The sequence below is a fragment of the Elaeis guineensis genome, chromosome 10, assembly GCF_000442705.2.
Source record: "Elaeis guineensis isolate ETL-2024a chromosome 10, EG11, whole genome shotgun sequence".
Classification (NCBI taxonomy): domain Eukaryota; kingdom Viridiplantae; phylum Streptophyta; class Magnoliopsida; order Arecales; family Arecaceae; genus Elaeis; species Elaeis guineensis.
In genome coordinates, this window is record NC_026002.2 from 27,699,810 (window position 1) to 27,768,472 (window position 68,663).

At 34.9% G+C, this 68,663-nt stretch overlaps 5 protein-coding genes and 1 pseudogene across 9 annotated transcripts; 4 read left to right on the forward strand and 2 right to left on the reverse strand.

The window, feature by feature from the left end:
* Positions 1-3,684: 3,684 nt before the first annotated feature.
* On the reverse strand, positions 3,685-5,678 carry LOC105052502 (probable ribosome biogenesis protein RLP24). The gene is made up of 5 exons (XM_010933332.3): positions 5,598-5,678; positions 4,520-4,633; positions 4,333-4,419; positions 3,971-4,029; positions 3,685-3,853 (listed from the first exon to the last, which is right to left on the reverse strand). The coding sequence occupies exons 1-5, from the start codon at positions 5,676-5,678 to the stop codon at positions 3,685-3,687; spliced, it is 510 nt and encodes a 169-aa protein (XP_010931634.1).
* Positions 5,679-15,785: 10,107 nt separating this feature from the next.
* Positions 15,786-25,901, forward strand: LOC105052503 (uncharacterized). 2 transcript variants are annotated; one of them, XM_010933333.4, is made up of 9 exons: positions 15,786-16,014; positions 17,625-17,822; positions 18,882-18,970; positions 22,358-22,411; positions 23,685-23,957; positions 24,038-24,100; positions 24,253-24,321; positions 24,475-24,520; positions 25,534-25,901. In XM_010933333.4, exons 1-9 carry the CDS (start codon positions 15,981-15,983, stop codon positions 25,593-25,595), a joined length of 888 nt encoding a protein of 295 aa, XP_010931635.1. In that variant the 5' UTR covers positions 15,786-15,980; the 3' UTR covers positions 25,596-25,901. The 2 variants fall into 2 exon arrangements, with proteins under 2 accessions (XP_010931635.1, XP_010931636.1); XM_010933334.4 differs by having other exon boundaries at positions 15,794-16,014; positions 18,900-18,970.
* Positions 25,902-27,341: 1,440 nt separating this feature from the next.
* Positions 27,342-39,516, forward strand: LOC105052504 (protein LOW PSII ACCUMULATION 1, chloroplastic). Of its 4 annotated transcripts, XM_010933335.4 has the most exons (9): positions 27,423-27,696; positions 29,750-29,853; positions 32,973-33,108; positions 33,252-33,483; positions 34,305-34,462; positions 34,545-34,733; positions 36,557-36,657; positions 37,077-37,173; positions 39,099-39,516. In XM_010933335.4, the coding sequence occupies exons 1-9, from the start codon at positions 27,478-27,480 to the stop codon at positions 39,171-39,173; spliced, it is 1,311 nt and encodes a 436-aa protein (XP_010931637.1). In that variant the 5' UTR covers positions 27,423-27,477; the 3' UTR covers positions 39,174-39,516. The 4 variants fall into 4 exon arrangements, 3 of the variants coding, with proteins under 3 accessions (XP_073100210.1, XP_029122747.1, XP_010931637.1); XM_073244109.1 differs by lacking the exon at positions 29,750-29,853 and having other exon boundaries at positions 27,342-27,696; XR_003801954.2 differs by lacking the exon at positions 36,557-36,657 and having other exon boundaries at positions 27,418-27,696.
* Positions 39,517-48,883: 9,367 nt separating this feature from the next.
* LOC105052506 (rapid alkalinization factor-like) lies at positions 48,884-49,464 on the forward strand. The gene has a single exon (XM_010933336.4). It carries the CDS (start codon positions 48,918-48,920, stop codon positions 49,263-49,265), a length of 348 nt encoding a protein of 115 aa, XP_010931638.3. The 5' UTR covers positions 48,884-48,917; the 3' UTR covers positions 49,266-49,464.
* Positions 49,465-55,076: 5,612 nt separating this feature from the next.
* LOC140852205 (uncharacterized) lies at positions 55,077-56,021 on the reverse strand (annotated as a pseudogene).
* Positions 56,022-63,749: 7,728 nt separating this feature from the next.
* On the forward strand, positions 63,750-64,588 carry LOC105052507 (protein RALF-like 33). Its single transcript, XM_010933337.4, has one exon. It carries the CDS (start codon positions 63,993-63,995, stop codon positions 64,344-64,346), a length of 354 nt encoding a protein of 117 aa, XP_010931639.1. The 5' UTR covers positions 63,750-63,992; the 3' UTR covers positions 64,347-64,588.
* Positions 64,589-68,663: the final 4,075 nt, after the last annotated feature.

The following is a 68,663-nucleotide window of genomic DNA, read 5'->3' on the forward strand; positions in this document are numbered from 1 at the left end:
ATCAGCATTTCATTTGTCGATTATATCTTAGTAAATAAAACAAATAGCAGAAAATAAGCGATCCAAATAAAGTAATAAAATTGGAGAAAACATGGAATTCTAAATATGTTATTATTTCACTTTTCTCCTTATCATATTTTAGTCGTTTTCTTAGTCATAGCCTTTCGAATTGTGGGAACTACTCTAATCCAATCAGCGACAAGGTCACGATCCTTTACTAGATTATCATCGCCCTAGAGATTTAGAAATGGATGTTTAGAGTTTGCTAAATCGATGATGACCAGTGGACTTAGAGGTTTAGAGGTTTAGAAATTGATGTTTAGAGTTTGCTAAATCGATGACCAGTGGAGTTGAAGGATGACCGATGGAGTTTAAGGTCTATATTTACATCTGATCCATTTATAATTGGGTTGATCTTAGCCAATCCAAATCTATCTTATTTATAATTAGATTGGTTTTAGCCAACCCAAACTCAATCCAATCATAAAACACCCCGGTGTAACATGAGCTTAGCTCAGTGGTTACATCATCTTGCTTGAAAACAAGGAGTCATGGTTTTGATTCTTGAGTGGTGTATCCCTCGAGCTTTCAACACTTATTAGCAATTCAAATGAAAATCTTCATTTAAACCTTTAACACTAAAGCGCTTGCTAATTTAACTCTTCTAATTATCATTTATTCCTATTCTTTTTTTTTCTTATTTAATATGATGTGCAAGCTCCTGGTTCTATTAGTTGCCTTTTGATCTTCATTTTTCTAATTGTAATGCAACAACAACAATTGTCAATAAAATTCTTTTTTTTATTTAATATGAAAATGAAAAAAATTAAAAATTAAATGAACAAAATAACTGAAATTTTTTATTTCAAGTATCTATATAATAATAATAAAGTAATATACAAATATTATGGGTGCATTCCATATTGACATATAAGATTATAGGATAATCTCCCGCAATGCTATATTTTTAAAATAAAAAATAAAAAATATAAATATAAATCAATATATCTATATAATAATAGTAAAGCAATACACATTTCGTGTTGATATGTAAAATTATAGGATAATCTTCTGCAACACCATATATTAAATTTTATTTTTTAAATAAAAAATAAAAATAAAAATAATATGATAAAAAAATCTATCTATCTATTTATATAATAATAGTAAAGCAATATATGGGTATTAGAAGTGGTATTCTGTATTGACACGTAAGATTATAAGATAATCTCTCACAATGTCACATGTCAATTTTTATTTTTTAAATAATAATAGTATAACAATATATGGGTATTAGGGGTAACATTCCGTGTAATAGCATAACAATACATGGGTATTAGGGGTAACATTCCGTGTTGACACGTATGATTATAGGATAATCTTTCATAATGCCATGTGTCAAATTTTATTTTTTATATTTTTAAATAAAAAATATAAATATAGATATTCCGTGTTGACATGTAAGACTATATGATAATCTCCTACAATGCCATGTGTCAAATTTTTTATATATATTTTTTAAATAAAAAATAAGAAATAAAAATACAAATAGTATAATAAAAAAATATATCTATATAATAATAATAAAGTAATATACGGATATTATGAGTGATATTCCGTGATGACATGTATGATTATAGAATAATCTCTCGCAACATCAAGTATCAAATTTTATTATTTTTTTAATATTTTTAAATAAAAAATATAAATATAAATAGTATGATAAAAAATAATATCAAATACATCAATCTTCACTGATTTGGGAGACCATCTTTGAAAAAAAGAACTCTTAGAAATCTTTTTGATCTTATCACGAGATTAATTGGTGAAAGTAACTTTTAATTATAAAATATTATTATTAATAATAATTAAATCCCTGCAACGCGGGAGTTAAGTGCTAGTTGCTTTGTATTGTAATAAATTTTAAGAAAGCTTATTATTTAATCTAATATTAGTTGACCCATCAAACAAATCTAACTTTATGTTGAGCTTGAATCATTTTAGCAAAACCAGGCTATGCTTGCTTTTCATTATCAACAACTTTGAGCACTTGTGAATGATGCCTGTGTAAATAGTAAAACTTTCATCCGAAATGAAGAATACACTGTCTCGAATCATGATCCTTCATAAAACAAAGAACACAAAGGGGACAAGAATTACCGTCCTCATGAACTAACTTCGGCCTATTGCTCTTTGCTGCCAGATGAAACCGAGCAACGATCAGAACAGGGAATGAGGCACTCAACTTGAGACTAATATTCCTAGAAACCACCAGCAAAAACAGTTACAGAAGCTGCTTTGCAAGTCTGTGGCTGTTGCCGCCGGGCCCTTCGTCACCTCGGAATGTTCTGTATGGTTTTGTCGCTGGCACGGTGACCTTCTCTCTAATCCAACATGAACAGATTTGCAAGATCGAAATCTAAAGTAAGAGCTTGTTTTCGGAAAATGAAAAAAAAAAAAAAAACAGAATAATGAAGAATTTATCACATGTAGCAGCCCGCATTAATCCACATTATAACATGCTTGGTGTTGTTCTCCAGGATAAAATCGACAGACTATGTTTGCTGAATAGATAGCTTTATCTTGAAGATTTTTTGCTGAGGTAGATTTAAACTATGCATACTTGGCAATATTATGTGCAATCCGACCAACTTTTATGTTATATTATATGGACCCATGTCAAGCACCATGCATCAATTAAAATGCATGGTGAATAATGTGTGCTACCTTCTAGCGAAGTGAAATAGTGATGAATTTCCATTGAGATAAAATAAAGAAACAAAGGTTAGTTTATGACTAATCAAAAAAAAAAATTTTAGATAATTGACTATGCATATGATCAAATTTTTATGTTATAATGTAGACTTTTTGCTGCATTTATGTAGACATAAATAGAGGTTTTCTACGTACAATTATCAAACTACTCATTGGAGCTACGAAAAATTAGAGAAAATTCTAACCCACTTTTTCTGTTTCTGTTCGACTAATTGAACACATTTTCATTAAGAAGTATCTAAGCATTGCATATAACTTCTTGGGACTACTACTTATCCCACGATCACAAAAAGAGGAAGAAAAAGAAAACCTGGTCCTTCAGATGGTGTGCAAAACAATTTTTAGATCTGCATAGTTGCCAAGGTAAAAAACAACTCAAGGGAACTACTACGAGTGTCCAAAACATAACCAGTTATGTATATGTTCCAAGCAATCATATCATTAGAAATTGAAACCAGTGACCACAATTGAAAATACCATTATGCCATTCTCAAAAAACTGATTATTTCAAACTTGGTGTAAAAGACTCTTGTATAACAGCATTACTAAAATCATGATCGCAATCATGTCAAATGCTAGTGTCACACTGGCAACTCCTAGACAGTCCAATGATAATCCACAATGTAGTTGCATAAATTGCAAGCAAGTTCAGAAATGAATTCAGATTTGGATGCCAAAAAAAAAAAAAATTCTCAAAGAAAAATTAAAATAAGAAGTGCTTGGCAAGCACAGAGGCAACTCAGAAGAGACACGATAATTTCAGCTAAGTGAGTAAATCCATCTATGTTCCATCTTATCAAGGACCACGTTTTACTAACCACAGGCACCATTACTATATCAACCATAGCATAAAAAGGTGTTGAATTGAGTTTTCTATGCCGCTATGTGAGAGGATTGCCTGAATTATCATTATTTTTCCATGCGATCCTCCATCTGTGATTGAGAAATCTTTACTTTCATCTTGCGAAGAGTGAAGGATGGATCCTCTTGGAGGGCAGCAGGTGCTTTGACCAAATGAATACTCTGCTCCAACTCCATGGCTGCTGCCTGCCGCACGATGGCTTTCTTACCTCTCATCCTGTGAAAATTCCAAAAGATATTAGAACATGCAGTGGAGATTTACATTATAAGAGAGAATTATTTTTTGCACATCCATCTTTTTGACAGCAAGCTACAAGTTGCAGAAGGAACCCACCTCATATCATGATGTCTAGCCTCTCTAGCCACTCTGATTTTGTCAATCTTCTTAATGGCCTTTAGGGGGTGTTTGGTTCGCAACCGAAATCAAAATGGGAATGGGAATCAGAATGGCTTAGAATCGAAATCGGAATGGTCAAATCCTCCGAAGTATTTGGTTCGTGATCGGAATCGAAATCGGAATCGAAATTGGAATGAAAATTTGAATCCATAGAGGAGAGTAAGGATTGAATTCTATATAGATTGAGCCATTCCCATTCCATTTTGAAATTGGAATCGGAATGGAACTCCTCCGAACTAAATGGTTGGAATGGAAGTCACCCATTCCGACTCCAATTTTAGATCCCCACTCTCTCCAACCAAATACCCCTTCAGTGTGTTCTCTGTGATATTCCTATCATATCTCTCGAGCCTGTTGCACTTCCTCTCAAACTCAAAGGTCGAATTCTTGAGAAGAATAACAATTATTAGACAGTGAATTTACTAAAACAGATTAAGGACCATGACAAGATTATAGAGAAGTTAATAGTCCTGCCATATTTATTACCTGTGTCATATCCTTCCCGTGCAATCGCCTGTATGACTTGGTCCATTTCACCTTGCGAGGATTTCTCTTCATTTTAAAGTTCTTATGGCATTTGGATCGGCAAAATCGGAAGATCTGCAGAAAGATGCTTGTCAAAACACTATCATAGCCACCAAAAAGGATGTACCAGGCAATGAGAATTCGATGCTCATACATGCAAATTATTTTGATGAGCCAACCAAACCATTAATGTATGAAAACCCAAACATATAAAATATGGTTTATATAGTCAAGTGCAGAACACTAGCTTCACCTATATTTTTGGTCATTGTTGTTGCTGAAATTTCATCTAAATCAGAAATATATCCAGTCAGGGGGCTAAAAAATTCTTATATCTGCTTAATCTTCACATTATAAGCTACTTTAACTAACCTGTCGATTTAAAATGTTACTTCCATGTCAACAACTCATTCAAATATACTAATCTACTTCCAAGCAGTTGCTTAGATGCCTTGCAATGGATACCCTTTTAATTCACCTTACCTAGCAAAGTTGGATGCATATGCTACCCTATATAAAAATTTGTATTATGCTACATTACATAGCAATGTAACATAATATATGTAGCATTGCTCATTAGACAACACATGAATCATAGATTAATGATATTAAAATGATCAAATCATGAGATTGTAGTTAATTTGTCAGCACAACTATCTGATAACTAGATATCACAATTGTTTACAGAAGAATATGTGCCTCAAAAGGGGAGGAATGCATTATGGTTAGATCAAGGCCGGGTTAATGCCACACTATCATAATTGAGAGATTACACATATATGTATAGCAAGACACAACATATAATCACTAAATGATTATCAAACCAAAAAAACTTAGAATATCAGAGCCATCATATAAAATTAACTTAATAATGTATTATGAAACCAGAAACTATGAAAAGCTTGGTGTAGCATAAATGTTTGTGAAGCATGTTACCAACAGGAATATAAAATACTGGAATCTATAAAAACACTCTTTCTTTGGAACAAAGAAAGTTTAGAAAAATTATCATAGGAAATTATCAGAGACTAGGGCCCACCTTTGCATCATTGTGAACAAATTGAATCCCATGCCCTGGATAGCTGGTTGAGGAGCAGAACCAACACTTCTCTAATCTCATTTTGTATTTGAGTCATGTGTCAATTATATCCTGATTTAAGTTGGGAAAAAAAAAAACATCCATTAGACAACTTGTTAAAAGTCCTCATCTGATTTCACCATCATCCAGTTACAATGGACCTTGATTATTAAATAATGTGAAGGTAGTATGATATATGGTGATCATTATCATTTAGGCTGTGAAAAGCTTGACTAATGTGAACAGATACTGATTCTATAAATATTCACTAATGTGTTTGTGAATATTCATGTGAGTGAACATGCAAGTCTAAATGAACATCCATTGAAAAACATAAGCAAAAGAAATGCATGCAAGCTAAGGAGGTCAATAGCATTCAAATGAGAAAAATTTACAGAACAACTAGTCCAAGGATCATGGCATATCAAACTGAAATGTGAAATGTCCATCATACGATATTCTTTACATGTTATTTGGGAGACAACATGATAGTTTGGTATATTACAAATGAAATAAAGATAGGTTGTTGCTTGCAGGTGTCAGACAAAATTTGAATGAGAAGCTGACAATAAATTAAGTGTTGCTATATGTAGCCTCTAGACTGAAGAATCTTTTTACTTATATAACATGACTTCAAATGGCATCTCATGTGTGGAAGATAGATGTTACATGAGCAAAAAGAAAGTTAATTTTTTCATGAGTAATGCACAAACTACTACCTATACACAAAATATAGACTAGGGGCTGTAGGGTTGCCAACTTTTATGTTCATTTTTCTACACAGGCTTTATGAATAGCTTTTATGAATGCAGGTTTTCACATTGACTCATGCAAATCCTCTTTTTGTAATTTAGCTATCTGGCTGTGTTTGTTAAAGAAAGTTTAGATGTTGGCTGTGTCAGGAACTTTTTTCCTTTTTTTTTTTTTTTGAGGGAAAACTGTGTTAAGATGTTGTTTGGTTATTCAAATTTATTATGGGTTTTGACGTGCAACCTAAATTATGTTCTATGATATGGTAAACGATAACTTAATTAGGAGCCAAATGAGTCGAGCGAAATTACAAATTAAAGGAAGCCCAAAATGATAGTTGAGTGTCAGTTCTAATTCTGCAAAGATATGAAATCAAAAATGTTAACATCTTTTGAACAATTCTTATATATACAATTAATGATGAATTGACCAAGTCGATCAATATACTGTAGAGATACTCAAAATTTAACCAAAGAAAAACTAAGATGATCAAGTCAACGATAGAGTAGGCAGATAAAGTTCATTGATACTGGAAACCATAGAGAGGCCAAAGAATAAGGTTGGTAAGTGTTATAGCCCAAAGCCCAAGCCCATCTAGCAAGACTCAAGCCCAAAAAAAAAAAAAAGAAAGCAGGGAACCGGGAAGAAGACTCCCGGTAGGAGTCTTCTTCTCCGATTAAACCCCGGCAATCGAGAGTCCTAGGACCCTCAGGAGTCCTAGGGCTCTCTATAAAAAGACCCTCTCCTTCCTTAGAAGCCGATCATCGGTCCTCTTCCCCTCTCTTTCTCCCTGATTTTCCGATTGGAGCCGCGGATACTCATTTTGTTCTCGCCGTGATTGCTCACCGACGAGGTCACCGGAGGCCGAAGTAAGTTTTCCTCCACTTCCTCTCTTCTTTCCCCTTCTTCCCGTGTCTTTGTGCGCGACTGCCGGCGACGGGTGTCATCGATTTTTGATCAGAGAAGAGACCCCTGTTTTGGTCTCTTCTTCCCTTGAGTTTTCCGGCGCCGGCGATCACAACCGACCGCCGGCCTTGCCTCTCCGAACCTGGGAGAGTGGCCCCCCTCTGCCGCCGGCCTCCGTCGTGACGGCGGTGGCCTGAACGATCGGGCAAAGGACGGGTCCCCTATTTCGGCCATGAAGGAGCCTGAGAGAAAAGAAAAAAAAAGAAGAAAAAGAGAAAAGAAAAGAAAAGAAAAAGAAGAAAAAGAGAAAAGAAAAGAAAAGAAAAAGAAAAGAAAAAGAAGGAAAAGAAAAGAAAAAAAAAGAAAAAGAAGAAGAAAAATAATATAATAATAATATAATAATAATAAATAGGATTTTCTCCTCTCTCTTCCGTGAAGAAAAAAAGAAAAAAAAAGAAGAAAGAAAAAAAGAAAGAAAAATAAAATAAATTAATTAATAAATAATGATATAAATAATAAAATATGAGAAAGAGAGTTTCTCTCTCTTCCCTCTCTCTCTTCAGCCTGAACTAGTATTTTCTCTCTCTAGAATTGGACTTTCTCTCTCTACTTTCTCTCTCTAAAATTCTCTCTCTAGATTATTTTTCTCTCCTAAGATTTTTAGAATTTTGAAAAGAATGATGATGAATTTAAATGATCCTCGTGATGGATTTTTGATCTGTGATCGTCGGACGGTACACCGACACCCACTTTGATCAAATTAGGTATTTTTAGATTTTAATTTCTATAATTTTATTAAATTATCCACATGATAATTTCAGCATGATTTGATCTGATCGATCGGATTTGTTGAATCATATTGTCTGAAGAATTCAAGATGAGTTTTCTCTCTCTAAAATATTCTCTCTCTTGATTGATTCTCTCTCTAAAAAGGTTAGTGAATGAAGAAATTTCTTTTAATAATTCTGATCTGATTCTAATGAAGAACCCTAATCCATGATTGTCAAACAGCGTACTAGCATCCATCTTGATCAGACCATGAATTCTTAGATTTGATCATCCATGATTTCGATCTAGTCATGACTTGATTTGATCATGTTGATTTCACCAATCGAGATATTGGACCAATCGTAATGTTGGATTGTGTCACCTGATCAATTCGAATTGTACCTCATGAATTCTCTCTCCTCTGATGTTCTCTCTCCACTTGATTTTATGAAATCGATGAAGAAACCTCGATCCTATCACTTCGAATCTGATTTGATCTGATAGTCAAACTTTGGATCATTTAGGTCCTAATTAGATTTTGATTAGATGAAATTAGATGATCGGACCCAATCTAAACCGTTGAAATATGGTATTCGTATTCTTTCTAATTATTAAAATTGATTCTATATAGGATTGTGGATGTTTGATCATGGGATATCACGATATGATCTACGAACAGAATTTTTGAAAGAAAAATTTATAGAATTATGTGGGTTTATTGGAATGTGTTCGAGGTAAGTAATGTTTCACTTTTTCTATATTTATCGATAAATTATAATGTATTTTTCTGACATGATTTGTGAAACGATGCATGAATTGAATGAATGGTATTTTGTTATCAAAATATCTTATTTGAAATGTTATGATGAAGCATGATTGAAATATTGATTCCATGATGCATTATATTGATTTATTTCGATACTACATGATTATATGTTTTATTATCGAAATTAGAATATGAAATATGATTTATGAAGAATTATGATATAAGAAACATTGTGAATTGACAACCTGACTATGTAAAGGACTCTGTCAATGGGGACATATACGTTGGCAATTGATTTGTCCTGAGGGTTCATGTCGCCAGAGAGACCAGCGACAAACCGCCAGAGAGACCAGCGGTTCCGAAGGACTTTGCTGCCAGATGATTCGCAGCTCACCGCAAGAAGATACGCGGTGTTATGACCCTGCCACAGGAAAAATGTGGTTATAGCTCATGGTTGACGAAAAGAATTGAAGAACGAAAGAAATTAAAATCTGGAAAGAAATTTGAATTTTTTTTAAAAAAATGAATTTGGTATGAATTATGTTGCATAATTGAAATTGATTTTGAATTGATGAACTATATATGCTTATTTTCTATAAATGATTATTTACTTAAATGCTTGATGAAATCTGTTGAAAAGTGATCATTGCTTATTGGGCTGTCTAGCTCATTACTTCCTATTTTACTATTTTTACAGATGTTGAGGAATTAAGATGATACGAGATGTGAATGGAAGAATGATCAGAAGCAGAATCTTCATACTTTTATTTTAGGTTGAAAGGCTTAATGAATTTGATGTAAAGCCTGTAAATCATTGTTGAATTTATTGAGACATTAAAGAAAAAATTTAGGTCATTATATTTCGGATTCAAATTATTGACTAATTATTCCGCTGTTGTTTTAGGATAGTATGATGAAATGCCTTGCATGCTTATGGGAAAAAATTTCTATGAGTATGCGGCGGTTGTCATGACCTTCGATTCACAATCTCGGGTCGGGGACGTGACAGTAAGTTTATTTCATTCATTCATTCAGATAGTGAAAGAAGCAAGACAAGTAGCGGCAAAGGTTTAGGAGCAAACGCAATCAAAAGATGCTAATTTTGTGAACTCAGTCATAAATGTATATTTCACAGAAATCATATTGTGGAAGGATTAGGTTGCATACTTCATATAGAACAAAATCTGAGCTCTAAATGCATACTTCATATGAATTAATCTTGAGCTTCAAATATGTAATTCATCAATATCAAGTTGGAATTGATAATTCTTTAATAATGTTTATGTACGCATCTTAGTAAAACCACACATCCAAACAGTACCTTAAAGATTGCTTGAACATGTGGCCAGAAGAAAGAGGAGGAGAAGGGAGCAGGGGGAGTTAACCATTTGACTTAGTGACCACAAATGGAAATGTTTAACCACCAATTGATTCTAGATGGCTAAATCTCAAACAAAGACTCGAATATTGGTTGATTAACTAAATAAATAGCTTGCCTTATAACAAGTAACCGAATGACAGTTTGGTCTGCATTAATGCTAAAAGTAAAGAAGAATCCTCTAACTGATGCCAGAGATATACAGACATGCATCTGAATATCTCTCTTAGAATCCTGGAATACGGCAAAGAAATAGTCTCCACTATTGAAGACAACATGAATTCAACAGGCCCTTTGGCATGTGATATTTCTTGAGCCTACGATAAATCCATTCAGCCCACTAATTATAGAATTAATCTCAGTACACCCAAGAAAAACAACAATTAGTCACAAAAATATGGACAACAAAACACAGTGACTCTTCACCAAGTAAAAATTTATCATCCTTTTTTGTTATATAACCAATAAAAAGAAGAAAATAAAAGGCTAAACAAACATTACATAATAACTAATATAATGCAGCAATAAAGCTAAAACTTTAACCTACATTTGTCTACAGTCTATACTGCAGGGCCCATGGTATGATAAACATGCTCTTTTGACGTTACAGACATCTGTCATACATAAAGATAACAATCTGTACAGGCAAAATAGACCGATCACATAGAGCACATTCTCACAAAACTCCCCTCCATCATCAATGGACAAACTCAACTGAATGCAAAACCCAATGTGAATCATACTGAACGGAGCAATCTTAAACGTTATATATCAAACTAACTTCTATGTTTTAAAAGTGACTCCCGATATCATGTTTGAACTGATCCAAACAATCAATTAAAGAAAGCAGATAAAAAGCTTTAATAGCTTATCTGAATAAGAATGGATATCAAGATAGAAAATGCCATATATATATATGTGTGTGTGTGTGGAATGGTTGCAAAAAGAAACTGCCAATCATTTTTTTATAGAGCAAAAGGAATCACGCAAGCATATTACTAGAAGGTTGATGCGAGCTTCAAGAAGCTCGAGATTGAGATCTAGTTATGGCCGTGGTGTAAGAAGAAGACGATAGAAAACAGAGACAGGAAGAAGAGATAGAAAGAGAATAGAGGAACAGAAGTTAGGAGACAGGAACAGGAAGGAAGAAACTCAGAATTTGATTTTGGCAATTTATAGAGATGGCTTCCCACAATCTGGAGCTCATCTCATTACAACAAACTACTGACTTCAACTGCCAGTCAGTTGTTTTGTTATTACATGAAACAAACTAGTAAACCTCCTAACAGAATCTGAACTAACTCTGAACTATCCAACTAATTCTGAACTGAATCTGAACTGTTTCTGAACTGCTCACTGATCGCCAGTATCTATCAATTCCCTTCCCTTCCCCTTAAGAACTTACATCAAATGAAGGATATTTAACTATCAAATGGCAAGCCTTTGAACAAGTAGTTCTTCCCGTTCAGCTGAAATTTCATGGTTAGTTTGTCAAAATTTCAGATAATATCACCCAAGGATTTAAACCACATACCTCCCAAAATCACATCGCAGCCTCTTAAAGGAAGTACATAAAAATTGATTTCTTGTAACAACCATGCACCAGAATTGGAATTTGCAAGCATTTGCCAGAGCTCATGGATTGAATTCTCGTGTCAAGTTTGACCTTGAAGGTTTCAGAACTGGATAATTGAAGGTTAGCCTTGTCGACCAATCTAGCATGCAAAAAATTATGAGTACTCCCTGAATCTAAGAGAACAGTGGTGGGAATATTGGAGATTTTTCTTCTCACTTTAAGTATAGTAAGGAGAATTGGATCATCTGAAATTTTCAAGAGTGCGAAATGAGAAATTTTCAGAACATGCCCTTTTTCTTCCTCCTGAAGCAGAGGATCGTGCTCATCATCTTGACATTCATAAAAAACTTCATCTGGTAGAACGGGGCTCAGACACCACTTGATGCGAGCTTGAAGAAGCTCGAGATTGAGATCTAGTTATGGCCGTGGTGTAGTACGAAGACTATAGAAAACTGAGACAGGAAGAAGAAATAGAATAGAGGAACAGAAGTTAGGAGACAGGAACAGGAAGGAAGAAACTCAAACTTTGCATGCCTTCATTCTAATGTATCTTGGCAATTTATAGAGATGGCTTCCACAATACAATCTGGGGTTCATCTCATTACAACAAACTACTGACCTCAACTGCCAGTTAATTGTTTTGTTATTACATGAAACAAACTCCTAAACCTCCTAACTAAATCTAAACTAATTCTGAACTGTCCAACTAATTCTGAACTGAATCTGAACTATTTTTGAACTGCTATCACCAGTATCTATCAAACGTAGAAAAATATACATAAACTGCAGCTAGGACTCGTATAAGAAAACAACACTATCAAAAGAATAAAGAGAAAAAATAAAGTTTTAAATAATTGAAACATATAGCCAGGTCAACCAAACATCCCTAAATTCTCGTACATCCATAGTGCCCAAATGACCATAATTATTGTAAAACGCCAAAAATCAATCAAGCGCATTTTTCTGTAAAGAAATAAATAAGCTGAAAAATTCATTCTTAGTTGTAAAAAGGCCGGAGATAGTAATATCTAGTGTTGGAAAACAAGAATTTAGCAATCTAGTGTTGGTCCAATTTTTTTTTTTCCTCAAGAAAAAAAAAAATGGGACCCAATACATTGATAAGTTTATAGGGGAAAAGGAACAATAAAACAAAAAATTAATCAACAGTAGAGCAGTAACACTGCACAACTAAGAAATTTTGATTATTAAAATTTTCAAACAACAAACCACCAAACAAACTTTATAACAGATTAAAAATTTGGGAAATATGACGAAGTGATAATCGAACAAGTAGGTGAGTGAAAATTATCAGAAAATTATCAAAAGAAATCGGGGTTCAGGGGAGACCTAGGCTAACAGGCATCAAAACCTAATCTTTGTGAAAGAACGGTGAAAAGAACTGGAGAAAAAAAAAAGCTTTTTGATCTCTATAACTCTAGGGGAAAGTTTGGAACAATGGAAGCATTGGAAGAGTTCATACTCGAGAGAATGTGAGGAACACGATGGGAGAAGGCACGGCGCAGTCTCTAGAGCCCGTTTGGATTGACTTATTTAAAGTAGATTTAAAATTACTTGTGGCTTAAGTAGCTTTTCTAGCTAAAAATAGCTTCTTGCTTATTTTGAATTGTTATGTCGAGGACTCGTTTGGTCAGCGGAAATTTTTTTTTTAAGAAGATAATTTTTTGAAAAATTATTTTTAAAAAAATTATTTTTTTAAAATAAAATTTTAATATATTTAATTAATTATGAAAAAATAATTTATTGTAAAGTAGCTTATGTTTGATTGAGCATATATTTTTCTGAAAAAATTATGTAAAATATCTATTATACCTCTAGTAGATATAAAACCATATATTTTATCCTTAAATTCTGTATAAATATCAATATTATATTAATATTAATATTAATATAATATTAATATATTATAATATAACATAAGATCATAATAATTTATTATATTAATATAATACTAATATATATTAATATTATATTAATATTATATTAATATTTAATATAATAAATTTATTAATATAGATATAAATATAATATTAAATATAATACTTTATTAATATATATCAATATATTATTATAAATATAATATTAATATTAATAAAAAATATTATATTAGTATAAATATTAAAATATAATAAATATTATAATATTGATATTGATATTAATATTATATTAATACAAATATTATGATAATACTAATATAATGTTATATCACTGTTCAATATTTCATTCGTAACATTGATATTTTGAAAAATTTTGGCTATTAGTCTTAAAAGGATATTTTAGAAAAAAAAAGTACCATCACTTTTCATCTCATGAAAAGTGCCAAAATTCACTTCTTCCATAGATTTCTATTTCTCATAAAATGTAAAGAGTGACTTCTAATAAATTTTTTTTTTTTCATTCTCTCTCCTTTTAAAATTCTAACCAAACAAAAGACCCTCTCTTCAATTTTCAAAAATTGCCTCTTCTTTCCTCCACTTCCTGTTAACCAAACAAGTTTTAATTTTAAATTAATATTTATAATAGCCAAACACCCCAAACTTTTACCATTTACTTTAAGTTAAAAAGCTCCTCCATCCAAATGGGCTCTTAGAGCTCAAATTATAGTCAGTGAACAGAAACCCTGGGGTTTTGGGTAAGACCCGATCTGTAGCCAAAGTTAGACTATGGATCCGCCGTCAGGCATGAGTTGCAAACTAAATTTGGCCTCCAATTGTGATGGCCCATCCATCTAATGAAGCCAAACTAGAATCAAACTGAAAAAAAAATATTTGAAAAAGTTTGGGCAGGATGTGAATTGCATGTTCGTCGTTAACTACACAATCGAATTGTAGACTGCAATGGCTGTGCATGAATCTCATTCAAAGACTACCGTACTTTGGATATGCATGTAGGTTGGACTGGAATTGTTTCTTTCGTGTGAAAGATTCATCTTCACACAAATCACCATTGAATCTCGTAATAACTGCTTCAATAACGATAGATGAATGAAGAAGTTGGTAGTGCTTTAAGTGCCATGGATGATACGATCCAATGATTGATGTTACAAAAAAAAAAGTTAATGATCCTAGCAAATGATAGATACAATCCAAACTTATGTAGGTTGATACGATCGAATAATTGATGTCGTAAAAAAAAAATAATAATTCTTGCAAGTGATAGATACAATCCAAACTTATATAGGTCGAGTTGGATGTGATCAAGCATGGAGGCATGTGCCTATCATATAAATCAAGACATGATTTGAAAGGCATCATGATATGGCTAATGTCCACTTTGGGTTCGGCTCCAAATATTGGACTCATAGCTTGCTCGAGTCAGGCCAAATATGTCCCATGCAAGCTTGTCGTCATCAATAAAATATGATTATTGAGCTAGTCAAGCATCGTCCGCCTTAAATCAAATCCCTTAGCTCAAAACTTAATATTTATTGTAAAGGAATAATGCTTTCTTTTGGTAGATAAAGGGAACCAAGCCTCAAAAAAGAAACAGTTGTATGCTAACAAAAAATACAATAGAAAACTTCTACATGTACAATACAAACAAACCAGCTGAAAAAGGAGGGCGGTTGTTCTCCTCATACTTAATTTGTTCTTCTACATGAAAACCAATCAAACAGATGATTAGTTGCCTTCTCTGGATAGGAATTTGCTTTATAGGTACGATAATTGTTCTCCATAAAAATCTTTGAATTTATTATTCCTTAATATGTGGATGTGCAATCGTGCTGTCTTAGCACAAAAACACACACACACACACACAAAAAAAGAGAGAAAAAAAAAGAAGGGATATAAAAAAGAAAGAAAAGCCAACAACAATAACATGTTCATATCTACTTATCGTATGCATTTTAACGGGCGTGGTCCATTTAACGGGCCTATAAATGTGAATTAAAAAATTTAACAATAGCTCCCTTTCTATTTGCCAATTTTCATAACCCGCCCTCCTGTTTACGATCGGCTACGCGGAATGCGGATTCTCCTTTCGTTTCCGGACCTCGTTTCTCGTTCGAGCCGGTGAAACCAATGTCCATGGCGGACATTTCGAAGCCCTCCGTCCCAGTTCTACTGCGACGAAACCAACTCTACCTCTCCCTCTCTATATAAATCCCCTGTCACATTCGGCCATCTCCTCTTCGATCATCCATTCATCTTTTCAGCTTCTCCGATTCGTCGGCTTTCCTCCATGGAATCCGCCACGGTTCTCCGATCCTTCCAATGTAATGTCTCTTTCCTCGCGGTTTTGTTCCTCGTTTATTCGCCATTGATCCATTTCTTGATCTCTTGTTACTTTAGTTGGATTTGTTGTTAATTTCTCATATCGGGATCGTGATCCGGTGATTGAATTCTTCTCTTGATGTTTATGAGTTTATTTAGTAGGATGTCTTTTGTTTCCTTTTTTTTTTCCCCTTAAAATTCAGATGTCATGTCCTTGGTATTCTCATGGACCCGGAACTTTTATAGGGGGTTAAAGATTTTGCCCCAATTTTGAAATATAAGAGTTTCTGTGTTGATTTTGGTGGCAGAGCAAGATTTTTACTGGTGGGAGGTAAATTGTTAAGCATCATCTAGCTGAAACTAGCGTAATTTATGTTAAAATTGGAGGCATGATGTTATGGACGTTCCTTACGAGGAGCAGTAAGAAAAGTGGCCTTAGTTGCAATTCAATGAGGTACTCTTGAACTTCTGAAGATGTTAGGTAATCTAAGTGGTAGATACAAAATGCGTTTGGTGCATCCCATCTGTGAATTGACCGTGTCATTTTCTCTCAAGCACTTCATATTTACAAAATCACACTTGTAGACTCCAAAAGATATCATTTTATAGCATGCAATCACAATCAATAAAAGAAAGTGTGCTTGTGGTTCCATAAGGCTTTTCTGGTTTATGCCTTGGAGATGGATACGCTTCCCCATATTGAAGCTGGCGCTCTTCTCTCTATGCATTGATTCTTTCCAAGCTGAAAGGAATCTACATGGTTGCCCTCAAGTTTTTAAGGTCGGGCCTGTTTCATGACCTGGACACCAATTCTGAGTGCTGACATTACCTTACGAGCAGTATTCCTTAGCTTTGATGGATTGGAACTTGATTTGTTCAGACTCTCTATATAAATGGAAATTTCGGATTAGGCTTGATGATATCTGATATTTACCATAAATACAAAGATAATAAAGAAAGGGGTTTAGCTTGAATTCTTTTCCAATTGCATACTATAGTAGTCTGTATATTTCAAGGAAATTCTTATTGCCCCTTATTCAAAATATATTACTAGTGGTTACGGTATGTGAGCTAGTTGAGGTCCAGCTATTATAGAAAACAGGGAGTTGCATTTCAAGTCATGGTCTTTGATACTTGCACTTTCTCTATTATAAACTGATTGCCAAAATAGATTACTTGGCTTAGAAAAGTTCTGATTGAGTTTCCTTGATTTATTCTTGAATTATGTGGTTTCTCATGTTCATCGAATTGAATGGTTATGGTCAGATCTCATTCACATGATGTCACAAGTTGGACTTGCAATGATATAAAATAAAATGGGCAATTGTTGGAAAAAAGAGCTCTTTAGTCATGCTTATGTTATGAAATCACAGGTTTACTTTGATTACTGTTATTGAGGGAGATTTTGCCAAACAATAACCTGGCACTGAATTTCACTTTCTTCTGTATTATCTGTTGGTGCTTGTAAAAGTTTGAGTCATGATTTTGTCAGTATGTTCTTCTAAGGTGCATTATTCTTTACTAATCAACCAGCTTTGCTTGTCTTTGGCTTATTTTGCTACTTCATCAAGGATGAAAGTAATACATGCACTTATCTCTTTGTTATTATTAGGTGCCCTACAGCCAACTCCATGTGCATATTCTTTTCTTCGAAAACCTGCTGCAGTTCATGTTCGCAGAGCTGCTTCAGAAAAGTCTTTTTGGAGAATTCCTGTGGAAGGCTGGAGAAACTTTTCAACAATGGCTAAGAAGCGACCATTAGTTTTGTCTGTGAAGGCCTCAAAAACTACATTACCCATGACTGCTGATGGTAAGTTAGCTTCAACCATATTCCTGATATCGAACTGTCCTTTGCTAAGCAAGTGCAGCAACATTTTTACCAAGTCATTTTGGTTGGCTAGAACATGATATGTTGCATCTTTTCTTACTTATGAATAGTTTCTTTTTTCTGAAAAAAGTGGTAAAATACTTTCCAATTAGGCATCTACCAGTAGTCTTGATGTAATTGCTTATTTTCCATAGCCAGGGATTCTCTGGGTGTGTGTGTGAGTGAGAGAGAGAGAGAGAGAGAGAGAGAGAGAGAGAGAGAGAGAATGAAGTTTTGATGGAGGTTCCCATAATGATATTAGATTTCGAAGTTGCCAAGGGAAGATCCATATATCTGGTAAAACAGGGTCATATTATTCATGATGCTTCATGCCTTTTGAGAGTAACGCTCAATTTTTTTGCGCAAAATGCTGAAGCAGTGTGTTTCTGCATGCTTGATGACTGGTTGCTTCACAAACAATCTTTTGATAAAGAGCATTAACTTATTGAGACCATCTTACTTCCTTTGCCGTGGTAACATAAACTTGGAGAATATAACCAAACAGACTTGAGCTACACAAAAAGGTTTTCTTTCTCAATTATTCAAGCAGTTGTAGAATAAGAAAAATATTAATTTCAGGCATCATAAGTTCTCTCCCCCTCCTCAGTTTTGCTTGTTATACATATGGAAACTTTTGCAATTAAAATGGATATTATCATCTGTTACATGGGCAAGCATATCAGAAAACTTTTGTATTTGTGATCTTAGTCAAACTTGAGAGATACATTTTGTTGGTTCATACATAAAACTTAAATTAGACAGGAAGTGGGTTTAAGAATTTTTGGGTTAAAGCTATTCTTATTTATAAATAATCTTCAAAGTTAAATTTCAATGTATAACTTCTCATCATTGCTTAAGATAGCTGAATGAAATATTTCTTCCTTATATTCATAATAAAGCTAGTCATTAATATCAATTATATTATTATGTTCATTACTTATTGGCATTTCATGCTGTTAGTATATTATATGCCACACCAGCACCTAAACTTAGCAAGGGCAGTTATGTCTTTGGATGCAGCTGACAAGAACTTGCAAGGGCCAATACAGAAGATAAATGTTCAGAATTCAACACTTCCAAATGGGTTTGAGGTCTCACCTATGATTTTCTTGTTATTCCAGTGAACAAAGATTTCAATATGCCACTGATTTTATTTAGATGCAAAAGTACGTTATGTTATCTTTGTCTAGAATTTATTGTGGTTAGAACTTTTTAAAGAGGAAGAAAGCACATGGACTTTTGGGTGACAGGATTCACAAAGAAAGAAGCAAATTAGTAGCCAGTATACAAATTAGATGTTCCCTGCAGATTTTTGAGACTCAACCAGGTCAACCTGTTTGACACTTCACCCATCAGCGTTGATCGCTCTGGTCGACCTAAAACCAGCATTAACATCAAACTATTAGAACTGTTAACTCAAGATGTTCAACTATCCAAACTGGCCAAGATAGCAGCTCATTTGACTTGGACTGGATTGCTGAAAGGATATTTTTTTTTTAAATAAAGACTACAGAAAACAATTCCGTACCACTCCATTCTATTCTAGACCTTGATCCACCAATCTCTTCTTCTTGGTTAAGGCAGTGGGGCTGACAAGGCTACCATCAATTAGCCAAAGTCAACCATTGTCCTCCACTTCATCTTCTTCTTCTCTTCTTCTCTTCTTTTGTTGGACAAGTAGTGGTGCTGAAAGGGTTGAGGTGGCAGGTCCAGGGGTTAAGTAAGGTTGGGCTACTGCACAGAGATGAGTTGAAGTTGAGGTGATAATTTGAAGGGGGCTGAGCCAAATATGAGTTGAGGTGGCAGCTCTGAAGTGGAGTTCAGGCAGTAGCTCCAAAGGAGGGCTGGGGTGGGGTTAGAGAGAGACTGTCAGATTGCAATAATGGGGCCCATTACCATGATTATAAGTTTGTAACCATGATGAACAAGTCCAGTCCGTGCTAATGAGGTTGTCTTTGTTAATTCGTTTTTGCTACAAATTTCATATCAAAACTTACATCCTTTGTTAGTGCAAGCTTTGCTACCTACTTTCTTCCTATGTTTGTCCAGTGTGTTCTGGTCTATTTTGTTCCTTCTCCAACCATTTCACACAAACTAAAGCCTTGTCTTAATTGGGGATGCCTCTGTTTTCTCATGCACATGAGCATTCTGTATGGACTCTTCCTTCATGTCTCACCACACTACAAACATTTCCTTAGAGTGAGAATTCACATGAAATGCAATAAAATATAATATGAAGGAGTTGATATGCTTGATCTGATGCTAAATACTCATACTTACTAAGAAGTTAACTTTCAAAATGCTGAGCTTTGTTTTTCATACTATTGTTAAGCTATTTTCTTTTGGATCTCATTTTCCAACTCATGCAATCCTTTTTTCAGTTGATTACTAATAAATCTGTAACTCCAAAGAACAAATCACTTACACTTCCTCTTCCTCAAGATGTTTCTCAAGCTCAATTGTCAATTTATGAGTTGTTGTTTACATTGAAGTTTGAACTTAGAAGATCAAATTTCAATGTCAAACACCGAAGATAGTCTAAATAGTCAAGCCAATGGCGGCCATGCCACTTCACTTGTCTACACCAGCATGGCTGTCCTTTCTCACTTACAAGGACAATATGCTAGTCATGTGTGGATACTGTCCTTAAATAAACATATATGATATATTTGTAACAAAATGCCCCTGAGGACATTGATGAACTATGCAATAGCGCTAGATGCTTGCCATCCAGGTGGCTCCTACATACATTTTGGCCAAGGACTTTCATGTAGAATTTAATGCTCGTTGGCCTAAGTGCAAGTAAAAACTAGAGATCAACTTTTGTTCTCACTTGTTCCACTTTAAAAGCTGTCTTATTTCAATTATAAGCAAGGGTTACGTCCTGACAGGATGAGTGCATCTTGCCTGTCCCATCCATTCTTTTGAGAAGATGGGACCGGGATTTTGAAACCCATCCATGTAGGGGAGAGGAAGCAAGAAGAAAGAAAGAAAGAAAAGATTAAGAACAAGAAAAAATGAAAGAAAAGAAGAAGAAAAATAAAAAAAAATAAAAAAAAATGAAAGAAAAAAGGAAAGGAAGGGACAAGAAAAAGAAATGAAAGAAAGAAGGAAGAAAGGAAAGAGAAAGAAGAAGAAAAGGGAACAAAAGAAAGGAAGGGATAAGAAAGAAAGAAAGGTAGAAGAAAAGAAAAAAAAGAAAGAAAGGAAAGAAGTGAAGATAGACGGAGGATATCTACTGGTATGCGTGACTGGGACCGCTATCGAGATAAGACGGTATAGCGAGGCATCCTGTTCCATGGAGAAATAGGGACACCGGACACCACCACCGCTGTTGGGATGAGACAGTATAGCGAGGCATCCTGCTCCGTGGAGAAACAGAGAACCACCATCCCATAGGATTTGAAACCTTGGTTATAAGTATATGGGCTGTTCATTTATATGGTATGATTTATAGTAATGCCTTCTGTTATTTATATATTTTTAAAAGTTAAACCTTTTCCTAAAATTGTACTTCATATATTTTTCCTTTTAAAATATAGCCAACTAAGCTTCCTGCACCAAACACCAATCCACATGATTGAAAGCACCAATGGGTTTCTTCTTGTATGCAAGCATGCCAGTGCATGTTCTGTAATGATGCTTGGGGCTATCAGCATCTAATTGTAGCTACCAGCCCATAACTTGACCTACTGAGATATTAAAATGAAAGAGGTAAGGACAAATCATTGACCTTTTGGGAGGTTTCTCACTGCAGATGCCTGCCTATATCTTGAGCATATGACTTCTAGCCATCATATCTTTATTTCTTCTGGAGCAATTGGAGGTATATTATACATGTTTTTCAGTTTATTCTGGTCATTTTGATAACACTCTTCCTCTTACAAGCATATGTTGAACCTTATTGCTTACAAGGATTATATCTATCTTATTTAACAATTTCAATTCAACTTGCTTGAGCCAACTGTGTATGTTATTCTAGATTGTACTTTGGACCTGTTGTCTACTCTCTATAATGCAAAGCCTCTCTCTCTCCCTCTCTCTCTGCACTGCCCTCTTTGTGATTTTCTACATTCCCTTCAATTTTGTTTCTTAGCAGAATTAATAATATTAGTTTCTGCTATCCCCATATGTGGGTGGCAAACATTGGCCAAGTTTTCTATCTGGTCCATGACGGTGTTTGGATGACCAAAATAGATTCTAGAATAAACTTTCTCAGACAAATCCTGTGCAATCAAAGGTTGCCATTGTGAAACTCTGTTTCACCCTCCCATCATATGCAAAGAGCTTTGTTTATATTCATGCACATTGGGTGCAAGTTTGTTGAAATATAGGACTGAAACATGAAAAATTTTTGCTTTTATTTATTCTATGACTGAAACATGATAACTTCAAGTATCAATTCTTAGGCTCTATGCCATGTGTTTTGTTATTCGTACTCAAAGTATGTCTCAAATGGCTTGCTGTTTCTATTGCAGACATTCGTCCTGGAAGTGTGTGATGAGACAGATGTTGCAGAGCTAAAACTAAAGGTATATTTGGAAGCAAGCATGGAAATTATAATTTTGCTTCAAGTTGCACGATCGATCCTATTTGAATGATTGCTGCTGCAGTGAAAATCATTCTATACCTAGCCACTTCAAGTCCACAAAGACATTCTACACCATGTGAATACAGTTGTTAACCTTCTTGATGTTAAGCTGTAAGCCCATAATGTTAAGATCACATGTGGTTAAATGTTCATGGGGCTGTTTAACTAGTCATGCAATTGACCTGTCTGCTTATACTTTTAACATTCTCTACTATAGTTAAGGATAAGTGATCCATGACTTTTCTTTTACAGCATAACATGATTTTCATCTCAACACCACCTATTTCTATTATATTCATTTGCATGACTCAGTCCCTTGTAGTAGTATCTAAGTGAATTTAATAAAGAGAGTAAATTCTTTTTCTTTTTTCTCCTATATGAGTTGCTGGTTGTTAATTGCAGAGTTATTGGTTCTTATGTTGTCTTTTTTTCCCTTAGTGGGATTAGAGGAAAAAAATTTCTTCAGAACATATTTTTGCATCTTTTTTATTGCTCATGATCTCCCTATAAACCTGTTTGAAGATCGTACAAAGCTATGTGATTGACTCAGTTACTATACCACTACATGACAATCTAAGAATCAGGAATTGCCTCAAGATAATGTGATATTGTTGGACTTTAACAATTCCTTTTGTTTTTTGGTATCTTTAATTACGTGGTCTTTAAATTTTGATGATCTTATGCAAGCTGTTATTTTATGGCCAATGAGTTGGAACCTGGAACTAGGTTAAGATCTTTTAGTAGTAACAGTTATTGGTAATCTGAACCCAGTGGAAGATTTGCGGCCAGAGACATAAAAATTGGATCTTCTTGCACGAAAATCAACTACTATTGCAACTGATCCATCTTTTACAGCAAATTTCTGTATCTTGTTATTAAGTGATGAAGATTATCTAGGCAAATATCAGCAAATCTCTATGTCCTTGATCTGTTGCATAAATGATCCTGCTGATTTTTATCTGGCCAGACAATAAGTAGCTGCTATGGGCACTTGTAATTTTTAGTCTCAGATACCAAGTTTCTAATTTAATTAAAAGAATTCTGTGTAATCACCTTTCATTTCTTGGTGAAATTTTGAAATACTTTTAGATTACATCTTTTGTTGGTATCAGATATTGATGATCAGTTAATTCAGTAATCAAGTACCATCTTAAATCACTTGTCGTGCAAAATAAATGTGAAATATCCTATTGATGCAGTTACTGTTGCTTCAGGTTGGTGACTTTGAAATGCTCCTGAAAAGGGATATAGGGACCCCAAAAGCTCCAACTTCAATTGCACCTCTTATTGAGTCACCAACTACAGCACCACCAATTCCAAGTAAGCCAATGGTTGAATCAGCTTCTGCTTCTCCGCCGGTTGGGTCACAGAAATCTGATCCACCAGCTATCAGTCCATTTACTAATGTGTCAGCAGCAACGAAATCAAAACTGACAGCTTTAGAGGCTTCTGGATCAAATGCATATGTTCTAGTATCATCGCCTACGGTATAAATGACTTGTATGATGTAGCCTTGCTAATTTCTTATTGTTCCTTCAAATAAACATTCACAAACTCATTATGTTAGGTTGGTTCATTCCGAAGTGGAAGGACATTGAAAGGAAAAAAGCAGCCTCCTAGCTGTAAAGAGGTGATGTGATCAGCAACTCTCACTACACCGTGTTGTTTGTACAGCACATGATCAGGCCTGATTTTCTACAAAACCAGAAACCAAGTCAGGCCCCTTCTGTCAGGAATACATTCTAACATTCTGTAATGGTCTTGCAACTTCGTTAATAACAGGGTGACATTATTAAAGAAGGACAAATCATTGGCTTCTTGGATCAATTTGGAAATGAGCTTCCTGTCAGAGTGAGTGCGATTTCCTGTTTTCTCATTTCATTTTTTATTTCTTCATTCGATTCTGACCAATAGTTCATATGGCTTGTTTTGATGCTGTGGGTTCAAACAGCTTATGATGGTGAAAGCACTTATGATGCCTGTTTGTTTATTTCTTTTGTGCAGTCAGATGTTGCTGGAGAAGTCCTAAAGGTCCTCTTCAAGGATGAAGGTAACGCAAATAAGCTAACCTTAAGATGACTTCATATTTTGTCTTACCTCTATAGGGCATTCTGGGCGGCTTGAAAGTACGCCTACTGAAGCCATTCCATAAAACACGTATATGTATGCTATTCAGAACATTGGTTTGGTACTTGGGTTTGGCAGACACTTCATAGGCTAAATCAGTGTCATCAGCATATGCTCAGATTGGCATGGTAAAAAACAGAGCAGCTTGTGCTCATTGTTCTTTTCCTAATACATTTTAAGAGAGAAACTAATGGTTTATTGTGGATGCTCTCCCACCTTACCTAAATCTCCTATGATGGTGGAAGTTTGTAAATAGAGAAAGGAAGAGAAATGATAAGAGTTTGTGGAAGCTGTTGCTTTTCCCAATCTCTATTTTCTTGCATACTGTAGGAGATCTTAAAATGTGAATTCTGGTATTTGGAAAATCTTGGATTGCTGTAGTCTACAGAGTATATGGACTCCCATGATATCTTTGATTCGGTTATCCTTCTGTTCCACTCATACCTTCAAACTGTCCATACAGTTCCTGAATGAAGCAGAATATGCCCTGTAGATCACCCTCCCACAACTTTTTGTGGTTTAGAGAACCATGTTAGAAAATGATATTTGATATTTCATCGGCAAAATGCCCCTTCAGCTGTTTGCCTTTGCTTGTTTTTCTGTCCCATAATAGATGATTTAATTGTAAATTTGTGCTCATCTGCATAGCATGCTTATTATTTTCTGGGAGATGTGGTGTTTCGAATGATATCCTGCAACACAGATGGGGAGCACATTACGGGCTTGAAGGATGTGAGTTACATGTAACAGACACGAAGTTTTGCTCTTCATCTGTTCTTCATCCTGTTTATTGGCATCTGTTGCTCAAACTAAAACCATAAATGTGGCCTTATTTGATTATTTTTCTTTCTGAATTCTGCTGCTAGGCTCATTTCAGAATTATTGACCTTGTTATTTATTTGTTTATTTTCCTCCTCACATTTCTCTAACTTGCAGAAGCGGTTGGTTATGGAGACCCACTTGTTGCTGTCTTGCCTTCCTTCCATGGGATAAAGTGATGCCATGTTCGTTGGCAGCGGCATTCTAACTTTGCAGAGCTCCCAAATTTGGATGTCTGATTGGTTATGGATCTGTCAAATTTCTTTCTCCCTTCAATCGGGCATAGTTGACTAGGTTGCATTCAGGTGATAATGATGATGAGAATTTTTTCAGGCCATTGTTTTCTTCTTGTTGGAATAAGTTGTTGAGACCCTGGCTAAGTCACAATTTTGTTTTTCCCTTAAAGCATACAATATTATTGATTTTCAGTGTTGTTCTTCTTCTTATAATTATGACCGAGATAAATGCAACGTCCATGCATCAAACCATTGTTTAGGATCCTTAATATTTTAACATTTCTCATTGCTGCTTTTCCACTTATGGTTGCATTAGTGTGATATGAAGCGTTTAACCGCTGAAGCATTTGAAACCGATTCCAGAGTTGGGTTGCAAGTGAGAGCTGACTGTAGCAGGTACTCAGAAATTCAAAGGGTCAGTTCCATCCATAAGGCTGATTATGATATTGGGGAGAAGCCAAAATGTTCTGCATCAGAGGGGTTCTCCAACCTGCTCTGGTTTCATGAACAATATTGGAAGCTTCCAAACATAGAAGCTTGACAATTTAAGATTCACTCTAGAAGCTTCCAAACACGCCAAGCAACATGCACGATACAGACACGCCGGTTTGCTGCAACAATTTGCTAGATCCACTTGAAATAGAAATGTCGTGTGCTGCAGCAGGAGCATGTTAATGTAGATTTTGGTTGCTTTCTGCCTGCAATTTTCCAATTCTGTAGGCTTGGAACAAGCATGGTGTGATTCAGGTGGTAATCTGACTAGGTATAGCAAATTTTTTACATGGATATGCCAACCCACCTAAACCCATCTGAAATAAATGTGTTTGAACGAGTGTCCTTTATAATGGGGAGCTGAGACAAATCCGATCATAAGCGGTTTGGGAATGAATTTGGCCTTCTGATCCAATGAGTCACCATGAGAAATGAAGGAGCACTAGAAATCTACTTTTGAATTTCCAGGAAAGCTAGTCGAGGGTTTGATGATTTGGAAGAATGTATGATAGATATAAAAAAAAAAAGAAGTAAGAAAAATATTGAAAAGAAAAGTTAAATCATATTCTCTATTCCATTTGGTTTCTTTAGCTTACTTTCTTGCCTTAATTTAATATCAACTCTAAAGCCCTCTTTTCTATCATATGTTATTTTCATTCATTAAGATATATAATTAACGTGTTAATTGAGCTGGCGGTATAATCAATGCTAACAAAAAGTAAGAAAATATTGAATAGAATAGTGAAGAGAATAGTATGCTTAATTTGATGCTGATTGTGAATTCCTCTCTTCTATTATATTTTATTTTCGTTTATTAAGATATATTATTAACAAGTAACGTGTTAATTGAGTTGGCAGGTTGGATATAGGTCCATAAGATAAATGGATTGCGTATGAATTTATATTTTTGCTTTCAATTTGATGATAAATGAATTGGATATGGATCAAAGATTTATTAGTGTTGATTCTGGCTAACCTGAACCAAAGCTATCCCCACCGTAAATAATACTTTTTCATGGTCTCCTGAAATTGAATTTTTGATGGTTGCTGGTCGTATGATTAAGTAAGCTGGTTGATGTACATGTTCCGCAGCTAAACTAGCCGTCACAAATTTCACATTCCCTACGTAAGCTAATTGGACGGGTGGAGAGTGGAATTAGTACCACGGATCGAAGGGACCAAACGGCTGACGGGAATTTGATCACGTGGTGGTACAAAACAAGCTTGTAATGTTTCCGGATAACGGGAGACTTATCCAGAGGAATAAGCAGCGGCTCGCGTTCTTACCACCAAAAGTGCCTCCTTTTTTTTTTTTTTTGATCCTCTCTCTCCAATGGCGCTGGCCGCTGCTGGTCTCCACCAGCAGCTACTTTGCTGCCCAAGGTCACGAGCCTTCTCCTCCCAAAGAACTCGTCTCAGATTCCAAAAGAGTCGTCTCGTCCTCGTGGCCTCCTCCTCCTCCTCCTCTCCGCCGTCTCCCTCCTCGGAGACCAGCACTCAGACTGCCGAGTCCTGTGTCAACTTGGGCCTCTCCCTCTTCTCTAAAGGAAGGGTAAGACCATTAACTCATCCCTCGATTTGATTCTCATCTCATCAGAATGTTTAACGTTCCATTTTATAAGATTAGACTAAAATAGCAGTTGGGTATGGTTGGAAATCTTCTGCGCCAGACACTGTAGCTATAGGGAGATTCTAGAAATTTTAATCAGTTAAAAAGATCGGTGCTTTCCTGCTTGTGGTTGCCACTCTGAGTATTGGCAGTGGCAAACCATTTTTTGAATCTCAAAAGGGTTCGAATCTGGATGAATTCTAGATCTAGAGAGCTTTATTGTGGCAAATGATAGCAGCAATTCCTTTGCATGTTTAGAAACTTACGGCTTCTGGAAGTTAGGCTGCATGATCCACTATTATTTCAGCTGATTTGGTCATGCAACTTTCCTGAATTTTGGAGTGGAAATGATAGTTACAAATTTGGAGTCAAACTCATGATCAGTATTATCGTAAAGGTTTTTTTTATGTTTCAAATAAAAAATTTGGGAAGCTTGAGGAGCAATTGCTAATATGAATTACGGTAACTCATGCAGGACATTGGTTCCGAATATGTAATATGCCAATGAACAATTTTGTATTGTGTGGTCAGTCTTGAACAACACTAATGATTAATGATAATCAAGCTAACAAATGATCACATTCTCCAAATGATCAGTCATTCAAATGCTGCAATAAATTTGATATTGTTCTATAATAAAATCTTGGGTAATTAGCCCAACCAACCATTTGAGTTCATCGATTGACAACTGATGAGTGGAGAATTTTGGGGTGGGGGGGGCGCATGATCATAGTGTGATATGCTGGAGCACTTGAATCTTCGTATCCATGGATACCTTTAAATATGGATGTTTAACTACCTTTTTATAAGAATGAAGTTTCTTATGGACTCTTAAAATTGCAAAGATATTTTGTACTTGTGTAGAGTAAGAGAGAGGATTATGCCAATTATAATGAGTAGGGCTTGTTGCATCTGTTCCTAAGGATGATGATGTGGTTTGTTTGCAGGGCAAATACCAAAATCCTGGTAACCTGGGGCATGTAGCTGGAGAGATTTGTCATGGGAGTAGAAGAAGGATTGTTTACTAATCCTCTGTACTGGGAAGCTTGGAGGAATACAGGGACACCTTAGGCCTAGGACAAAAGAAATGATAAAATAGGACCAAAACTGGAAGGATAGAAAAGGGGAAAGGGTTATGAGAGGACGGATGGGGCCACAAGAAAAAATTAGGAAGCTGGGGAACTTCATTGAAAGTTAGATGCTAGACAAAGTTTGTGTGGTAGGATACTACCTTGGAGATGATGACATTCATTGGGATTATGATCAAAGGTATCATAGTGAATGGAACCATACCTAAAGGGAAGGAGTTTGGGGACTTAATGAAGAATAGATACTGAACGAAAAATTTAATGGAAGGCCACTCCCTTGGAGAAGGTGACATAGCTTGAGATATGGAAGAAGTTTGGACCAAAGATAATGTAACAATGATAAACTATATATTAGGAATTGCTAATTGACATGATCCATTAGTAGCTTGAGTGGAAGCTTAGCCTGTTCATCAAAAGGCAAAGGAAAAAAGGTGCATTTTAAAGTGCATAGACACCCTTAAGGGGAGAAGATAAAAACCGATATGATGTGCACTTTTTAAGAATCATGAAGGGACTAGTGTTGAAGAAATAGATGGACAAGGGATTGGATTTAGCCAAGAAATGACAAGGCACATGAGATGAAATGAGGAGCACGTTAGTTGTCTCATGATTGCAGTTTGTGAGGACAAGACTATTTAAGAAGAGTACCAAGGGAGGATATTGTCACCTCCGTGCATTGGTAGAACAAAGGGCCTCAATGATTAAAGTAACAAGAAGCAAACATCCAACTGTTCTTCACCAATATTCAGTTGTTTGATCAACATTAGTGAAATGCATTAAGCTTATGCCTTTCTTTCATTGACTAGATCCCTGAATAATCGACATCTTATGTGAGCAAATTATGTAACTGCATTTGGTTTTCATATATCCAACATTTTTTTGAGATCCCATGTTTGTGAATGTAATAGGTAAAGGATGCTCTCACACAGTTTGAAAATGCACTTTCTTTGAATCCAAAACCTATTGAAGCTCAAGCAGCACTGTATAACAAAGCCTGCTGCCATGCGTACCGGTAAGAATGTCTATCTTATCTCCTATAAGTGTGTCATAGTAGCAGATGAAGGCTTCTTTTTATTTTCTTTTCTAGATGTTATCGTTAAGTTCAATAAGCTTTTGTGAGAACACTTCTTCAACTGGTACAGCTTATGTTGTGTTGTGCCTTTTGTAAAACTTTTTGAAAAAGGAGGGATGAGTCTGCTTGGGTAGGGAAATGGGTGCTGTTTTTTGCTATAGTTTTTTCTAAAAAGGATAAACCTGCAATACTTTGAAGCAACAAATGAAAGCCAAAGTTTTGTTCTTTTCTTTCTTCAAACTTGTAATCTGAGAACTGATGGTTCTGCTAGATTCTAAGGATATGTATTGTATCTCTTAATGATACCATCCATCATTTGTATCATCTTGGTTCATAATGATGGGTAGCATACTTGCCCTTCTTACAGGCTCAAACACACCCCCCCAAAAAAAATAGAAAGAAAAGCTGGGTAAATCTAGAAAGAGAGGGTATTTGTACTTTTTGGTTTAAGGATCAAATAAGTACCATAACATAGCTATTATCTTGTTTGCAGTATAGGAGTAAGAGGCAGTTTTTCAAGGAAGATAGGGAGAAAGGACCTGCTCTCATAAAGGGAACTAAAATAAACAAAAAGACAAAGATGGACTGATTCTTGGAAAGGTACGAAAGTAAGGGTTCTACCGGGTGGGGGGGGGGGGAGTGTGTTGCCCAAGAGGCAGAGTTGCATCTCCATCGCTGATACTGTATTCGAGATAAGATTAGAAAAAAAGGGCAGCCCGGTGCATGAGACTCCTGCTATTGCGGGATCTTGGGAGGGTTGGATATACATTGACTAACCGTGTGGAGAGGCTGTTTTCATATTTCGAATCCATGACTCCAGCTTACAATGGAGCGACCTTACCATTGCAACAAGGCTCATATTCTACATAATTAGAAGTTTCCATGGATAATTTTGACAGTTTGTCAGATGCTATAAACTTAGAATACTTTTATGTCAATAAAAGAATTATTTCAATGATTCAAATACAAGAACTATCAGCAGGAACGGAAGCAAGATTGGATGGTAAAGGAAGTGAAAATTTGGAGAGGAACCATTCTTCTTTTATAGTTTTAGATTGCTGTTCTTGATGAAGCATGAAGAGTGAGGCAACTGTTTGAGGCATTGTAGAAATCTCCCGATATGCATCTTCTGTGAAGGTGTTAACTCTGTAGCAGAAAAGCATAAATTAATGGTCATGAGGTAATGCTCTCAATGACATGTTCTCTTTACCTTAATCTGGTGGATGATACCGCAATGGTAATTTTATAATTTTCTAGATGCTGAAAGTGCCTTAAGATAACTTTGATTTTTGGTTGGTGAGGAGCATAATATACCTAGCAATGATCTTTATTACTTATCATAGATTACTGGGGCTTGGAAGTGATTTTGCTATTGAATGGCTATGAGAGGACTGATAATTGAGATTGTATTGTGTATGTGCTTGGAATAGGAATTGGAAATTTTATAGAACATTTTTATCCACCATAGGCATAGTTAATTCCTGGATAATTCTTAATTTCTGTTTGAATAAAGTGCTCTTATCCCATTTAATAATTACAAAGTATCAAATTGATAATACTGCAGTCACTTTTTATTAAAGAGACAGACATGCCCTGATCTTTTTGGTTACTTTTTTCGCTAGCCAAATGTGCTTTTAGTTAAGGATTTACATATGGGACCATATTGATCCGTATTGTGCGTAACATACCATACTGGTGGGGACTTGTACCCAATACATGCTTGCATGTCAGTAGAAGGAATGTACCAACACATCCCTTGGTACATGCATTCGGTACAGGGTGTACCATACAGGTATCAAAACCAGTAATTAATAGCTTGCTTTTAATCATTTTGAAAAATTTGGACAAAATGATCGGGATAGCTCAATTCCAGGATATCTATGGAACAGTTGATCTGGGGATATCCCAGATTTGATTGAACTGTTGGGGATTGCCAAGTCTGATGCCTATTTTGGCTATTTAGAGGGATGAGCTGAGATAGCAGTATTTATCCTGACTTTATTGGCCTTCTAAAGAATCCAAACAAAACCTGAAAACTATTTTATTCTGTGTATCTTTGCTTATCCTGATATTCGAAAGTAGCTTACTTCATATCATTTGTTCAAGGATGTCGAGCAAAGCTAACTCTTCATGAGGATCTATAGTGCACTGGCTTACAATCTAGCATGGCCAAGGAAATGAATGCTGGATTTGCCATTGGAAACTAAAACATGATTATGTCTGATCACCTTCTCCCATGGTGCCAGTCGTATGTGGATGATATTGAATTTTAATTTTAAACTTCTATTTGGTCATGTTAGAATATAATAATGATAATTTTGGAGAGTGACATTCCGTGCTCTAGTTGGCTGCCATTGAAGGAGATATGTTATACAAAATTTTAAAGCCAGGAGAATCTGATGGAGAGTTATTGTGTAGTATATATTACTGAAAAGTGAGGCATGACCATTGCAAGGGTGAATTTGATATCTTCTAAGAGCATGATCTGGAGGCTTGTCTGGTGATAATGGAAATGACCAAAGCTATATGCTGGTGTATCTCTGTTAATTGTCAGGCTTTTCTGTCCAGATTGGTTATCATGTTTTTAGATGGTTGACTTACATTTTTGGTTTTGTCAATTAGGACTGGTTAACCTGTCGGAGACTACTTATATGCCTTAGATAGAAGCTGCCTCTCTGCAGTAATCCTCCATTTTGTTCATTTGTTTTCTGATCAGTAAAATGTCACTTTTTTTCTCAGAAAGAAATCAACCTAACTCGAATTCCCTACTACAAACTTTATAGTCAAATAGCTTTTTCAAGCATGTGAACTTTCCAAAAACTTTCCAAAAAACCCACAGAGGCTTCTTATGTTGTTTCTGGATCTTTAGCAACAGGATATTAGATTATTTGAACTTTTAATCACATGATATTTTGTTGAGACAGAGGGAAGATATTTCATTATAGTTACCTTTATCTCTAATTAAGTGCTGGAAGGAGAAGTGTTGTATGTTGCCTTATGTATGTTATATTTCGAAAATTGTTGCACTTATTTAATTTCATTCATCTATATTGTGGCAGAGGGGAAGGTAGAAAAGCTGCAGAATGTTTGCGAACTGCTTTGCGAGATTACAATCTCAAGTTCAGCACTATTCTTAATGATCCTGATTTAGCATCATTTAGAGCTTTGCCGGAATTTAAGGAATTACAAGAAGAGGTTGGATTACCATTTCCTATTTGCAGTATCTGTCTATTCCATTGGTTTGGCATATCCATGAATATATAAGTTTATCCTTAGCTGCAATATTTTTCACCTTTTGTGACAAAATTTCTGCTTATCTATATTTCTTGGTTTGTTAGGCCAGGCTGGGAGGTGAAGATATAGGATACGGATTTCGGAGGGACCTCAAACTTATTAGTGAAGTTCAAGCACCATTTCGTGGTGTTAGAAGATTCTTCTATGTCGCGCTTACAGCTGCTGCAGGAATTTCAATGTTTTTTACTGTTCCCAGACTCCTGCGTGCTATTAAAGGTGGTGATGATGCTCCTGATATCTGGGAGACTGCTGGAAATGCTGCCATTAACATTGGAGGTGAATGAACGTATATCCTATAATGTTATTTAGCACAGTTTCAGTCTCCTTGGTGTATGCTGCGATAAAGCATACACCAAAACACGATGTAGCAAAAAGTTCTAGACAACTAACTGGTTGTTGATTGTGCCATCAAATGCTGTTTTTACTTTCTAGGCTGCAATAACTTTGAGTGCTTCATACTTTTCACAATTGAAATGCTTGACTCGTTTGCGACCTTTAACAATTAATACTAGCATGAGCAAATCTTTCAAAAGCTCAATTTACTTAATAACTTGTTTTATAATAAGTCATGCAACTGTTGGGTCACCATATTCGCTTTGATCATATTTTCTATAAATTTTTCTGATTGCCTTTTACATATTGTTTCCTATTTATTTTCATATAATTGTAATCGTGTAAATTTTGGTTAGACAGAGAAAGCGTGCAGGTTTAGTAGGCATGTAGAACTCTTCTTGTTGCCCTCTCTTTTACCATTACCCTTTGGAGTTCAGCGCAATCTCGGACATCAAAAATTTTACCTAGGAATATATCTTATCTATATAAATCTGCCAACTCATGCTTTTATATTTTGTGCTTTGGGGACTGCTCTGTATGACATTTTATCATTTATTCCTTGTCTTTTCTTTCCCTCATCTGCAAATTTTAGCTTATATTTTTCATAGCTGAATCCTTATTCTTTCATAAACAGTTTAGAATCAAGTCAAAACTTAATCTTGTCACGTGATTGGATCTTGCATGTGAATTTTCATTTTGAATTCATCCTGGTACCATCTGTTAATTTCTTAGATTGATCAAGCTTTTGAATCAGCACACTGTAGGCATCATTGTTCTTGTGGCATTGTTCATCTGGGACAATAGAAAAGAAGAGGAACAGCTTGCTCAGATATCACGAGATGAAACTCTCTCGAGATTGCCTGTGCGCCTTTCAACCAATCGGATTGTTGAACTTGTGCAACTCCGAGACACTGCTAGGCCAGTTAGTATCACTTTTGCTTCTTATGTACTGCCTGTGGATAATGAATCAACTTAGACATTTTCTGGTGTAAGAAATATTTTAGGTTATTCTGGCAGGGAATAAAGAGACAGTGTCTAGAGCTATGGAAAAGGCTGAGAGATTCCGAACTGAACTGCTTAAACGAGGTGTTCTTCTGATTCCTGTTATCTGGGGTGATTACAGGCAAACTCCTATTGATAAAAAAGGCTTTGGTCTTCCTCCAAAAGCTGCTGCCTCTCTTCCTTCTATTGGGGTTAGATCCATTGCTTTCTTGTACTTCATACAGCAAATATGTTTTTACTACTAAGTAATCTTATACACAAAAATTCCTATTGGTCTAATGAAAGGTTTTCCATTTATTTGAGCAAATCCATCTGGAGTTCTTGATGCAGTGGCGATGCACAAAGTTATTAACTGTGGGACCTGATAGTTGGCATTAATACTTACCTGTCAATTGCATAATCTTAGCTGACTTCAATTTCTTTTGGCTTATTTCCTTACTTGTTTGGAATTTATTGAGGTCAAATCTATTTGTTTCTAGGGTTTGTTATTTGATTTATATTGTAGAAAAGTATTGGATGGTCCAGAAACAAATAATGTTTATAGTCATTTCTACTAATAGCAAATCAATTAAATTTTAAAAGCGATGAACCAATTTGTGATCTATTTTGCTAAGATTAGGTGTTTCGGACAATTCTTTAGGTTGATAACTATAGTCCTAATTGTTATGCTGCAACTCCTTATAAGTCCTTTAAGTCATTCTTCAAACAAAGTTTTCAACTTTCAAGAAGATTGGCATGACCCTTTATTCATCCTTTACTTAGATAAAAATTATTCTCCAAAGCTAAAAAAAGAACTTTTTTTGTGTCAATATTTAATCTTTTGGAAGTCTACCCTGTGACTTTTAAAGTAGTGCAAACACATGACATATATACTTGGGCACCATAGAATGCATGAAAAAAATATAATGAGTTATCTCTATTCAACATTTACCACATGAGTGCACAGGTAGTGCCTAGCTATATTTTCATTCCCGATGTGGTCAAGTGTTTCTGGATGTAAATGTTTTGGTGTATACAAAAAGAGAATTAGCTCGGCTGTCATACCCCTGTTTAGAATTAGAGATTTTGTGTTCGAGTCATGAGTGGTGTATCCTCAAGATTTGAGACCCAGGTAATCATTACACAGGTAGAACTCCGTTTGTCTGCCCCCTCCCCCACAACCCCCCTCCTCCCCCCACCCACCCAGCCCCCCCACCTCCCTGAGTTCCCCTTCTCAGTTTGATTAAAAGTTCTTCTAGAATTTTTGCTCCTTTGGATCATAGTCTTGAACATTCATGAAATAAAACTCTTTCAGCATGCTCCTGAGTCCTGAATTTTTGTTTTTCCTTGTTTTTTTAATTCTGAAGTGCTTAGTTCCTGGATAATAATGCCCAGTTTCTCAGCAATATGTAGTACCCTCATCTTTTATGTTACTGAGCTAGCCTTACATTGTGCTGAAATGTTTACAAAATGCGACATTCTGTTGAAATTGAATATTGATGAATGCAAGCAGCTTAATAAGGTCAGTCATATGGCCTCTAAATATAATTGTTTAAACTTGTTATCAGTTTGTCTGTAGACCTATCTTTCTGATTGACTGCTTCTCAGGTACTGGGGTTTGCCCATGAATGATAGTTGGCAAACACAGAGATGATGAGAAGCATCTGTTTCCATTTTTGGACTTAGCCTTCATCCTATGAGCTACTTCACTCCTTCAATGTCATGGTTTATTTATTTATTTATTTGCTTTCATTTCAAAGCTATAGGTTCTTTTTATCTTTATTGTAATTGAGATATTAAATCTTTTGTATGTTTTTAAATGCTTATGTTCCACATTTATTAGTAAGCGGGCTTTAACAGCAAGTTCTTGTTGTTAAAATTTCCATATAGTGAGTTTTCCTTTCAATTCTAGTTATTTCAAACATATTTTTATATTTTTATTCATTTCAAATATATATATATATATATATATTTATATTTCTTGGAATTAATAATTTGTATTTTTTGACTCTACAACATGATTGCATCTTGATAGGAGGACTTTGAAAAGCGAACTCAATCTATAGTTGCAAAATCACGCTTGAAATCTGAAGTGCGATTCAAAGCTGAGATTGTATCACCTAATGAATGGCAAAGGTTAAGTTCCTTTCACTTCTTTACCAATTTCTTAAAAAATATATTACATCTTTTCTGGATAAGGGCCTAAGTTTATAACTAACATTACCATATTTAAAAATGTCGGCTGTGCCTTGGGCTTAGAGTTATGGAAGTTTCAATGTCATGACGTATCTAAATTTTGTTGATTAAAAGTAGAAGATTAAGGGATACATGACTATCATCCTAATTCCTTAGCACATGGGCTATCCAATCCTTGGTTAAAGGGTATGCCAAAGGACTTCTGCTTTAAATTCTGTCTATTGACACTTTTTATATTAAGCATTCTTTGCTGAGCTTCACAAAGAAAATAAAGGTAGAATGTTTCAGATAGACTTATATGACTACAATTTGTTCAGGACTTTATTTTTGTAAACTTTAATTTTATTTTGGTGCTTCAGGTGGATACGTGATCAACAAAAATCAGAGGGTGTTACTCCCGGTGATGATGTATACATAATTCTACGTCTAGATGGCCGTGTTCGAAGATCAGGAAAGGTAAGTTCATGCATCAAAATTCCCTTGATAAATATTTATGTGCTCTTGCATTCATGTCCCAACTACATTTGCGGCATGAGTAAAATGCTTTAGAATATCCAAGTCAGTATGTTAGAGATGTTCCAGTTATGGTTATAGACTAATTCATCCTGCTTCAAATCATATAAAGTGGGACCAAAAATGAGAGGAAGCTGGGCTTTCAGTATAGAAATGTCCAACATTATGTTTAATCTTAGTCCAAAGAGGCACTAGGAACAGGAGTGTAAGAGGGAATGGATTTTCTGTTCAGGAACATGTCTGAAACCATGATGTAGCAGTTCCTTTTTTGAGGTTTATAAAATCTCTGACTATTGATTTTGACATATATTATGTTTCTTTCTCGAATAAAAAAATCATGGTTCTATGTTTAGAAATTAAGCATGGTGGAAAATTTCTTGGTGAAGCAACTAATGGAATGCTTCATTTGAATGGTAAAAATCAACACATACAATTACTATTTGCTTGTAGAAAACATATGATACATAGCTGATCATGGGCTTGGCTTTGGGCCTAAACTATATTCATATTTATTCAGGCTTCAGGCCAGGCCTATTTAAAATTTGATATTTTCTGTGCCCAAGCACAGCCAATCAACGAGCGGTGTTCTGGTGAATTCTTAAAGAATGATATGATGGATAATAAAGATGTTTCAGAATATGGATAAAAGAACAATGATAAGCTTTAGAAATAGTTATGTGGGACAATTTATTTCTAATCATGATGAGATTCTACCAGATGAAAAAATTGTGTGGGTTTCTGAATATAAGGAATAAGGCATAGTTAAGAGAGATACAAAGCTAGAATTCATACGAAGAGGTGGAAACTAGTGCAGTAATAAATGAAATGTAAGTAAAAATGAAAATCTTGAACTACACAGAAGAGTTGACTATAGAAAGACATCTTCTTGAACTGCATGCCTTTGAGACTTGACGGGAGTTTGTTTGCGCTAAATGTAGCATGGATAGATATGTTAGACAATATATTGGGATCAAATGCATGTGGATAAGCATCACTGATGTAATAATGTTCAGGATGATGTGTGATAAAATTAGAGTATGAGTCTATAGAAAGTAACTAACATGAACTCAGTTGCCGAAGTTTCAGGAATATGCAACTTTTAATTTTTCTATTGGATGAAAGTTTATTCAATTGGACTAATTATAACTCAGACAGTTGGACTTCTTACAATCCATATATAAATACTTGAGCTAATTTTATTTGTTGCTTGGTGGCCATATGCCAAATATTTTTCATTTGTTTGAAAATTCATTTGGGGATTACTTTATTTTTATCAATATTACATATTAAATGTTATATTATTAATTATATATGAAGGAAATGAGACATAAATGTGTAGCTAAAGAAATAAAACAGAGCAAAGCTCCATTCATTCTTATTTTAGCATTCGCCTGTAAGAGTGGGTGAAGAACGTATTCACTGATAGTGAAGGTATTATCATTTTATGATTTTATCATTTTTTTTTCCTATTATTGGCCTTTCATCTTACCCTGCAATGATGCTTGCCATATTATCAAGTTTCTTTCATTTCCATTTCTGGTGCTAAGTGACCTGGTTTGATATTTGATGGCTAAAATCCTTGGACATCCTAATTCACCGACACACCAGCAATTAGAAAACTGGTAAGTGCTTTGCCTTGAGTTGAAGTTGCGGAATTGAGAACAGCCAATTGACTGAAAGAGATTGCATGCTTCCTACTCTGAAAGAACTTGGAACATTGAATGGATTATTCCTGGATGATGGATTTATTTAATTACAGAAACACAATGTTAACATTTTTCTTTGACAAATGCTACGGTCTCAACTGCATGCTTCGAATATAGACAAGTATTTCCAAACCAATTTCATATGCTATTGTCTCTCTGCAGGGCATGCCTGATTGGCAACAGATTGTCAAGGAGCTGCCCCCACTGGAAGCTCTGCTCAGCAAACTAGAAAGATGAACTGTATACACAATTGAGGAACCACACATGTTGGAAACATACCCAGTACCATGCCTTGCCAGTGAATACTTATCTGCCATCTTTCATCAGAAGCTCCTCATTTTGTAATATATTTCATCACCATTCTTGTATTCAACTTCATGAGCAGTCATATAATAGTGACATTTAAACCCAAATTTTTAGATTTTCATATGATTTTAGTCTTAGATAGCATGAGTTTTTTTTCCGTTATGGATAGATTTGCATATGTATAACCAAATAGATGACATAAATGGATTGAGAGATAACTGCTATGCAGTTTTACGGATTGGAAATTGAAAACATTCTACTCGTGTAAGCAGAATATTGTTTTGTTTTCTTTTTCAATAGGAGAAAATGTTAATGGGGCAGACAATTAAGGTGAGCGGTGTCTCTTCATATTCCAGGCTTTGTAATATCAGCAGGTATAGTAGTTTTGGTTATGATGATTTTTTATCCTCCTTAATGCAGGGACTAAAAAGTCCTAAAGAGCTTCCGTTTGGAGCTTCTCAATGTGGGGATTGATTTTTTTGGCTGTCTCCTCTTCAATCAAAAGGAAAAAAAAATGAAAATTGCATCAACACCCCTTCAACTTGTCACGATTTTTACTTACTCTCCAAAAAAATTTTGATTTTTCTAATTAGATCTCAAAATTTAGATTTTGGTTGTAATGCAGCCTAGCCGTCCATTTCAGGATCTATGAATACGTGATTGTCACATGAGATAAGTTTAGATACAAAATTTCATCAATGCCCTTCTTTGTTGGATTAGAAGAGTTGTATTTTGGTGGGAATGGAAAATGTGAGGGTACAATAGTAATTTCACACTCATAGTTAATGGATTGAAGCTCGAGTGAACCGTTTGGGCCATGTTGTAATCGATTTATAACTTTTGCAGTTTGATTGGAAATTTTAAATATTTGGGATGTAGGTGAAATTGTGAAAAATTGAGGAGGTGTTAATATAATTCCTTCCAGCAAAATAAACCAATTGTAAAATTGGATAAGATGCTCTATAAGGCATAAGTTTCAATATCATAAGTGTTTTCTCGTAGAAATGTTCGCAATCCCATAACAGAGAGAGAGAGAGAGAGAGAATTTTTAGTGCCAAATTGCTCCTTAGTGTATTCTCCCTCTCATATATTATGGTATTTTATATTGTGCCTTGTTCCCTCCATTGAATTTATTTTCCATCTTATTTCCATTATTGGCTCTTGAGGGCCTCTTCTTAGGTTGCAATGCAAACTGATTTCCTTTGACAGATTCAATTGAAGCTCTTAAAAGCTCTTATTCTGCTATAAAAAAAAATAAAAATAAAAAAAAAACAGTGGTTGACTTTCATATATTGTGTAAATAAAGAAGATAAAAATTAGGAGAGAAGGTGGAGAATTTAGACTATATAATGATTCTTTGATTTCTTTTGTCAGAAACTTCATGTTCTGAGAAGTATGATACAAGCAAGTTATTAATGGTTTAGATTGAAGACTAGGAGCCAGTACAATAACTGGAAGATTTCAAACTTATTTGCAGTATGCTTCTTAACTCATAATGCAAGGTAGTAGGTGGCTAATATGGAATCTATCGTCTTGTTTGAGGCTTCTGTAATCTTCGGAAGAAAATTATTTCTGTGATTCGTATTATAATGACAATTCCTTAAGGATTGGGTGGCTTATATTTGATGTGATTATTTTATGGAGAGGACCAAAACAAACTTCTGGCACTCAGATGGCTCATTTGTTTTTCATTCTGGTGGGACTCTGGGAAGGCTGATTCAGTCACCAACTTCAATGGCTTTTAAAGAGGAAGTTTATACAAACTATGTATTTAATATGAGTACACATGTGCCAATTGACCAAGTTCTCATATTTTCAGTACTCATCTCATCATTGGTCGATGGCCTCCGTTGGAAAAGAAAAAGCTTTTGTTGAACGATGCTTTTTCTTGGTGAGATTTTGCAAACCAACGATTGTATCATGACTACATTTTTATGTGGGATTTTACAGAAAATAGTCCACCTGCCATCAAATTTGTACAACCATGCTGCATTTTTTCCCACCTGTTTTCAGAATCAGTCAATTCTAAGTTAATTTGAATCTTTCTACTATTTCAGCATCATCAATCATCTTAATTGCATTGGCATGTGGGATTTTACAGAAGAAGTTCACCTACTATCAAATTTGTAGAACCAAGCTGCGTTTTTTTCCACCTGTCTTCAGAAATAGTCAATTCTAAATTTATCTGAATCTTTCTACTATTTCAGCATTATCAATCATCGTAACCTGTCTTCAGAAACAGTGACTTCTAAATGGAGTTGAATCTTCCTACTATTTCAGCATTATCAATCATCTTAATTACAGTATCAGCCTTGTTTCCTTTCCAGTTTGTGTAATGTTGTAGTCCAATTTTTCTTGTGCAACTTTGTGATTGCAAATTACTTATTTTTTTGTTATTATGCAAACTTTTCTTGTTTAAGTCAGTTTTTGCTATGAGAGCTGAGGCCTCAAATCCACCCTTCAGATTAGACAGTCCAATCTCATGTTATGGTCATCAGGAAAGCACCAATCAATTATTTGCATGGATGCAAAAATCATTAAGGATCATGGAAATTTCGGCAAAGAACTAGTATCTGGCTGTTATAAGTTGAGGATTAACAAAGGATCATTGGATATCAAGCAAAGATGATGGAACTTAAGGGGATGAGGGAGCCATGATAATGTAGTAATTTTGTTGGCATATGATTTTTTTTCAACCATTTAGTTTAAGCTCACAACTACACATAAGAACACCACTAAAATTGGATCAATTTTGTTATTAAACTTCGCCATCAGCTAGGCTGGTGGAGTTTATTAAAGCACCAAGGCATATCTAAGCCAAATCCTCTCACTAAGATATGGTTGTCGGTCTCTCTTCCTAAGTAATATCACTGATACAACATTTACCAACCCAAACTTCATATCATTAGAAACAAAATATTTAGTATGTAGAAACATTAGCTATAGAGACTTTTAATGCTATCTTTTCCTCTAAATGTGGACGTTGCAACTTAAAGTAGGTTTTGAAAGGGTCATCTTCCTAACCGTTATGAAATAAGAAAATATGCAATTTCTTAAAAGAAAGGAAGTCAATGAATAAGTTCTCACAACAAGGGTGGTTGGTGTTAGAGTTGGGCCATTTCTTTGGTCTAAGAGTTGGTGAGCTACATGACAAGAGTGCAAGCCAGCCGAAGATGGCGGCTTATGGGAGAATACGAGTGGAAGAAAGAATGTTCTTGGGTTTGATTCCATTGGGTATTGGCCCTGGGTTGGAGAGAGTTATTATACTTTTGTTAAAAAAAAATGAAAAAGAAAAAATAATGATAATGATAATTAACAACAGAGGGAACCAACTTTTTTAATAAACGAGTATAAATGCATCCGTAAGAATCAGCAAACAAAATATTTAACAACAAAATAGAAGGATTTATCGTAGTATCTTCATGGGTCATTCGAAAAGGATGCGATGATCAGTCCATGTCATGATGTAGCATTGAACTTTTCTATTAAACTAGTAGTGGTTTTAAGACAAGAGGAATCCTCGGCACCTCGATTTTCTTAGAAAATTGTTAAATCCTAAATTTCATAAGTGTTGCCAGGAATGAAAAAAAAAAAAAAATCTATCCACATTATAATATCTAGATCAAATACTTGCATCATCCAAACTTGGCCACAAGCTGAAGTATACTTTTATTTGAAACCAACCACTTTGTTGATTAAAATTATAGGTCCAATAACAAGTTCAAAAATTCTACAAGTTCACACACAGCTTCTAGTAGGATTGGTAGGTAAGTATAATTGTAAATGGAGATGGTAGAGTCAAAAACAATAAGATCTAGATCCAAACCGAGTACTTGATTGCATTCGAGTTTGTTTTGTTTTGTTTTTTTTTTTTCAATAATTAAGTTCGTTTGGATTTGAAACCAGTAATTATATCGAGGTCCTTTTGCATCATTAGATGCCGTTTACAACCCCAAAGGCAACATCTAAAGACTTGCTTTTAACAACCATTCCTGTTCTTTTTTCTCTTTTTCTTAAGAAAACCGTTCAGTCTTGTTCTCTGGTGTGTGTTTGTATATTAGTTATCACAAGTTCCATTTGAAGAGAATTCGTCAGAAACTGGATTATGGCATGAAAGAATGGATATTAAAAAGTTACCTAAAAATGAAGATTGGTGGTAATAATCATGATGCTTTGTAGATGATGGACCTGCGTTGTTAAAGCCATACTGCATATGGTTATGATTACAATGCATGAAAACTAGTAGATTACATTTTTGTATTGCTGAATTTGCTGAATTTTGCTGATCTTATGATCTTACAATATTAGCGGTGATAATTTACTCCATCCTATGGGATACTCGATCCAACTCGGTCCTAGTGAAGTTGGTTGTGGCCAACCCACAATAGATCCAAGATGAATGTGAATAATGGTAAGATTCTTTCCGAATCTACTCCAGATATATATAACTCTTCATAAATCCTCTTTTCAGGACAAAAAAAAATTATATACCAAAAAAAAAAGATTTTTTGTACCTTTATACCATCCGATTTGTCCAACTCATTTCATTTAACTCTACTTATCTTACTCCATCTCAAGACAAGTATAGGATAAACATAAATGATAGCTTATATCCATATCTGATCCATCGTGTCACGCCCTAAATCCGAGACATAACACGGCCATGCTACCGAGGGATGGACCCACAATAACATGAAGCCAAAATTCATCTTCTTAAATATAATAACAGGTGTATCACAAATAAATGTAATAATAAAGTTTAATTCAAATATTTAATTAAATCAAAATTGGTTCAGAGCATCTAAATCCAAAGATGAAATAATCCAAGTCTTAAAATTCATAATGACTACAATCCATAAACATAAACTGAATTCCTAATGCAAAATTTTCAAGCTTGCTTTGCTGATCCCCAAGCCTGGATTCCCTTTCCATCAGTCCTAGCCTTATTTCTCTGTACATGAAAAAGAAAACAAAAAGAATATGAGCTACACCAGCTCAGTAAGTAGACTTCCGCTTCCTTACCGGATCAAGCATAAATTTTCTATGATAATACATCATTTAACAAATAATAATTATTGTAAAAATAAACATTTCATAGAACATATAATAAAACAAGTTATAAGCTCATCATGCATGCATAAATCATGTATATTTCACAATTATGAATCGTAAATCATTTTCATCATGTATTCATGTCATGTTTCAAAATATTGCTCACAGATATTCGTGCTAAAGTCACTATTATACCCGTGACAGGACCATGTTTCTTAATCGACAGAGTTCTTAATTCATGTGCCAACTTTATACCTGCTGGCACGGCCATGTTCCATGTGGATGCTAGCTTCGGATGTCGACCTTCTCGAAGGGATTCATTCATACCCATCTGAGAGCCTTTGAAATTACTATATCTTTTTCTTAAAGCATACATATATATAGATGGAAAAATAATGAAATTCATGCTTCATAATCATGCTATTTTCATAAGACATATTCATGAAATCAATGCTCATAATAAAACATGCTTTTTCATATCATATATGCCGATCCTTATTTTATGAAAAATTATGATTTCATCAATAGCAATTCTTTACATAAAAATATGATCATTTAAAAATAAATAAGGAGCATAAGATCCACTTACCTCGATCGTCCTGGACCTTTTTAATCTTTCTTAAAAGAATCGGACAGTCATATTTAAAATATTAAATCATCAATAAATTTTATTTCATATATTTAATAAAATTACATAATATAAGAAAATGACCGATTTGATGATCAGTCCAATAAATCTCTCCCTTCGGCTCTAAATCGATTTAAGGTCATAGGTCCCTAGGAGTGGAGAAGATGGCCTAATAAGGGATTCATAGGGCTTCTTAGAGAGAGAAATTTTTTAGAGAGAGAAAGTAGAGAGAAAATAGAGAGAGAAAGAGTCCAATTCTAGAGGGAGAAAGACTTTAGAGAGGGATGAGAGAAACTTTTTTCATGTGTATTATTAGTATTATTTATTATTATCATTATTATATAAATATATTTTTTTTTCTTTTTTCTTTTCTTTTTCCTTTTCTTTTCTTTTTTTTTCTTTTTCTTTTCTTTTTCCTGTGGCCTTCTTTGGCCGAAACAGGGGACCTAGAGGTCCCCGTACCTTAGACCGGCCGTTCACGGCCGCACCTTGTCCGACGGTGGCCGGCGGCAAGGGACGACCTTCCTCCGAGTTCGAAAGGGCCAGAGCCGGCGGTCGGCGTGACCGTCGGCACCTTAAAAATCAGGAAAAGCGAGAGGCCGAACAGGGCTTCCCTTTTTCGACGAAATCCGGCGACTCCTGTCGCCGGCAATCATGCCCACCGGCACGGAAAGGAAGGGAGAGAAGGGAGGAAGAAGAGGAGGGACTTACCACAGCCTCCGATGACCTCCACCGGCGTGAAATCGCGGCAAGCACAAGTCGAGAGGCCGCGGCTTCAATCGAAAAAATCGGAGAAGAACTCCGACGATCGTCGGTGACTGATGGGTCTACTCTTAGAGGAGAGGAGGGGGGTTTTTATAGAGCTCGTCCTAGGATCTTTTAATAGCCCTAGGACTCCGATTCCTGATCGGAATCGGAGAAGGGGAAGACTCCGATCGGGAGTCTTCCTCCCTGTTTTCTCTTTTTTTTTTTTTTTATGGGCTTAGTGGGCTTTTGGCCCATCGGGCTGGGTTATCACACATCGCCTTCCCTATATGATATTTTATAAAAATAATAGCATTCTTTGAAAAAATTTAGCACTTGGAAACAACGCCGAGTGTTCGGCTTTGTCTCCCAATCAAGTTCACACTATTTGAATGATTCTTTTGTTGATTTTTCATCCTTTCATCATATTATCTTAATCACAACTAGTTGGTTCTCCTTCCTGTGGCAAATCATTTTGCTTTAGAAAAAATAGTAGAGCTAATAGGCCTTTTTGTTTTTCTTGTTTTTTTGAGACTGATGTGTAGCACTCCTCCATCAATAGCAAACCACGTACTGCTCCATTCACGGGTTCACCAAAATATCCGAGATCATAACCTTCAATAAAAATTAGATTTCCACTAGTGTCATGATTTTTCTTCCCTCTCTCCAGGCAAGATGACATGGTCCATTATATTTTATATGTGTTTTGCTAATGCTATGATTGTGGGTTATTAAAACGTAGCATGTTGATATGATCAAGTCTTTGTTGGTTCATTAGGTGCTTGTAGATAGCTCTGAATTAGGACAAGGAGACCACCCTGGCTAAATGGAATAAATAGGATTACAAGGACTTTGCAAGGGTGTAAAATCTAGGTTCTTTCTTGATAGAATATCTTTTCCTTCAAAGGGTGCTCTTTAAGGTTGTCTCTAGAAATGGAATAAGTTAATCCGGAGTAAATAAGTTACTCTACTCTTTACTTTGTAATTTACTTTGTCTTTCATGATAAGATAATATATTCATGTAAAATGTGGAATAAATGCAATTTAGAAGGGAAAAAGCTATGTGCCAACTTTTTTAAAATGTCCATTTTTTCTTTATAAAAAATGGTTTAATCCAAATGCTTTAATGAGTTTTTGGCTAAAAAAGAATGGAATATAAATAATTTTTTCTCCGTCTTACTCTTAGTTATGGTACTATAGAAAATTATTGTGGATAGAACTAGTGACATAGTCACACATTTAAGCTTTATCACGTTCTTCTATCCCTATGAAGATATTGGTAGGTTTTATTTTTCTCTTTGATATTAAAAGACTAAATGATTCTTGAAACGTTTTGATAAAGCAGGATAATACTAATTTATATTATGTCAAAAATGTGCCAACTAGAATGGTTGGTAATGTTATTGGGTTTGGATATTAGTGATCTTGATTCAAATTTTGCCTTTATCCCAATTTCAATGGACTTTTCTATTCTAGTTTTCAAAAAAAAATAAAAAAAAAAGAAAAGAAAAGAAAAACCACCTGATCTTGGTGGCTTTAAAAGAAAGAGCAAGAACTAAAAACGGCTATCACTTGGGAGATGTTTAGATGCTCAGCTATGATACTTGACAAAAGTTTAGGACACCATAATTTATTTGAAAAAGAATTTCAACTAGCATGAATATTTTGAAATTTTGGCTTCATGGTTTTCTCAATTCCTTTGTTGTCTCTAAAGGGTTATCATTCTTGTGGAGAATTTCACGTGGTTACACTAATTAATCAAGTAATCACATTGTCTGAATGCTAAACTAAAAGACCTATTCATGGGGTTGCGTGGCTATCATGTTGGCATTGGATATCTAAGCACATCCACTTGCAAGATCTAATGATCTATATTATTAACGATTTGAGTATTTGAAAATTAAAAATAAGAGAAAAGAAATCCCCTGACTGATTGCATCTTTCCTGTCCTCTTCAAGTCGTCTTCTTCTTCTTCATTTTTTTTTTTTTTTTTTGGCTACTTCTTTGTTCTTTTGGTAAGACCCATCTTTAAGTTTATGCTTTGCCCTAGGATATGAAGATTTTGAGTAATTATTTTCCCACTCGCATGAAAACTATTTTTAAGTGACTGTTACAGCATTAATTTTCATTGATTTAGGCCACCAATCAAATGATCATATTAATCTTTTGGCTGAATTTCTTATGCAAATTTTTGATCCCCATCACTAATGCTCATAAAAGAGTATCCTATCTGAAGAAATCATAAAAGGCAAATCATATTAACAGATTTATTAGTTTAAGTACAAAACCACATTAACACACTAAATTTTTCATATGCCTCATAAATGTCCTCCCCTACTCAGAAATGATGCCCATAGGAGGACCTGCTACTTAACACATCTGGCCTTCATCTTAGATTTAAATTATTTACTCACTAAATGCAATTCCAGCATATCACATTTGTCATATTGTGTATGAGTATCATTATTAATGCAGTGATATGAACTTCGAAGTGAACTCCATTATATATCATTATGATGACCAAACTAACTTCTCAATTCCATCATATAAGGCAAAATTAAAATGCTATTTTAGACTATGACAAATGCAAAAAAAGAGTTAAGATAATGCAACAATAATTAATCATCACCATAAGAGAATTATAATTTTCAAGACCTGAATTTAATTAATGATAAATATCTTGATTGGTTAATTTGATTGGAATACATGTCATGCATCCAACAGTAGAACTATTACCACCATTTCCAAGTAAAATGAATGCAAGTAAAACTGTAAAAAGCATAATAAACAAAACCAAGCTTCTTACCCCCCCCCCCCCCCACCCCCCCCACCCCCACAATAATTAATTAATTAATTAATTTAAAAAAAAAAAAAAAAACAAAACCAAGCTTAGTAGTTCAATGGTAGCTTTCTCTTGCTCATATGCAAGTGGCCAGGGCTGCAACCCCAGCCATCTACTGGCATGGAGCCCAAGCTTTAAAATAAGATAGAGGTAACGGTCCTAGTAATTAGTACAATTATACAAAGCACAGACACAGAGGAAAAACAATAAAAAAAGAATGCAGCAGTTAAAAAAAGTCATGAAACCTGTTCTCTTTCTCTCTTTCACACGCCAATCCAATGAACTCCTTTCCAAGTCAACCCTTGTAATTCTCCAACAACGCCCGGCCAATCCCACACCCTCCCGTTATCATACTCTCCTCATCGGCATTAAAGCCAACAGCTCATCAGCATTCGGCGCCAATCACTCCATGGCGAGACTAGCGGGACTTCCCTTCCTTCTTCTCTCCCTCCTCGTCGCCGCCACCGCCCACTCCAGCGGCGGAGCAGGGGAAGGCGCCGTGCCGCTGAGCTGGATCCCGAGGCTGTCGACGTGCCAGGGGACCATAGCGGAGTGCCTCGGCGGGGAGGAGTTCGATCTGAGCTCCGAGGTGGCCCGCCGCATCCTGGCGGACTCCAACTACGTCTCCTACAACGCCCTCAAGCAAGACAGTGTCCCCTGCTCCCGCCGTGGCGCCTCCTACTACAACTGCCAGCCCGGCGCCGAGGCCAACCCCTACTCCCGTGGCTGCTCCGCCATCACCCAGTGCCGGAGTTAGCGTTCTCTCTCTGTGTGTGTCTCCATTCCGACCTCCCCCGTTCTCTGTTTCTTAGGCGAAAATAAAAGGGAGACAGCTTAATTTGGTATGCGATGTTGTTGCCGCCGCTGTTGTTTTATTGTCACGTAAAGCATGTTTTTTTATATGTCATCTGCGTAAAAATAAAAATAAATTCTGATTATTTTCTTCCGTCCCCTGCATGGTTGAGCTTCTCTTTGGCATCATCTGGCCGTTCATTGCTTCAAGTAGATAACGACAGAATAGCTTTCGTTTGTAACCACTACTACATTGGAAGGGACAGGAATGGCAACAGGTAGGATATCCGCCAAAATTACCCTACCCAGACCCCAACCCAAATCCCTTTTTTTTTTTAAATTCTACTGTCCGAATCTGTGCCAAATTGGATTAAAAATTTGTTCAGAAATCTCAGACCCATTTTATCAAGGGGAAAAAAAAATAATAACTCTATTGGGTACTTGAACCTATCTGGTTAATAGATCAGATTATTCAGGTCGGGTTGCATACCCGACCTGAATTAATAAAAAAAAAAAAAAAAATAATACTAAGTAAAAATAGGTATAAATAACCTAAATATAAGGAATTTTGTAGCTTGAGGTCAGCGATAGCAGTTACATGTATATGAGTTTTGGGTTCTAAGTACCATCACAATACATAATTTTATAAATAGGTCATATTAGGATTTAAGGTGAGTCAGATATTTAAAAATCTGTCCGACTATCATCCTCAGGAATAAAATACCTATCAATTATCCTATGATTGTAAGTACATGATCGAAATATTCTCTTCTTTTAGAAACTAGAATGACTCTACGATGATAACTACAGAATAGAGTACCTTTATGTTTATAACTATATGAGCTTGAACTCTTTATATATTTTTATTATTCAAAATAATAATATAATGTATTCTAACCTTGAATTCCCATGTTTACAGGATATTAGAGCAAGAGAATTGATTCTTCCTGACATCATAGTTTTTTCCAACCCACCTTCCCTCTATCCAATGTTCCCTAGTTGTTCTACATTTCTTCAAAACATAGCAACCTCTTCCACCTTCATTGAACTGCTGCCCTTCTCCAGTATTGCCCTAGGCTTTTGCAACCCACTCTTCTCCACCATGACTTGTTGATGCTTTTCTTCTCCTCATCCCCTCCTCCTCCCGCCACACTAGCCTCCTATCTGTCACTCATGCCCTTGCCATCCTTTGGCCTTGTCACAGCCCCAACCCGAGTTTGCGAGCTAGAGATTGTGGCAATCGTTGTATACTGATAGAAAACTCTTTCCATAAACATGCAAGATATTTCATCATAGTATTATAAACAAATAGTGGAATAAAATTTAAATAATTAATATTCAAATCTTCATTTAAATAATTGAATCAAAACTCAATGTCAACAAAATTACAACTAAATGTTTGATAAAATCAATACAAAATAAAATCTTGCATCCACTCTAATAAACCATAATCAAATAAATAAGTTAAATTCTATCTCTAGTCGCACTTCCGTAATGAAACCCATATCAAGCTAATTTTTTGAATTTAAAAAAAATAAAAAAATTTGATAATTAGCTAAACAGTCTAGTAAGTAATGAATCCTTCAACTAAGTAAATCAAACAATAATTATTCATCAATTTATCAAAAATAACATGGTAAATGCATCAATTCAAAATTCAGATCTAGATGTAACACGTTATCAAATTATCATGCATGAAAATCTAATTTATCAAAATAAAAGTTATTCATAATTTTAAATTTTTTAATTATCAAGTTCATCATATCAACTATGAGCTATGACTATACTTTCTTTGTGGCAAGGTAATAATACCATGTATCATTTTGCAATATGCGGAATATCATCCTATAGCATAATTTTTTAAAATCACATATCTATTTACGACATGTTGCATATCATCTTATAGTGAAATTTTTTAAAACTATATATCTGCTTGTAGTAGATCCCCTTTAGGATAATCAAGTCAAATCAAATCATGAAATGCCAAAGTATTAGCCCTCATTGGTAGGGCTCTTAATATAACTAGACTGATAACTCAAATTACCACACAATTTCACATGTTAATTCGATAAACATATATGCAATCAGAGGGTATCAAAATCAATCAAATCAGATCACTAGTTATGATCATGCATCATCATAATATTCTAAATAAGATATTTTCAATAATTAAACATCTTTCATCATATTCATAAATTTTGAATAATATGATTCAAAATCTATCAATTTAATAATTTATCAATTGCTAGATAAATTTAGGAAAGGTGAAACATTACTTACCTTCTAAGCGAAACCAAACTACATTTCCAATTAATCCTAAAAATCTTTCTTTGAGCTTAATATTTAAAAATCATATTTTCATCAAAATTTCATCATGGTATTTTGAAAATAAAAATCTTAAAATTCAATATCCCCATAGGGTTGATGAAGTGGTAGTATCCAAGATTCCTATTAGTTGATCTAGATTACCTAATTGATAAATCACATACCAAAAATCATACTAAAATATGACAACTCTATAAAAATTATTGATGGTGAGATCTAGCGATGCTCGAATTAGCCATGTAAGGACCAACATGCTGCCTGGGGACCAATGGTTTAGGTTTTCTTCACTAGGGTTGGTCAAGGTTGCTAAGGAGAAATCTTTTTTCCTAACATTCAAAAACCCTAGTAGAGAGAGAAAATAAGAGAGAAGATAGATAGAGAAAGTAGATAGAGAGAAGGTAGAGAGAGGGCAGAGAGAGAAAGTAGAAAAGAGAGAAATTTTTTTTTCTTTTCTTTCTTTTTTTTCTCTCTTTTATTCTTCTTTCTTCATTTGGGTGAATAGCGGATTCCATTGAATCGCCCTTCTCCCCAAAATAGGGGAATCTCTTCGAAAAAAATGATGGCTAGAGCTGCGGGCCATGGTGGCACAGGTGGTGTCCTTAGTCCGGCAATCAATGGCAATGAACAGTGGTGATAAATCACAAAAAAACATTAAAGAAAATAGGAAATTCAAAGATCTATTCTTTTTTTTTCAAGAAAATTTTGATAAAATTAGTTGAAATTTGAGCTTTATGAACTAAGAGGAATTGGAAGGAAGATTATTTAAGAGATCATACCTTATCTCCCATGGTATCTAGCTTTGATTTCATTGGAGATAGTGCATATCATCCGAAAACAAGAAAAGAATCAAGGAAGAAAGATGAAGAGGAAAGAGGGATCTTGGTGGTGGATGGTCATAGACGGGAGAAGATCTTATCTTACAAAGAGGATCCCTAGAGTGGATCCAATCAAATTTCTTCTGGGGAGAGTCTTCTTCCTTCTTTTCCTTCTTTTTTTTTTTAATGCTTTGAAAATCATGCAGCCCTTTTGGGCCATGATTTTTAACTGGGCTAGGTCAAGTGGACCTGGCTCAGGTTATTCGGACTGCCAGGTCAAGTGGACTTGGCCCAAGTTATTCGGGCTAGATTACTATAGACCCACTCAGCCACACACCATTTCCACTAGAGATGGCATCAGGTCAGGTTCGAGATGGGTTTCTAACTATCCAAACTCAAACCTAAATATCCAATAAACTATCTAAATCCAGAACAAATACTATTAAGACTGTATTTTTTTTTATCCAAATCTATCTCAATTGGATATCAGATAATTTTGGTTGATTCGATCTGAACCCAATTGAGCCATATTGAACATTTTTTTTCATTTCTATCAACTCTAAAGTCATACTACCATTCCATAAATCGTACCAACCTTAAACAAATAAAATTCAACAATACTTAGTTCAACAACACTTAGTTTTATGTTCAATAAAAATAAAATTCAAACTATTTTAAGCAAATAAAATTTAATAATGCTTAGTTCAATGATACTTAGTTCCATATTCTATCAAAATAAAATTTAAACGTAATACAAATTTAACAGATCAAGATATTCAATAGCAGTACTTAGTTCCAATACCTCTGATGGATGGCTGACGGACTGACGATGGTGTCACTATGATCAAAGGAAGAGACAATGGGATGGTTGGTGGATGGTGGTGTGGATGTGGCCGACTGGCTGTATGGAACTATGGGTGAGGAGGGTTTGATTTGTTGTTTTATGTTTTATCCTTGAAGAGCGGCGACTAAAGAGAATAAGAAAAAGAGAGAAGGGAGAAATGAATGAATAAATTAGGATTTAGTAACTAGTAGGTGGTAATTGATAAAATATATTTAATATAATATATATATTTTAAAATACTAAAATAATTTGGATCGAATTTGGGTCAGATATATAACTATCCAATTTCGACCCGAGCCCAAAGCTAAGCATTCAGATTTTACTCAAACCCACTCAACACATTGACAACCCAACCCAATCGGATCGGATCGGATTGGATATCTATGGGTTTGGGTTTGATTTGTTGCCATCCCTAATTTTCATCTCTCTTCCAACACCACACTACTCCCCCTCATCCTATTTTTTGGTATCTCTCCTAGTCAACTCAATCAGTCTGGCTCTTCATCGATGATGCTAGATGCCATGCTCCCCACCTACCATCCTAAATCTTTGGCCAAATTGCCTCACTTTCACTGCTGCTCTAAACCCACAACCCAACCTCCTAACTTGTTGATACTCAATCCCCCACCCTATTTTTAAGTAGCTCTCCTAGCCAACTTGGTCGGCATAACCCCTCTCTAGTGATACTAGATATCGTTCTCCCTAGCTATCATCTCCCTAAATTTTAAACCCCTGTGGCCCCTCCCATCGCTAATCCTCATCGCAATGCGAGCATCCTCCACCGCTAGCAATGCCAACATCACCTGTCCATTCCTAATAGCTAATCTCATCATCGATTTCTCATCATGATCATCCCCTTGCTTTGCCCTTATAAAGATGTCACAGTTGATGTTGCCACCAACTTTGGATACTCCAAGGCTTTACCATGGCTGGCTTCCATCTCTGGATCCTAGCCAACAGTGTCTCCCTTGAGGTGCATATGCGGATTTGCAATGCAGGTGTCTTTCTTCACTATAAAAATAGGGAATACAACTAGGGCCCCATTTGAAACTAGTATTGGCAATAGAGCTTTTAAAAAGTACAACTTTTATAAAAAGTTATTTGCTGTTTGGTAATTATATTTCTAAAGTGCTATAGAATTTTAATATATATTTGATAATCAAACCAAAAAAATACTTTTGGTTTGACAAAATGACTATGAAGAACATTGCATAATATTATAGAATAGAGTATAATAAAATATAATATATATTATTACATAAATATATTACATATTATAATATTACTATAATATAATATAATATATATAGTAATATAATATTGTATTGTAATGTAATATAACAAATATATGATATTATTACACATTAAATATTACTATAATATGACATAATATAATATATTATTATAATATAATAAAAAATAATATAATATAATATCATAATAGTATAATATATTATAATATAATATTACATTTATAGTATAATATAGATGTATATAATCACTCTACCAAAAATGAGACTCTACGATTTTTTTCTACCTAATGCATTTTTTGTTCTTGCATTTCTTATACATGATAAAATATTATCGATTAATATTATAAATCAAGTATATATTTGATGCCACCATATCTATAACAAATTCTAAAATATGCATTAACTATTAATCTCATCAAATTATTTTACATTTGATTCTAGTAACAACAAAAATACAAAATTCTAGTTTACTTAAACTCAAAATATGAATGATATGAGATAAAAATCTATATTATATGTATAATTTTATAAAAAAGAAGTCAACAAGTCATAAGAAGAGTAATAATATGATCACACAGAAGAGCGATCTCATAGTTACTCATTTTCAGTTTTGCTTCTGTACTTAGTTCTTTTTGTGACTCATTGATCTCTAAACAATCTAGAGGGAGTAGATCCTTATAATCATTATAAGTCTGAAATTCAAAATCTTTAATTGCATGATTTTAATAAAGTTATGATGGCGATGGAAGTCACTGTAATTTGAACTTGTTTATAATAAAGAAAGTTAGACATTGTATTCAATATTCTCTATCTACTTTTTCAACATCCAAATATCCTCTCAATAGTACATCTCAGCAAGAAATATACATGATAAAGATTTCACGCATACCCCTTGATTGACTTCTATATCAAAAATCTGATAGATGATATCTTTTCTCATTATAAAACCCTATACATCCATCAAGTAATATTTACCAGCATATATATATATATATGTGTGTGTGTGTGTTAGAATTTAACACTTATGTATGAAAGTTAAATTATATGCCTATCATTATGATATATTTAATTAAAATGTATACCTCTAGATGGGTTTGAAAAATTTGAGCTCTTCTCTATGTATACCCTCTAAAAAAATATAAGTATCATTAGTAGTACCCTTCCAACGAGTCCAAATAAAAATAAAATATATGTCAAAATCACAACAAGCCATAATATTTTGCATAGGAATTTCTTTTCAGCTAATATATAGTATTTGCTTAGATGGAGAAACTTTTATTAGTATATGGATACTATTAAGTACTCTAATGAATCCTTAAATAAGGCCACCAGCGACTGTCATTACGGATTTTAATTGGAACATTCTTGGGCTCTATATTAATTAGGTTAATAATATCTTTAATTATTTTTAAGATAATATTTAAGATATGGATAAAATACCTGCTAATAGTTTCTCCTGAATATTGAAACATTTTTTGAACCATCCTCTTTCCAAACCCGTATCCTAGAATCATCAAAAGTATGGCTACCGACTCCTCAACATATATATTTCGAGAAGCTTTTAAATCATATTTGACCTTCAATTCTTTACACGGATCAATAAATATATATTTTTTTATTCTAAATTATTGTTGACATTTATTTGGCATGCTTTATAGAATCTCTAATATAAATCTATATCTAGTTTGATAAGAGGTCTTATAAGATTATTTATCAATATATATTGTATAATATTTAATTATCGTATCAGTAGCTGCAATCATGAATGCATAAAATTCAGCATCATCAACTATCTCATCTTTACTAGAATAATTCTTCTCAAAACTATTATCGGTGCTATACATTTTCTGTATAGAAAATATTATGCAAAAATTAAAACATCCATAACAAAAAAGAAAAATAATATATAACATCAACACATAAAATATAAATAATATAAAATATCAATACATAGCATCCATAATATTCATAATATTCACAACACATTGTCCAGGACATTACATAAAGGCATATAATTCATCATAATTTTAACATAAATGTTCATAATTAAATCTGCAAAAAATATATCACCATAATAATATATGAAAAACTACTTTCATAGGTTTGATATTCACTTGAGTCATTCATTATGAAGATAGATATCTTGAAGGACCACAAATATCTTTTAGTATTCTCTTTTAAGGAGCACCTCAGCTATAAGTAGAAGTAATTTAGGTTATGCTCCCATCTCAAGCATTGCTTGTACCATTTTCATCACTTCATCGATGCTACATCTGGACATATCAGTCATCTTGGATGGCATTTTACTCCTCTTCACTGCATGAATAAGATGACTAAACTCTTGAGATAATTGCATAGAACCCCTACCTTCTTATGTTTCTTATCCTGATTCCTAGGGTTAACTCTCTTCTTCTTTTTTTTTTGTGTGTGGGATAAGATGCAGGGGTAGAGTTAACATTATCTATATCAATGAGAAGATCATCAATTCCATATATAATCACATTAAGATCTTCATCTGAGTTACATAAATCCTCAAATATATCAATATTTTCTCCATCTAACCTCTTATCTACTCCCATTATGCCCTCAACATCTCTCTATATTGATAAAGTTATTGCCTAAGCCTCCTTCTCTATGACACTAGTATCTCTAAATAATCTATCTAACTTCATGACATGTCACAAATCATATTGTTGAAACTTAGCTGCATCAAAAATTTTTTGTAAGTTAAAGATATATAGTAATCAATAAAAATTTTTGAATTATAGTATAAAATATCTTACAAACATTAATGTACTATTATTTATGCCCACATTTTTTTCCCACCATACATCTAGTGCATCTATTCTATTTCTAATAGGATCCCATCTAAGTCCTATTTTTTTTGCTAGCAATCTCATCCAAATGCTCTGATTTGCTTTCAGATTATCCCATTTATTTTAACTTATTTAACACATATTGATTTTTGGTCTTCTCATTAACTTTTTTAATAGTATTGCCCCAACCTAGTCTATTAAAATATCCTTCTGGACCATTACCAGCTCCAACTTTAGCAATATATATATATATATATATATCAATGAACTCTTCTGTTAATCTATCATTCCAACTAGCTTTCTTCTTGTCATCTTGGGTTAATGGACCAATAGAGGTATTTTGGCACTTTTTAGGTATTTTTTTCTTTTCACAATACAACAACAAAGACATAAAATACTTTGTCAATCCTAAATTATGATTTTAACCATAATCATTAGATAATTTGTAAAGCAAATATAGATATATCTAATTTAAATACACACACATACAATGCATATCCATTTCTTCTATATAAACAAAATTGCTAATGTATTGATGAATATATATAAGTAACATACACATATAAAAAAAATTGCTTATGCATTCATGAATATATATAAGTGACATACACATATAAACAAAATGGCTTATTTTTCCTATCTAATACAAGCTTTATTTTTGTCAAAAAGAAAAAAGAAAAGGCAAAATATAATCTATTGCTTTGAGTTATAACTAAAGCGTCAGATAGAAAGTCAAGAGGCGATTCCGTCTTAATGTGCACTATTAGAGTACTTGGAGGGGTTCATCGTCAACATTTCACCTACTTCATTGTATCTCACTATTTGGTTGAGGATTACAAGAATATGGTTGCTTTGACTCATCAATGCTTTATCTTTTAATTAGTTGTTTTTGATTGTTTCTGCATGCTCCTTTATGCTTTACAATATGGATATATGAGTTTGGCATCATGTCAATGTTTGCTTAGTGATTGCTCATCCAAGAGTTTAACATTCCAGATATTTTCTTATTGGTTGATCCAAATTTCTATGTTTTCTTTTCAACTTCCATTTGATGCTGTCCATCAATGTTCCTTTCATACGTTTCTCTATGTTTTTTGTGGTGGTTTATTTGGCACGTTTCTATCATTAGTTCAGCATCATTTCAAAGGCTTCTTTCCTCGCGGCAATTGCTTGTCATTTACAAACTTCTCTATTTCCCTTTCTGTACTTATAGTAATCTGTATTGTATTTCTTCTATGAGTTGGGTTTGTAATTACCGTATAAGGTTCTAGGCTAAGGAGCTGTGGTGTTTTGTTTTCCATTCATTTTTTTCTTTCCACTGACCTGTTAACCCATTTTGTAATATCTACTATGTGTACTACTTTTTTTAATTTAATAATATATATTATTCTTTACCCCTTCGCCCTCAAAAAAAAAAAAAAAAAAAAAAAAAAGAGAAATAAAGGTCCAAAACCTATAATAGACCCTATATATTATGGTATGTATCCTATTGATACAATACATATAAAAAGAAAGAAAAGCTACATGTATCCTATTGGCATGTTGCATATAAAAAGAAAGAAAAAAAAATAACATGAATATAAAATGATGTTAGAAGGTGGGGGTTGGGAGATTATGTGAGAAATGACAGGGGGAGGAAGAGTTCTCTCCCATAAAATTACTTTATTTAAGAAAAAAAATACGAATGAAATCAAAAAAAGATATGAGATTACAAGATAGATGTCGAGAGGAGTTCTCCTAGTGATATCTCTTTATTTGAGAAAAAAATATGGATGAAATTAAAAAATTTTAAAAAATATCTAGAATCTTAAATAATCGAAGAGACATAAGAAACAATATTTTAATTGTATAAAAAAGAAAGAAGTCGAGGTCGGTTGGGTTCTTTTTGTGTAGAAACAATATCTCGATCATATAAAAAAAAAAAAGAAGAAACTAAAGGCAACTGGAGTTCCTTTTGTGCATAGAATTTTTGAGAATTATTTTTTATATTATATTTTAAAAAAATATAAATATAATTATGAAATTATTTCATTATCATTTTTGTTAGAAAATAAAATTTTATAAAAATAAAATAGCTTGCTAAAGTTAAAATAACTCCAATACTTTTTAATCAAACGTCATTATAATCACTCGGTGTGCATTTGAAGGGTCAGAAAGTATTTTTCAGTCTTCAAAAAGCTTAAGATGATTATACTAATGAGTCTCTGACAATCAAGTGTACTCACTCATAAATTTTTTTATTATTTTCCTCTTCAGTGGCCCACAATTACTCCCGCTCCTCCTCTCTCTCATCCGCGAGTGCATTTTGAGATAGCTATCAATGGCCTGATAGAACCCATCATTGAAGACTAGTGTGCAAATCAAGTAGGGCTAGTGGTAGCTCACAAAACAACCAACCTCGATCTGCTAGGTTTGGATACATGTCATTATGATTGATCCTTCTCACACACCTCAATCGCTCAAACTGAGGGTCCATTCTTCCTGTACTCCGACAACCCAGGAACAGTTCTTGTCACCAATCTCCTGAGTATCGATAATTATCCAACCTGGTGTCGCACAATAGAGACGGCACTGGAAGCCAAAAACAAGGTAGATTTTGTCGATGATCCCTCCTTGACCCTACATCTATCAATCCTTAGCTTCATGCTTCGAAATGTGCCAATAATATAGTACTTTCCTTCCTAGCTTCTTAACTCAATCCATGCACTCCATGGCCGATGTTTGGAAGGAGCCGTGCCCCTGGAATTCCTCTAGCAATGGCCCTTCCATCTTCATGCTTCAACACGCCATTGCCATGCACCAACAAAGTTCCAACTCCATCTGAAAGTACTACAATTATTAGGATGATTTGGTGATTTATGATCTACTTCCCATATGTGAGTGCATCTCTTCTAGGTGGATCTTTGATCACCTCAATTAATGACAGTTCATACGTTTTTTAATGAGTTTGAATTATACATATGCAAATATCCACAGCCAAATACTCCCCATGGACCCTCTTCCATCCTCAAGGCCATGTCTACTCCCTCATGCTGCAGGGATGAAGCCCAATGTATAATTCAAGCAACATCTTCGCCCAATGATGCCGCTGCCTTCCAGACCACTCCCACACCAATAGGTTTGGCGTGTCCCAATTCTCTTTTCATTGTAGGTATTGTCAGCTCTCGACCAACCAATCAGAAGGGATCACAATAGTGTGAGGACCCGTGTGAGTATGTATTTAGTCGCATATTGATTGTTTGCTGAGAAAATCTTGGATATTTATATAGAAACAGCAAAATCAAATAATATCTTTCGATTAGTCTTTTTAAATGAGATCCTGAATTATTACAAATGGTATAAGAGTCAATTCAATTCATAGCCTATGTGAATTAGGAAATATAACAGTAAAGGTTTAGTGGAGTTGACCACGAGCCGATTGTGGTGTTTGTGAATGAAAATATGGATTTGAACTCTTAGCCTAGCAAGGACATCGGAGTTTAATTAAAGAGGAAGGTATGTGAAGATCCATATAAATATGAGTATATTTAGTCCCATATCAATTATTCTACTACTGACTTCTTGGCTTTTCATCTAGCTACAAGTCCGGATATTATTCTCGATCAAAACTCAGGTCAATTGATGGCCCACATACTATGGATCAAATTTCTACTCAGACATTAAATCAAGCATAGTACCGACAGCTTCTGCATCTTTTTGATGAGGTTGACAATCCAGCTACATGCCAAGCCAATCTTGTAGGTAACCCCAGATGTTTTGTTTTCTCTAAACGACCATCCTCCCGGATTACAAATATGGGTGCTAATCATTTGGTTTCCTAATCCACACCTCTTATCCTCCATTGTGACATCCTCTCCTACCTCACGCAATAGCCTCCTTAGTGATAATATTATGCTTATTATGGAAGAACGGTATCTTTAGTTCCACATCGATTGCGAGTTAGAGGAGAATCTGGATTATATGGAAGGCCACCTTCTCTCCTCCCACAGTACCTTTTATATGGGACAAAATTGTATGGCACTTGATACGGATCAAAATAGACAATATCTTCAGTTGAACTAGGATGGACACTCCTCACCTTTCTTTTTGCGAGGCGTCTTTTAAAGAGTAAAATCGTAAAGCCCTGTGCTATAGACCGACCGAAGCAAATAATATCTCATGCATACAGGAGCCATACTTATTTCCTATACCGAAACTACTCAACCTATCACCTATTTTACCCTTGAAAATTTTATGCGTCCCTACCTTTTACTGCTATATTTGTTTAGCAATCTTGATTCAAATTTTGGCTTCATCCCAATTTCATCGGGCTTCTTCTATTCTAGTTTCATAAAAAATAAGAAGAAAAGCCACCCTAGTTGCTCTTGGTGATGAAACTCTAGGATACCATAATTTATCTTTTTTTTAAAAAAAAAAAGATCAACAACCATGAATATTTTGAAATTTTCACATTCATGTTTTTCCCAATATCTCTGTCATTTCAACAGGATTATCATTACTGTGGAAGATTTCACATGGATATGCTACTCCAAAGGTCCCACTGTCTGAATGGTATTGGCAAAAGATCTATTCACGGGTTGCAATTGTGTTGGCATTCGATATCCAACCACATGCCCTTGTAAGATCCCATGTTTTATATTATAGATGATTTTGAGTATTTGGAAAATAAAAAAAAGAAAAAGAAAAAGAAAAGAAATAGCCGGACCTATTGGATCTTAATTTGCTACCCTCTTCAAGGCTTTTTTTTTTTTCTTTTTTCTTTTTTCTTTTTTGTTCTTGGTAAGACCCATCCTTAATTCATGTCTTCTCCTAGGATTTGAAGATTTTAAGTAATTATTTCCCCACTCACATGAAAAATATTTTTCAGGGGTTGTCAAAGCATCAATTTTCATAGGAATTTTTAAAAAAGTACTTTCCATGTCCCATTGATTTAGGCCATCCATCCATGCTCTCAATAACCTTTCAATTGAATTACTTGTTCTAATTATGCTCACTAATACCACTAATGCTCATAGAAGAGTATCCTATCTCGTGAGGTCCTGAGTATAAGTACAATATCACATAAACGCATTAAATTGTTCGTATGCTCAACAAATGCACTTAATTATGCCCATACTTGTGGTGGGTGGGTAGATGAAATTATATACTCACTAAATGAGATTTCAGCATATCATATTGGTCATATCGTGTATGAGTATATAATCATCATAGTGGTGATATGAAATCTGAAATGCTGAAATCATATTGGTCATATTGCGTATGAGTATATGATCATCATAGTGGTGATATAAAATCTGAAATGAACTCCTTTATATATCATTGTGATGACCAAATTAACTTCTCAATTCCCTCATATAAGGGGAAAAAAGATCAAATTAAATTAAGAAATACATCAAGGACAAATTCATTTGTGACATATAGATTTACTAACAATTGTTCTATATATATGTTTGATATGCAAACTATGTTGTAACCACTAAATTCATATCCTTTTTGTTACTAATGTTCCCATCATCCTTGTATCCCCCATCATGTACCCATAACATATCACAAAAATAAAAAGCTATTTTAGACTATTATACAAGCAAAAAAGGAGTAAAAAACAACAACAATCGTCACTATAAAAACATTATAATTTTAAGACCTAAATTTAATTAATTATAAATATGTCAATCGATTAATTTGATTAAAATACATGTTATGCATCCATCAATAAAACTATTACCATCATTAGTAAAATGAATGTAAATAAGAAGTATAATAAACAAAATCGAGCTTAGTCTAGTATACGGGTACAATTGAGCCATTTTGAGTTGAATAATTTGAAATTCGAATTTGATTCGATTCAAAATATTTGGATTTAAGATCAACCTAACCTTAAAATTTTAAGTTTAAATACTGTCCGACTTTAATATCAACCAATCCATATTCGAGTTTGAGTTCAAATCTTAATTTTTATATATATAAATTTATGATATTTTAAATCAAATAATTTATTATTCGAGATGAGTTCAAATCCAATAATGATTAAATTGAGTCAAATTTATGCCAAATCAAATTCAAATAGCTCACAAGCCGTCCGATTTGCTTGCACGTTTAATTGGGTGGTAGCATCCTCTTGCTTGTGTACCTTTGGATTCCAAACCCAATGGAACCGGGCCTTAAAAGTCCCCCTAAACTGAGCTTGCAGTACTTAAAAAACAAAAATTAAGACACCGGTAACGGTCACAGTAATTAGTACAATCATACAAAGCACAGACACAGAGAAAAAACAATAAAAAAGAAGGCGGCAGTTAAAAAAAAGGGTCATCAGACCTGGCCTCTTTCTTTCTTTCACAGGCCAAGCCAATGGACTCCATTCCAACGCCTACCGTCCAAGTGAAATGTCATCCCTTGTAATTCTCCGGCAACGCCAGGCCCATTTAATCCCCCTCCCACCCCTTATCATACTCTCTCTCCTCACCCACCTCCATTCCCCTCGCTCTCTTTGCTTTTGCTCAGAGCTCAGACGCAGAGAAAGAGAGAGAGGGATACCACGAGGAAATAAAAGCCTTATTTTTCCTTCTTCCAGGAGAGAGCGGGGAGGGAGGGAGAGGAATTAAAGCAAACATATCATCGGCATTCGGCGCCGACCACTCCATGGCGAGACTGGCGGGACTTGCCTTCCTTCTTCTCTCCCTCCTCGTTGCCGCCGCCACAGCCGCCCACTCCAGCGGCGGAGCAGGGGATGGCGCCGTGCCGCTGAGCTGGATCCCGGGGATGTCGACGTGCCAGGGGACCATAGCGGAGTGCCTCGCCGGGGAGGAGTTCGATCTGAGTTCCGAGGTGGCCCGCCGCATCCTGGCGACCTCCGACTACATCTCCTACAACGCCCTCAAGCGCGACAGCGTCCCCTGCTCCCGCCGTGGCGCCTCCTACTACAACTGCCGCCCTGGCGCCCAGGCCAACCCCTACTCCCGCGGCTGCTCCGCCATCACCCGCTGCCGGAGTTAGCTCTCTCTCTCTCTCGCCCACCCCATCCGAGCTCCCCTGTCATCTGTTTCTTATCTAAAAAGAAACGATTCTTCCAGTAAGAGAGAGAGAGATATTAATTTGGTATGTGATGTTGTTGTTCCCTTCAAAACTATAAATTATTTGTTGCTGTTATTGTTGTTGTTGTGGTTTTATTGTTATGTAAACATGTTTTATATGTCATCTGTGTTAAAAAAAAAAAAAAAATCTGATTTTTTATTGCCGCCCCTGTTAATGTTTGATGTGTTTCCGTTGAGTAATCGATGCACCGACTGTTGCTGTTGCTGCTGCTGCTGCAGCTGCTGTGGTGGTGTTGTATGGTGGTTCTCTATGTTATTTGTGTCAACAAAAAAAAAAGGAGATTTTTTTGGGTATAAATTAGCTCTTTTTGGTCATCATTGACGAATTTTTGTTAAATATGAGTGCTTTTATTATTGTTACTGTTCTTGCGTTGCTGTTTTTAACTAATTCTATCTGTGAATTGTGCAAAGAAAGCATTTTATTTATTCTCCTTATGAGCTTACTTGCAGGTTGCTGTTTTTTATAAAAAAAGAAAGAGAGTTATTATTGGGGTTATTTTCTGGTATAGATTGGGTGTTTCTAGTTTTCATTATATACTTTATGTGGGTGTCTGTAATGATAATTAAGCAGCTTTAATTATTGGAATCAAAGTGGTGAGTTTGGTGGGGGGATAAATGCTTATTTAAGGGGCAAAGTGCTAATGGAATTGAACTAAGGGAGTTGTACTGTTGCTATTGATTTGGGTAGTTGGCTCAAGAAAGGGAAAGGAGAAGGACAGGTTAGGAAGAAAGGAGAGGAGTAGGAATTTTGAGTTAACTTCCATTAGAGACCGAAAGAAGGTGAAAGAAGGATGTGTAAAAAGAAAAAGTGAGGGCATCTAAAACTTAGTTGTATGAACTATAAGAAAAGTACTTTTATCCGAGTTCTAACGGCTTTGATTTGGTGGGCTGGGTGAAATTATAGAATGGGCACATAAGACATGCAAGGTGAATTATAGTAGGGGCCCTATTAGAGAGAGAGAGAGAGAGGACTCTTAAATTGGTAACTCTTCCTCCAAAGAGGTGATGTATGAGTTTTGATGGTTTTGCTCTTCTCTCTTACTTAGGTTGGGCTTTTACATGTTTGACCCACACAACAATAACTTCGAGCTCCCAAAAATTGGCCCTCTATTTTAAGGTAATGTGTAAGTGAGGGGAAATTGTCTGAAATAGTTTGGACATGGAGATTGCTTCAAAGTATCAGTCAAAGTAACATCAAAAAAAAAAAAAAAAAGCATCAGTCAAAGATGAAAATAGTATTTATATTGGGATTTGGAATATAGAAGATTTTGATGGTGTATAAGAGAATACTTGTTTTTAGTATTGTATATGTAGTTTCAAATAACATTGTTCCAAATAGCTTAGGAGGTCAGGAATCTTTTTGAGATCAAAAAACATAGTAGATTCCTGATTCCTCATCTAGATTTTGTCAACCAGTCCCGCATATTGTTTCAATATGAATAAATAGATGAATATTTCTCATCATGAATTTTGCAAATCATGCTTTCCTGATGTTAAATATAGATGGAAACAAAGGCTGATTCATTTACATTTTAATTGCCAGTTAACTGAAGAAATCAAGAATAATAAATAAATAAAGTGTAAAATCTTGATTTTTATCCATAATTTGTTTTATTCATGATTTTTAATCTATGATGGTAACAAGTCATGTTTTATATGGGCTAGGGAACCTAGACACCACTCAGGAAATCATGGAGTAATTAGAGGTTGAGATTGTCAAAGCCCTTTCCATGTTAAGATTTCCTCTTTTCTTGGTGGTTGCCGAAACATCATTTTCAACTTCCTATAATTCAAACCTTTTTGGTCAATTAGACTTCCTATTTTTCTATCTTTATTACCTTAGTTCTACCTTGAATCACAACAAGGGGAGTATGCAATCCTAATCCATTAGTTAGTCTCCCAGTCTTGTACCCTTTCCTTTTCAAAAGAAGATCTTGCCTCCTTTTTCTATTTGATAATAAATTAAAAATGAATAAAAAAAATTTAATGCTACAGATATGAACTCTCAGATAAACTAAGTCTAAAATGACATTTAGTAAAAAAATTTCTTGTTTGTGTTTCTTGGATCGCTTCTCGAAATTGCTTCTTCTTCTGGTAACCGCGGTCTTCCAACGAGACTGACCATTGCCAACTGGAGACATTGATTTCCTGTAATTTAAAATTAAAGCTTGCGTCGTAGGTAGGATTGTTTCAAACCTAGAACACCAACCTTCTGTGATTAGATAATGTCCACTTGCTATGGGACCTTTATAGCAGGAAGTTTCATATGAAGAAGGGTGGAAGGCTATCATTCCACTATATAATGATGCTCCTTTGGGGCTCTAATGCTTTCACTCAACCTAAAGAACAAGTCCCACATGCCTCTTTCTAGGAGTTGAACACTGGAATCAAACAAGGTTTTAATAATACACGGTTGCATATTTCCCCATATAACAGCCCCATTTTAAAACCGTTGCCATTATTTACCCAACTCAGCCTGGATTGTGTCATTTGAAAATAAAATATCGTCTGTCACGAAGACCCTTGTTGATCACAACAGGATATAAGCTTTCATAACAAAAAAATGGTGTCATTTGCTTAAGCCACCGTTCACCTTTTTTCTTCCCTAAGCTCCCCCAGAGCTTTGAGATCTCTCTCTCTCTCTCTATATATATATATATAGAGAGAGAGAGAGAGAGAGCTAGGCTTGGCTACGGTTGAATGGATCTCCATTTAGGACATGTTTGGTTCATGATCAGAATTGGGATCAAAATTTGAATTAATTGGAATAGGAATCGGAATAGTCATATCCCTCTACATGTTTGGTTTGTGCCGGAATCAAAATCGGAATGGAATTTAAATCCTAGGGCAAAATAAGAATTGGGTTTTGAGGGACTAGGGCTTTCTCATTCTCCTTGAAATTAAAATGGGAATGGGACTTTCTCCCAACCAAATCGGGAGAATGGCAGTCACTCATTCCCATTCCCAGTTTAAAGCCCAACTTCCCCCAACCAAATATACCCTCAAATCTGATCATATCTATATTTAAATTTATATAATCAAATAGGAGGCCTTCAAAATTGTTATGACAGCCATTGCAAATTTGCAACTGGCATTTTAATTTAGACATTGAATAAGACTGAGATGGCTAAGGGTTTCCTGGCTGTCCAATAGACAGCTATTTATGATTACCAATAAACTAGGAACAGGAAAGAGAATCCACCCACAGAAAAGTCCAGAAGATGGTGAGGGACAATTAATCAGAGTGGTCTTTTGGGTCTGTGGTCCTTCCAAGAAATGGCATTTCTGCGAAGATAAAGATATAAACTCTTTGGTTCCATCAACTGTCATTGCCATTGGAGAGCTTAATAACCCACTCTCAGGACCACCTCCCCTGAGTCGTAGAAAGCCACAAGTAGGCATTTTAACACTGGAAGACCAGCTGAACCATTCTGTTCAGAAGCTCACCACACATGCGGCTTATGTGGATTTTGGACCCCAACGCTTGCAGTCTGGTGGTTCAGACTATTAAATCTAGTAGTTCAGATCCAAAATTCTGAACTACTGCAGTTGTTGAGCTTTGATGTTATTAGATCTGGGCACATCCTTATTCGACATTAGGTCTACATTGGGGCCCGATTGATTTTTATGTCTCGGATTTCAGATATGAAAACAGATTCAGATCAAATCCAGTTTGGAGGCCTCCATTTAGCACTCAATCGGACAGCCAATATGATTGAAATATGAGGCAGAAAGAACTGCCGGTCGAAGGATTTCGGCTGAAGGATTAACATAAATTTATGATCTGCTGACAATTAAGAATGAAACTGCCAACAGTTCCTTAATTTTGAGTTAAGGATTGCCCTCTGTTGCATGGTTGTGGTATAATACAACCGAACTGGGTCATCCTGGAGAACAGGAACCCATGACATTAGTCACAAACACTTGCTCCAACTGTAATGGTGGTGATGAACCCAGAATCATATATGCATTTCTTTAATCTTCCATGACACATTTTTCTTCCGCCAAATGCAATGGCCATACAAGTGATGATCCATTGTTCTCACCACTTAATGTCCAAGATCAAAACCATTATTCATTAAGATACATGTAGACCAAGACTTTCAAGTAGTATGCAACCATTGATCTAAATGAACCATCTATCCTGTTATTGAGAACTATCTGCAAGGCTTGAGATCCTCTAGAGGAGCTCCCCAATGCCTCCAAACCAGCAGATGCT

Excerpts from the sequence above, each read along its gene's own strand:
- LOC105052503 (XM_010933333.4), top strand. The coding sequence starts at position 15,981 with ATGGAATCCGCCACGGTTCTCCGATCCTTCCAAT. Across the intron at positions 16,015-17,624 it reads GGTTCTCCGATCCTTCCAAT|GTGCCCTACAGCCAACTCCA; the intron begins GTAATGTCTCTT and ends TGTTATTATTAG. Across the intron at positions 22,412-23,684 it reads TTGCAGAGCTAAAACTAAAG|GTTGGTGACTTTGAAATGCT; the intron begins GTATATTTGGAA and ends CTGTTGCTTCAG.
- LOC105052502 (XM_010933332.3), bottom strand. The coding sequence starts at position 5,678 with ATGAGATTAGAGAAGTGTTGGTTCTGCTCCTCAACCAGCTATCCAGGG. Across the intron at positions 4,634-5,597 it reads TTGTTCACAATGATGCAAAG|ATCTTCCGATTTTGCCGATC; the intron begins GTGGGCCCTAGT and ends ATCTTTCTGCAG. Across the intron at positions 4,420-4,519 it reads ACGGGAAGGATATGACACAG|AATTCGACCTTTGAGTTTGA; the intron begins GTAATAAATATG and ends ATTCTTCTCAAG.
- LOC105052506 (XM_010933336.4), top strand. The coding sequence starts at position 48,918 with ATGGCGAGACTAGCGGGACTTCCCTTCCTTCTTCTCTCCCTCCTCGTC.
- LOC105052504 (XM_073244109.1), top strand. The coding sequence starts at position 27,374 with ATGTTTCCGGATAACGGGAGACTTATCCAGAGGAATAAGCAGCGGCTC. Across the intron at positions 27,697-32,972 it reads CCCTCTTCTCTAAAGGAAGG|AGGGGAAGGTAGAAAAGCTG; the intron begins GTAAGACCATTA and ends ATATTGTGGCAG. Across the intron at positions 34,734-36,556 it reads CCTCTCTTCCTTCTATTGGG|GAGGACTTTGAAAAGCGAAC; the intron begins GTTAGATCCATT and ends GCATCTTGATAG.
- LOC105052507 (XM_010933337.4), top strand. The coding sequence starts at position 63,993 with ATGGCGAGACTGGCGGGACTTGCCTTCCTTCTTCTCTCCCTCCTCGTT.